The sequence below is a fragment of the Tauraco erythrolophus genome, chromosome Z, assembly GCF_009769465.1.
Source record: "Tauraco erythrolophus isolate bTauEry1 chromosome Z, bTauEry1.pri, whole genome shotgun sequence".
In the NCBI taxonomy this organism is placed as follows: domain Eukaryota; kingdom Metazoa; phylum Chordata; class Aves; order Musophagiformes; family Musophagidae; genus Tauraco; species Tauraco erythrolophus.
Window position 1 is genome coordinate 88,972,745 of NC_141496.1, and position 72,089 is coordinate 89,044,833.

General features: G+C 42.3%; 2 protein-coding genes across 2 annotated transcripts in view; both read right to left on the reverse strand.

The window, feature by feature from the left end:
- Positions 1-16,010: 16,010 nt before the first annotated feature.
- On the reverse strand, positions 16,011-39,212 carry LURAP1L (leucine rich adaptor protein 1 like). Its single transcript, XM_086629947.1, has 2 exons — positions 38,997-39,212; positions 16,011-16,385 (listed from the first exon to the last, which is right to left on the reverse strand). The coding sequence occupies exons 1-2, from the start codon at positions 39,210-39,212 to the stop codon at positions 16,011-16,013; spliced, it is 591 nt and encodes a 196-aa protein (XP_086486073.1).
- A 30,467-nt stretch (positions 39,213-69,679) lies between these two features.
- Positions 69,680-72,089, reverse strand: part of TYRP1 (tyrosinase related protein 1) — a 9,686-nt gene continuing 7,276 nt past the window's right edge. Inside the window, 4 exon segments of the mRNA XM_009988376.2 lie at positions 69,680-69,732; positions 69,735-69,881; positions 70,449-70,595; positions 71,954-72,089. The exon segment at positions 71,954-72,089 is cut by the window's right edge and continues 44 nt beyond it. Of these exon segments, the coding sequence (XP_009986678.2) occupies positions 69,680-69,732; positions 69,735-69,881; positions 70,449-70,595; positions 71,954-72,089 (483 nt within the window).

Below are 72,089 nucleotides of genomic sequence, written 5' to 3' on the forward strand. Positions count from 1 at the left end.
CAGTGAATCAAATAGGCATTCCCTAAACAATCTTGTATTTCCACTGAAAACAAAATAGATGCAGATTCTTGTCAGCATGAATCACCTTTTTAATTAAAATGTGAATTATATTAAAGAAATAAGGATTAAATTGCTGGAACTTTCCTTGCAAGATATATTTCCATTTAAAATAAAGCAATCAATGCATAATAGAAATGGATTGGATCTGTAAAATGAAGGTTTGGGTCTCCTTTCTCTTTTGTAAGAAGACTTGGAGCCGCAAGTATGCCTGGATTTAAACTAACCAGGTGCTTATGGTCCCAGATTAAGGTTTGATTTCCCCTACCAAGTCTGTGATTTTTAGAGGTCACAACACACACATAAGAAAAGAAGATAGCGTAACAGATAGAAAACAGTAAATTGCACAAATCGCTCTATGTGGGACTAAGCTTTTGTGTACTGTGTGCTATTTATTGTCACACACAAGTCATTCTATCAAAGTCCCCAGGACTATTTGGATAAATAAATCTTAACAAGTGTGTCGCTGTTGACAGAAAGAGGGTTAGTCCTCAAATGTTTTTAAAAGATGTAGTTCATACTAACATCTTACTTTTATATTTTCATTTTAAATGCCAGCTATTTCTATACATTTCTTCTTCCTCATCCCTAGAACTAACAAGCCTACCTATTTTCTGCTTATGAGGTCTGTAAGAAAGCAGGAAGATAGTAAGATACGTTTAACTTTTTTCAGCTCGTTTTCAGAGAAAAAAGGTATCTCCTTTTGTTAATCCATACCCTGTTCCAGAGACACTGTATGAAAAGTTCAATAACGTGTCTGATCTTCTTGATCACAAGACACACGTAGTCCTCCTCCACAGTGATACTGCTTCTCTTGTATATCCCTAGCTAGAAGGATACCTTCTAGTGTCTCTCTCTCCCTTCGTCTTAGAACTTCATAGGGTCTTTAGGTCTTTCTCCTAAGGCTCCTTAGGAAAGGATAAAAAATAAGAGGCTTTTGCTTGTTTTGTGTAGATAGACAACAACAGAACTGCAGGAGTAAAAGAACCATTAGCAAAAAAAAAAAAAAGCCTTTGTCTACAGTCCCACCCAAGTCACTACCAGTTGACAATTCATGGAATGAGGATGTCAGTAAAAATATAATAGGGACCTAGTAACAGTATCCATACAGACCAGTTAGAGAAACCCAAATAGATTTATCCTTCCTTCTTCTGCTTTCACTTTTCTGGATTTTAATAACACATGTAATGTCTTCAGGCACAACACTACAGTGTGTTAGCACACAATTCATGGAGTACATACTAGCAATGTGTAGGAATGTAGGACTTCATTCAGTGAAAGAAATAAGAACTGAAGTCTTTATTCAGTATAATGAAACAGCTTACCTTATCCTTTAAAAAAAGAAAGAAAAAGAAAACCATTTATAGTTCATTTTTTCAGGGGCCAATTTGAAGATATTTGGCTAGCTTACAAAGAAAGTAGAAATTTTAAACATCTTAAGAAGGTGCCATGACATAAAGTGGTACCGATTTAGCTATGGCTGAATGATTAGCATTTTCCCCTACTCCTGGCCCAATGCATACTTTCCATTTTTTTAGAAAAACTAGCTGAAAAATTGGCCTAGATTATAATACACCTTAAAACAAGTATTGGTTCTTGAAAAAGAAAACTAACTCGTACTCTGACTAATAAACCCTCCACTCTTCGACTGGCTCCTCTTATGGACACAATTCAATGCCAGTATTATCACAGAATGTTGCTGCATGATGATCTCCATAAAGATTAAGAAGGAAACAACTGAAAGTTGGACTATCTTCCAGTAAAGTGATGATCACAGAGGCAGTGCAAACAATGAGCTGTGGATACCAAGTGAAGACCATTTGGCAAAGTTTCATTTGGAAAGATTCAGTGTCCGCACAGAGTTGACTCTGTGCGGGCTGAAAGGATAACCAGGAAGATTTAGTTCCTGATTCAGCTGGGCATTTAAGGACATGAATAGTCCCATTGAAGTCAGTGAGGTTACTCACTTACTTGAAGTTAACCACATGCTTAAGTATTTTTCTGAAATGGACGCCTACGCTTGCAGAACGGTAGTAAGAAACTGGTTTGCCAGAGACTGGCTATGAATCAGCATTGTAATGTTTGCTTGGAAAGCCTGTCAGAACTTTCCCATGAAAAGGTACGTTTCTCCACCCTATTGAACAGGATACCTAGGGGCAAGTAGGTAAAACAGATGAAATAGTCCTTTGCCTTGTTCTTTGAGAATATTATGCTGGGGCTTAGAGTAACCTCTTTCTACCTTGCCTTGTGTGTCAAAAGAGCAAATCTTTTTTCTGGACTTGATTTTCTCATATTTGAATCCCAATGAGTGAGCTTATTACTGTAGCAAATCCTTCTCCTGAGAAGCACTTCTAAAAGGAAATTAAAGAACAAGTGCTGATTGATTTGCAAGATTTGCAAAATGTTATTCCTGTTGGTTGTTTTTCAAAAGGCCAGAATATCCCAGCAGCATTATTCCAGAAGTTTGAAAGGAAGTCTCTTATCACTGTCAATGATCAGCATTCTCAGCTGAAAAGAAATAGATACTTTGATTGATACTGATTGATACTACTATATTCTTATTTAACTTGAAATAGAGCAACAATAGAGAGAAAGCAATGTCCATGCTTTAGGGTTACGAAAACAAGATGCTCTGAAAAAATAGAGGTCATTCATTTAAAATAATTTTAAACACCAAAAGGACAATGAGACTGTACACAGCACAAAAACCTGCCTAATTGCCAAAATGAGACTAACTGTCCAAGGGATGAGTATGACTTGTTTATCTGAAAAAAACTCCAAACATATTCTACAGGCGAAGGACGAAATACTTAGAAAACACGAAGATTTATGCCACTTTTTACCCTAAGATGAATGTCATAAGCCGTATTAGAAAACGAAATACCTACAGCAGAGAACAGTGTTTTGCCCACAGGAAAGGTCGTCCTTGATAAAGTTATGTGACTTCAGGTACTCTAGGCTTTATTCCAAACCATACTTTGAACTTTCCTCATTATCAGGGGAAAGCGACAAACCTTTGTACCTTATTGCTCCATATCAAAACCTTAGATAATTCTTCTTCTTTCTTCTTTTTTTCTTTTTTTTTTTTTAGTTTCTTCATGGCACAGCCTAGCCTTTCTTACCTGCTAGTGTGATATTTTGACACAGTAAAGTCCTATTTTGTATTAGGTGCCTACAAGCTGCTGAAACATAAACAGAATACAGACTGTTGCTGAGTTAAGGAATTACCAAACTTATAAACTTTGTCCCCTCGCCACTACTTTTTGGCTAATGGAGCTCTGTTTACTGTACTGGTTGAAACAAATCAGCAACTGGCAAAGCCTGCAGTGCAGTTCTGAGAAGGGAAGGTGAGTTGAGGAGTGGCCAGTTCTCTCTGCCTGAGAGGTCAAAGGTACAGGTTAGGTTTTCTTCCAGATTCTTCCCAAGGTAAAAGAAGTGGTTAGGGACAAGAGACAGAAAAGGCAAGCAGGTTGTAGTATTTTAAGACGTTCATGAAATTATCCCCTGTATGTGTAGAAGCAGCCAGTGAAAAGGAATGATGGCTTGTGATTGCCCTACAACTGTACATAGCCGTGACATCTGCGACAGTGGAAAGGAGATAGACTAGACAGATGAGATGCAGCTCTTGCTGGTTCCTGTCTTTCATGATTGATCTCTCTTTGTGCTCTTGGTTCTCAACCACCATCTTGAATCTACATGACGCCAGTATCTTTTGTCGTTGGCTATGTTATAATCCTTTTTCCCCTCACTCCAACTCCTAGTATTTCTCACTAAACGGTTCCCTTCAACATCATATGCATGCCAACAGCCTCTGAAGTTCTGCATCAAATAATCTGGCACTGATGGAAACGTGTGTTCCTTTTCCAGGCCTGGCTGGGAGAAAACCCAGCAAAGCAAGCCGTGACTTTGTGCCTGAGAATATGGCTTCTGTCCAATAACATGTCAAGTTTGTCAAAAGTGTCTGACTGAAGCCCTTTATTATCACACACTGGTGAAATGATTTGCCTGAAGGGGAAACAGAGCATTAATAAATTGAATGAATTGCACATTGTTCATGACAGACTGTAATGGTACAGTCTTCTGTGTACTGTACATTCCAGATACCACCCCAGGTCCTATTTCATTAATATTCATCTGTATGAAAGCGCAAGAATCAACATGGAATTGGTAGCACAAGTCAGCCATTCCTAGGATGCCTCTATAAAAGCTTTTCCCAGAACAGATCATATGTCAGTTAGTCTTAAACCATGGCAATATATCATGTTTACCTTGTCAATGCCTCAACAGTCCGATGACATGGCAAAACTGGCAATTCAGGCTTTAAATATTCCTGTCATAATTTCAAGATTATCATCCACTTTGAAATGTGAAGTAAACTAAGCTTGTACTTTTTACTGCCCTGATTGCCATGGTAAAGAATTTGAGGACATAGGTGTTGCCTTGTAAGTCCTACGCAGCTTTCATACTATTTGAGAAAAAATACAGTACATTTCTCTGTCTTTCTAAATGACTCTTAACATCTATATGAGATGAAAGAACTTGACAGTCTTGCTAAAGTTTTATTGGCCCAAATGACAAAAGGAAGGGGAAAAAAGCTCTATAATTTATCATATTATGGATTTATTATATTATGGAAAAGAGAGCTACAAAAAATGAAAGAATTCACATTGTACAGAAATGTAAGGAAACCTTGGTATGAGAATGACTTCCTCAGTAAATCTGCTTGGAGTTGATTTTCTGCTGATGAAACTAAAGTATTTATTAAATTATTTCATAGAATCATGAAATGATTGGATCAGAAAGGACTTAAAAGATCATCTAGTTCCAACCTCCCTGCCATGGGTAGGGACATCTTCCACTAGATCAGGTTGCTCAACGGCTCATCCAACCTGGCCTTGAACACTTCCAGCAATGGGGCATCCACAACTTCTCTGGGCAACCTGTTCTAGTGCCTCACCACCCTCAATGTAAAAAATTTCTTCCTTGCATCTAATTTAATTTACCCTCTTTCAGTTTAAAGCCATTGCCCCTTGTCCCATCACTAAAGGCCCTTGTAAAAAGTCCCTGTCCAGCTTTCTTGCAAGCCCCCTTCAGGTACTGGAGGACTGCTAGATGGTTTCCCTGGAGCCTTCTCTTCTCGATGAAAACCCCAACTCTCTCAGCCTGTCTTCATAGGAAAGGTGCTCCAGCCCTTCGATCAGGTTCACAGCCCTCCACTAGACCCAATCCAACAAGTCCATGTCCTTCTTATGTTGGAGGCCTCGGAGCTGAACGCAGTATTCCAGGTGGAGTTTCACGAGAGCAGAGCAGAGGGGCAGAATCCCCTCCCTCAATCTGCTGGCCACGCTCCTTTTGATACAGCCCAGGACACGGTTGGCTTTCTGAGCTGCCAGCACACATTACCGGCTCATGTTGAGCTTCTCACCCACCAGCACTTCCAAGTCCTTCTCCTCAGGGCTGCTCTCAATCCATTCCCCGCCCAGCCTGTACTTGTGCTTGGGATTGCCCCGACCCATGTGCAGGACCTTGCACTTGGCCTTGTTGAACTTCATGAGGTTCTCACAGGCCCACCTCTCCAGCCTGTCAAGGTCCCTCTGGATGGCATCCCTTCCCTCCAGCGTGTCCACAATACCAAACAGCTTGGTGTTGTCAGCAAACTTGCTGAGGGTGCACTCGATCCCACTGTCCACGTCGCCGACAATGATGTTAAATAGCACTGGTCCCAGTACTGACGCCTGAGGAATGCCACTCATCCCCACTCGGACATCGAGCTGTTGACCACAACTCTTTGAGTGCGACCATCCAGCCAATTCCTTATCCACCAAGCAGTCAATCCATCAAATTCATCTCTCTCCAATTTAGAGACAAGAATGTCATGTGGGACAGTATCAAATGCTTAGCACATGTCCAGGTAGACGATGTCAGTTCCTTTTCCCCTATCCATCAATGCTGTAACCTCATCATAGAAGGCCACCAAATAGGTCAGGCAGGATTTGCCCTTAGTGAAGCCATGTTGGCTGTCACCAATCACCTCCTTATTTTCCATGTGCCTTAGCATAGTCGCCAGGAGGATCTGCTCCATGATCTTGCTGGGCACAGAGGTGAGACTGACTGGCCTGTCATTCCCTGGGTCTTCTTTTTTCCCCTTTTTAAAGACGGGGACTATGTTTCCCCTTTTCCAGTTAGTGGGAACTTCACCAGATTGCCACAAGTTCTGAAATATGATGGATAGTGGCTTAGCAACTTCATCTGCCAGTTCCCTCAGGACCCGTGGATGCACCTCATCAGGTCCCACGGATTTTTGCACCTTGAGGTTCTTTAGATGGTCTCGAACCTGATCTTCTCCTACAGTGGATGTTCTTTATTCTCCCAGCCCCTGCCTTTGCCTTCTGTGACTTGGGCTGTGCAGCTGGAGCTCTTGCCAGTGAAGACTGAAGCAAAAATGTCATTGAGTACCTCAGCCTTCTCCACATGCCGGGTAACCAGGTCTCCTCTCTACTTCTGGAGAGGGCCCACATTTTCCCTAGTCCTCCTTTTATCACTGATATACCTATAGAAGTTTTCCTTGTTACCCTTGATGTCCCTGGCCAGATTTAACCCTATCAGGGCTTTAGCTTTCCTAACCTGATCCCTGGTTGCTCAGACAATTTCTCTGTGTTCCTCCCAGGCTACTTGTCCTTGCTTCCACCCTCTGTAGGTTCCCCTTTTGTGCTTGAGGTTTTCCCAGGAGCTCCTTGTTCATCCGTGCAGGCCTCCTGGTGTTCCTACCTGACTTTCTCTTTGTTGGGATGCACAGCTCCTGAGCTTGCAGGAGGCGACCCTTGAATATTAACCAGCTTTCTTGGGCCCCTCTTACCGCCAGAGCTTTATCTCATTGTACTCTACCAAGGAGATCCCTGAAGAGGCCAAAGTCTACTGTCCTGAAAACCAGAGCAGTGAGCTTGTTGTGCACTCTGCTTGCTGCCCTAAGGATTTTGAACTCCACCATGTCATGGTCACTGCAGCCAAGGCTGCCTATGAGCTTCACGTTCCCCGCCAGCTCCTCCTTGTTGGTGAGAACAAGGTCCAGCACAGCACCTCTCCTCGTTGGTTCCTCTACCGCTTGGAGAAGGAAGTTATTAATGCATTCTAGGAACTGCTTGGATTGCCTATGCTCTGCTGTGTTGTCCCTCCAACAGTATCGGGGTGGTTGAACTTTCCCACAAGGATCAGGGCTCGTTAACGTGAGGCTGCTCCTATCTGTCTGTAGAGGGCCTCGTCCACTCGGTCTTCCTGGTCAGGTGGCCGAAGCAGACCCCCACTACTATGTCCCCTGTCCCTGCTCTCCCTTTAATCCTGACCCATAAGCTCTTGGTCAGTTCCTCATCCATCCCCAGGCATAACTCCATGCACTCCAGCCAGTCACTGGCATAGAGGGTGATGCCTCCTCCTTGTCTCCCCTGCCTGTCCTTCCCAAAGAGCCTGTATCCTTCCATTCCAACACTCCAGGCATAGGATTCATCCCATCACTTCTCTGTGATGCCAGTGAAATCACAGCCCTGCAGGTGTGCACACATCTCTAACTCCTCTTGCTTATTCCCCATGCTGTGTGTGTTTGCATAGAGTTGGGCCCCCAGTGAAGCTGACTTAGGGACTGGAGTGGCTGGAATTCCTTCCTGCTGCTCCTCAGGTGCTCTCAGCTTGTCACAGGCAAGGCTGATGTTATGCCCCTCTCCCTTCAAGTCTGGTTTAAAGCCCTGTCAATGAGCCCCACTAGACCATGAGCAAAGACCCTCTTCCCCTTTTGAGAAAGGTGAATCCCATATGACACCAGCAAGCCTGGTACACAGGTCCACCTCGTCACGGTGTTACAGATTAACATTATTCAGTGAATGCCTTTCTAATCTGAAACATTTTGAGGAGCTCCTCTTACATGGCTCTGAAAGCCAAGGACTTGAAAACGCAGACAGAAAAATGGAAAGAATTTGATTTTCTAAAACACACATTGATAGGAATGTAAAGTTTTTTACCTTACCATTCAGTAGGGAAAAAACTCAAACAACCACCAAGAACAAAAGAGCCAAAAAAGCCCCAACTGAAACCTCACAGTCACCAAACCTTTACCCAGAAGGAAGTTCACACAAATACTGTATCAAACTCCCTGTCCTTTTGTAAGGCTCGATGGTGGAAATTTATTCAGATTTTCACTGGCTTCCAGTGCCATTGCTAGTGCATACTTTGCTAGGCTAAGTGGCCTACTCTATTTAAATTATTTTCTCCATATTCACTAACTCCTTAATCTGTGTGTTCCAGTTCACTAAGAAACTACACTCCCTGGAGAGCTTACGTTCTCTATCTCAAAAAACCCCAACTGCCTTTCAGCAAACCCAAGGGTATATTCTGAATTTGAACACATTTCAGAGGAAAAAGTACCACGATAATATTTTCATAACATTTTTGGTGGTATCTTTCTCTGCTACTTAATGCTTACACATAAAGGGTGATCAACAAATCAGTTTTCCTATTACAACCTGAAATTCACTCTTCGGCTTTCTTTGGTTGGCAAAGTAATTGAAGCTACAGTATGACAAGTGAAATGATAAGACTGAAATCCCTAGGCTTACATTGTTGGTTTTTTTTTTTTAAAATACAATTATTATCTAAAAGCCTTTCTCAACTCTACCTTTTCTGATGACGGTGTTCTGAAGAAGCAATCTGTTCTACGTGAAGTTGAACATAAGTTGGTAGCTTCCCATACGGCACTATGACTCATTCTGGAAATCTCTGTGCTGATATCAGCATGTCGAATGCCAGAAAGAAAGTGACCCAGCAATGACTTTGGGTAGCTTCATGGACTGAAGCAAATATTTACATTACTTCAGGCAACGGGGAGGTGTGGTGGCACAATGAAAGCTATATTTGTCCTAAGGATTATGTCACTGTACCAAACACAGCCTCTCTGTGCAAAAAGCGAGGAGCATTTTAATCATCCTTCTCCTCCCCCATCAGCAAAATATTTTTAGGATTACTCGACTGTGCAAACTGTGTGATAGCCAGTCATCAGGAAACAAAGGGCACTGTATTCCTGAGGGAAAGAGATGGTCTTCTGAGCAATCAAATTTCTCAGAGACACCGAAAAGGCGAAGAGTTTCTTCCTGATTTCACCATCTGTGATATCAACTGGGCAGTTAATAACTTTGCTTAAAGAATTTGATTGTAAAATGTATAAACATAGGGAAAGTCTCTCATGTTTGCAGGAAAAACCTGCCTTTCGGAAAAAAATGGTACCGTGAGTAAGATATGGCTCTTGACGAATGGATAGAGGAAAAATAAATACCAAATACTCCTGTTCAATAGCTTTTTATGTTCATGTACTACTTTAAGACGACCGTAGCACTTCGTTTTGAAACATTTGAGCAGTCCCCTGGAAATTGGTGTGTGTTAGGGCTGGAACGAACAGTCCAAGAATCCAGACTACCAAATGCTATGCTTGTGATTTTATTTTTTTTTTTCCTTGGTTTAACAAACATTTTTAGGCAGAGTTCAGAAAATGGTTTGCAATGGAAAATGCAGAGGAGGCATTCAGATTTGTTTTCTATGTGTAAAACATTTAGGCTGACTCCTGCAAGCCTGGTCATAGGGTCCGATCTGCACTTAACATATAGAGATACACTATCATTTGGATGCACACAAGACTGGGTGCATTGGTAACTACTCTATTACTGCCTCTCTTCCTTCTCTTCCTAGAGAAATGTGGTGGGGTTTGGTTTTGTTTTGTTTTGTTTTGTTTTTCCTAAAAAGGCAGCACAATCACTTTATTACAAGTACTGCTTTATGCTGTATTGCTTGATTTTGATCTGCCTGATAAGTCATATGCTGTTGTTTAGACACTCATCCAGTAAGACGATGGGAACATTCCTGACAGTAAAACTTGAACAAAGGATTAACCAAGTCATTTTCTACAAACACTCTCATCTGTAGCATTTGCTGTTCTCTTTCTGTAGCGTTGGTTCTTGGAATTTGACTTGGAATGCAAATAAAAAAGAGCATGAGAGTAAAAAGTGAGATTTTTTTCCCTTTAAAATGAGACTAGTACCAATAGCCGTATTGCCCAGCAATAAATAATTTGTTTACAATTAAAATGTCTAAAGCTTAAAATCTATTTTTAAAGTTGGCATTTTAGTGCACTCATTTAAATAAGGAACTACAACCATTTGCTCTTACAACTCTGAACAGTTGTGACAAAATCTCACATAAGGCTCTCCGAAAAAAAGTACACTTTTTATTTTCAATAACAATCATGAAAGAGAAACACTGTCTCCAACAACATTGAAGAGAAAAACAGTCTATAAGTTAGAACTAACACAAAATATTTTTCATTTTATTGTTTACTTTGTCCTTTGAGTTCATAATTCATACACCAAAATTTACTGTTCTAACAGTAACATTTTCCTTCACAAAATCAAAGCAGTATCCTTTCTGAATTAAAAAGGTTTCAGTGGTCACACAGGTTTCCAGAAGATGATCAATACTGTGATCGTATCAATGGGTTTTAATGTATTATAATGCTATAGCTGTTAGCTATAAATTTTGGACCCAGCAACGCTGAGAAGTTTGCACTGAGGATAAGTGTGCTCTATGGTCCACAGTTAAAAGTATGATTTCAGACCTTTGGGCTCAATCTGCTGCTTTCTCTCCTACAGATGTCAGACAAAAATGGGGTAAAACCAAAAAAATTACTCAGGAATACCAACAGAGTTTTTGCAGCCAACTTTGGGAAAAACAAACAAACAAAAAGATAAATTGTGTTACCGGTGGTTATTCTCAGACACTTGGATCATGTGGTCCCCTAAGAGTGACTAAAAGACATCTCTTTTCACACGTTTTTTTTGGGACTGGGCCAAGAAAACCAAGCAAGACTATAGGGAGATGTCAATCCAGTTCAGATCAGACATGTGCACTGGCAGAGCATGCTTTTAAAAAGACTTCATGAAGATTGTTTATCTTATTGGTGATATGCCATAGCACAGAAAATTCCATAGGGGGAAAAAAAAAAATTATTTTCAGTCTAGATATACTTACTAGGAAAACTTAATCTCTGACCAGCGGAAAGGTCAAGTGGAGGCAGCATTGATCTCTTGTTAATTTATGTAAGGGCAAAGCTGCTATTGGTTGCAAGGCAGGATGCTCCTAGACTGTTTCTATAGTAAATTCATAGCTATTCTGAGAAAGACAAACTTGCTGTAACAGAGCACATCTAAAGTGAAACAAAGCCTCCTTTGCAGTGAGGTGATGGATGCTTTCTACTGATCTCATGTTTATTGGGTACACGGTAATTCTTTATTTCAAAGACCATCTTTTAGGCTTGGTTCAGAAGAAGTGTTGGCAACATGAAAAATACTAGCACAAGCTTTTTAGACAGCTTAGTAACTGCTTAAGATGACTAAACAAAAACCCCACAGTTTCTCAGAGGATTACATATGGTTATATGAGATGCTGCTATATGGTGCAAACAGACATTATTTCAGACTGCATCGCACTCACCTTGACTAACCAGTTCTCTTTTTCAAAGGCAAATGCAGAGAAAGATTTTTGAAACTTCAAACTTTCAAATATTTTGACAGTATTTCCAGCATTTTACCACTTCCTTCAAAAGTCAGGGCTCATTTTAACAATATACACCAGATTTTTGCTTTTTTTTTTTAATCTTACCATTTCAATTCGCAGCATAATTGTAGCACATCTTCCAAAGGCAGAAATGCTATTCTGTCTTCAGCGTCCTAGTACAACATTTCTGGTCTATGGATGCATCCAAGAGCTCCTGCTTGGCTCTTCATCCTCTCACAGCATTTGTGGAGACAATCATGCAACTTTGAGATCAACACTAGACCCATCAGCTGGCAGAGAGATTTCAAAGAATTTTAATTGCTCTTTTGAAAGTGCAACAAAACTTCTCAGCTAGATTGTCTTGGCAGAATCTTTACAGCACCATGGTTTTCAGATGAGAAAGTTTGAGTTTGGCTTTTTTTTTTCTTTCTCCTTCAATAGTTTATTTGTGAAACAGAGCACATCCATTTAGTAGTTAGTTCCTATTATTAGCAAGAAACAGTTATTTTAAAACAGAAAGCATACTGAATCTATCTTTTTTTGACTGTCTCTTATTGTTTCTGTATTACACAGCTTACATAGTAGAACATCTTTCAAAGACAAAACTTCAGCAGTATGGAAATAAGAATGGACTGGGTGTTGCTCATAGTCTGTGATTTCATGAATTGTCTTGAAATTGTTTGTCATGCCTGGAAGTGAGCCAAGTGACAGAATAGTCAAGATGATAGAAAATGACAGAGAATAAAGGAATTATAATTGCTTTTTTCTCACTTTTTTTTTTTTTAAATTCTGTTGCTTTTATCCAGTTGAAACAGACATAGCTCGTAAAATGCTTTCAGATATTCTGCCCTATACTACTGAATATTATTTTTTTGTTCTGCAAATCAGAAAAAAAAATTACAAGGAAACCCAAGGGAAAAAAGAAACCAGCCCTTTTTTGCTGAAGTGCTAGAAGAGGGCATCCAGATCCCTTTTTACCGGACAAAGATTTTGCAAGATGAAGGTCAACCACGTCAAGAGGAAGCTGGAAGAAATATGTAAACGATTTAAAAGTTAAATTAATTCCCCAATGGGAATATTTTTTTTAAGGAGCATCGAACATTTTCCATTGTCTAAATGTGACATTGTAGTCCAGTTACAAGTTATTGTATTCATTTTAGGAGATAATCAAATTTCATGGTCTGTCTTAAGCAGGAAGTCAGAGTAAATTATTATCTTTTGGCTATGAAGTCCTGTTAATGCAATTAAGGAATCTACGTCAAACCTAAATCTCTGAAGCCTTTATGTGTCAAAAATGAAACCCAAGGTGTTCATGTTCCTGGATATGAGAAACGCAACACCTGGAAATTCTTACTTCCTTCTGACAGTCTCCTGCCATCTCTAATTTGTCATTTGTACTCTTTCTCCACTTCCAGTCAAGAGACATAGAGGAATAAAATCTTCTAATCACACACAGGTTTTATTTCACCACTTCTAGTACTAGGCTATTATTCTGCCACCTTTGATTCCCATTTAAATGAACTTTTTAATCATAATATGATAAATCTATCACTGATGTAATTACTCTTTATCCAGTATTCCATTTGTGAGTGGGTAGGTGAGAGCTACAGCCTTTATTTCCCTTGAAGTAATTTCAGCATAACTCTAGGGGATATTTGAGAAGGTATGTTAAGAATATTTTTGAATAGAATTTTCCTTCGTAGTAGAAAAATTTTACATGCCTCTTGGCCTACTGCCCAAAATCTCAGTTGGAGAAGAAGAGGTTGTATATATTGCACATTCACTACATTCAGAGGGAGTATCCATCCTGATGTTTAACTTCCACTCCAAGCAATAAAGGCAGAAAAACTTTGAACAGAGTTACAGTTTTACACCAGGGAGTTAACTCTGTTCCCTAGATTAAAATAATTTAAAGTAATAAAACCTATTTTGAATTCACAGTTGATGTTCTATTTAATGGTACACTGAGAAAAAATTTTTACTGTGATTTTTTCTACAAACTTTTTTTTTTTTTTTCAAATTACGGACAGCAGTCGTAAGCTGGGGAAGGAATTAAAAAACCTGAAAATGTTAAGCATTTTCACGTGAGGCCTTGCCTCAGTTTTCCTTCAAGCTATCCTCAATACTCTGTTTGATCCCAGAAGTTGAACTCAGAAGCCTCATTCTTGGTAACCACAAATTTCTTCTCATTCTATTTGAATTTGATGTTGGAAGCAAAATAGACATACTTCTTTGTTTTTTTTTTTTAAATTTTGAGGGACACAGATAGCTACCTTATTGAAAAGTAACAAAGCCAACCACAAAGCACAAATTGCCACTTTCAGTTTCTTGAGTTTTTACCTTTTCTCCACATTTGATGTTGATGAAGGCTGTGCAAGACAGGCCCATGGAAACATAGCTTGGAGGAGCAGAACCTTATTGGCCTATTACTTTATCCCCAAATGAACCAAACCAACATACGTTAACTGCTGCATATACTAGCATTATTCCTTCAGAATTTGTAAAAGATATTTTAAATAGGGAGATTGTATTATACTTGGAAAACGTTAATTTCTTCAGTGAGGGAATTTCATGTTTTAGGAATACAGACACGTCAAGATAGGACACTTAGATGACGTGTAAGTATCAGCATCTCTTTCACTATCTGTAAGCTGGAAATACACATTCGTTAATCATAGAATGGCATAGGCTGGAAGGGACCTCAGAGATCATCTGATCCAACCTCCCTGCCATGGGCAGGGACGCCTCTCAACTAGACCAGGCTACTCCAGGCTCTGTCCAACCCGGCCTTGAACACCTCCAGGGAGGGGGCATCCACAACTTCTCTGGGCAATTTATTCCAAAGTCTTACCACCCTCCTACTGAAGAATTTCTTCCTAAAATCTAATCTAAATCTGTTCTCCTTCAACTTGAACCCATTTCCCCTTGTCCTATCAGTGGACACTCTTGCAAAAAGTCCCTCCCCAGCCTTCCTGTAGGTTGCCTTCAGGTATTGGAAGGCAGCTATTAGGACCCTCCGAAGTCTTCTCTTTTCAAGGGTGAAAACTGTCCAGTTCAATTCTAATTCTTTTATTCTTATTTTTTTCTTTACTGCAGAAGGATAAAAATCTTGCTTCCTCACGATTTGGAAGAATTAAAAGAAGAAATTTGCCTCTTAATCTTCTGCAAAAAAGCACAGGCCAGGGTAGTCTCAAAGCCAGAGTATTTCCACACAGCAGTATGTTCTTGTTTTGCCTCTCAGATGCTTCCAATATGACATTACTCATATTGGAGTCATAGCTCTCAACTCCACCAGTAAGCACAAAAAGGTAAAAGTAAACTCTTTTTTCTAAATAGGAAATAAAAAGACAGCAGGGCAATACTTTCTTGTAATAATAATAATAATTGGTAAAAACAAAGTAAACCTGTTAAGGATGAGAGTGTGCATAAAAAAAGCAAAACAGGACATGCCTTCTAGCATGCTGCCTCATGTAAAATGTTTCACCAATGTCCTCTAAATCCATCAGAATTTCAAGGTAAAAATTGACAAGACTTTAAATTACATTTTTAAGATAACTCTGCTGAGGAATTTTGGCTCAGTATGCAAACTATTAAAATGGGATATTTTAATGTGAGATGCCTCTTTCTTTTTTTTTGAAGATATAGACCGTGCCTATAAAACCACAGGTTCAATGAAAAAGAAAGGTATGAAGCACAAAAATGAAATATACTCTTATGCAGAGCTTCCAGTGTCGGAATGCATCACTGCGAGACACCAGTGAAGCCCAGAATTTAAAACCATAATTAGAGAAGAAGGATAAGAACATTCAAGAACAAAGAAACACCAAACTGAAAAGTTTAGGATACTTCACATTCGAAGTGAAGACAGCTTAACAGAATCAAATATCATTGCTTACAAAAGGAAAATTATTTTGTAGAGGTATTTTCATTATTCAGATTTAAGGCTCAGTGAGAACAATGTCCTTGGAAAGGCCAAACCAAGAAAATTTTCCACAACATATATTTATCAGAAGATATTTTATTGCCAACAAATACAAAATTGTTGCTCTCATTCCCTGATGTCTCATTTTAAAGATAAAGCTTTTCCTTCACCACTTTTAAGGACCTGTAAATACAGCATTGTAAAAAATTAAAACGAAAAAGAAAAATTGCGACAATAAATTAAGAAAAAGAAAAGGTGAGGAGGAAGAAAGCCCAACCCACCAAGGAGAAAATGTATTAGAAGCAACAGAGAAGTTGTGAAGTGAAAATCAAAGTATCATATTATGTTTTCCTTCCAAGAGAAGTCTGAGGGTTTTGCACATGAAATAAAATAGCAGCAAAGAAAAAGGATAAGTGCATTTGTGTCCTACTGGAACTTGTTTTTACTAGCCAAAACAGTAGTACTCGTCAGAATCAATTTTGGGATGCTTATGCAGAGGCTGTGAGTCCTCCATAATAGAAGAATCACTGAACTGGTCCATGTCTGAAGGGGTCTGGTGACCAGGGACATCATCCACTAAGGTGTCCAAATAACTCCCCACCGATATTCCATCCAGTCCATCACTACAGTCTTGTAAACTGTTACAGCTGCCATGGAGGGACGTCTCCTGACTTTCCAGCAAGCTGCACAGGCTGCCGCTCAAACTGCTACCTCTGCTGGCAGTGGCCTTCTCTTCAATCATCCACTTGATTGATTCAATACTTTCGTTGATGATGAGTAGCTGGCGCATAAGCTTCACATCAGTGGCTCGGAGATTAACCTACAGGGCAAAAGTAATTAAAAAGATTACTCATTTTCTTCAAAATCAACCTCTAGAGGCAACGGACGGGTTAAAAAAACTCACACAAAAAGTCCAGCTTTCACAACTAGGACAAATCTATTTAAATAATTAGTAAAAAAGGAAAAAGTAGAAGTATTACCATAATATTTTCAATGAAGTTCAAGTGGGACCATGATCAGGCTACATAAGCAGTCTATTAACACTAATGCTAGTCAGTGACAAGACTTGTGCAGACACCAGTACAATGCTATTTAGGTCAGAAACACAGCTGCTACGACAACTCTTGGGGACAGCTTTTCATTATTCAGAGAAGCAAGACACACAGCCATTTCCATTTACAATTACTGCAAGTTACTTAGCAGATCCAGGCAGCTAAGCATTTACACCAAATTATCCTTATTATGGCTACTTGGGTAACTTAAAATGTTCAGATGTGCATCATGTGGAAAAAGGCTTGCAGACTTTTAGCTTTTATTCACACTACACCTAAGTTTATGTTGCAAGCTGCTGTATAAATGCCAGAGAGTTGAAATATTTACCTTCCTGAAACTGTAAATTTCAGATTATTTAAACCTGTATTAGATGAAGGTGGCAAGTTCACAGCCAACCACTTACTGTAGATTAACATAAAGAGCAACAATTTGCAAAAAATAACTAAATCAAAAACACACATTAAGCACAAAGTCCTACTTTCCAACTCAGAGGTAGTGGTTGATGCATACAGACAGAAGTGCTAACGATAAAGCACAGTGGAGTATCACAGTGATGCATTTCATAGATATATTTAAGTTAATCGACTTCATGTTTTCCTTAACAGACAAACTTTATAAGCCACTGTTTTACTCAAACTTCCACAATGAGATAACACATAAAGGTAAAGCCTAAGGCTTTTATTTGTTGCTTATTTATTTCTTCTCACCTGAAACATCACAAGTGTTGGCAAAAAAAAAAAATAATCTGTGTGACCTCCTGTTCATCGCATGGAACAAGTAAAAAATACTGAAAAAGATGAAGATGGATTTCACCGTAATATCAAGTGTGGAGAACCAGAAGCTACTTCCATCCACACTGTGAGAACATAATGCTACTCTGTGACCTAATCAGCTCTCCAGCCCCTTCCAACAGCACTACTAAATGTCTGACACCACAACAGACACGCTTCCAGTCTCGCTGCTTCCAGAGTTAAGACCTCTGCCTAGATGAACTTTTCCCATAGTGCCAACGCAGGACATGCATGCTTAAAAGCACTGGAAAAAAGACGCCGGTCATTTCAGGTTGACTTATAGGGACACCATGTCCAGCATCTAATTTGTGTCATGTTTTATCACATGTTCTATCACATGTTCTTACATCTTTTAATTGTACTAATCAAGCATACTGCACGCTGGTATGTCACTGCCTTAATACACGCATTTGGAAAATACTTTCCCTTGTGTAGAACTTGAATGTACTTCTCTACAAAAACGTGCGCCGTAATGTCTGATATATACATATATATTACAGGTTCTTCTTCCATCTTAACCTTCAGATTATTAATTCAAAAAAGACAATGCGGTATATCAATAATTCGAACCTCTTCACTTAATTGAGAAATTAAGGAAGAGAACAAGAAAGATCTGTTACATCAGATAATAGATATTTTATGCTGTTCTCCAAGTTCACAATTATACAGAAATAAAGCACCTGCATTGTTCACAATGGACTGGAATGGAATCAGTCTTGTCAGGAAGCAAAGACTGTATTTTGTTTTGCCAAGAGTATGATCCAGACACGGTTCTTTCCAAAGTTGAAAGCCATTTTTCTCAATAACCCAAATTACACTGACCTGGTACAGCTGATCAAAAAGTTATTTTAATGTATTTTTATTCTGCTAGATACTGCAGAAGATTGTACCAGCTGTGGCTGGGATGCTCCACAGCAGCCAGCCTGGGGCTGCGTTCTGCATCTGTGACTCAAGCAGTGTTGACAGCACACCAGTGTTTCAGCTGCTGCTGAACAGCGATTGCACAGCATCAAGGCCTTTTCTGTTGTTCACTCTGCACCCTCAGTGAGCAGGCTGGGGCTGGGAAAGGTGTTTGGAGAGGACAGAGCAGGGACAGTTGACCAGAACTGACCAAAGGCATAATTCCTGCCATATAACGTCATGCTCAGCAATAAAACTTGTAGGTTTGGTCTTTCCAGTGTTGCTGTTGCCTGGGCATTGGTCTACTGGTGGGACATGGTGAGTGACTGACTTCGCATCACTTGAGCTTTTTCTTTCCTTCACTTATTAAACTGCCTTTATTACAACCCCTGAGTTTTTCTCACTTTTATTCTTCCAATTCTCTCCCTCATCCCAGTGGAGGGGGAGAGAGAAGTGAGCAAGCAGCTGGTTGGTGCTTAGCTACTGGCCAGGATCAACTCAAGACAAAGATATTTCAAACTTTGCTAGTAACATACTGTCTATGTAACTCAGACGTGTATTCCCAACCTCCTTCCACAGTCCCCAGAATGACTTCTGAATTTTCATCAATCCAGCATCACAGGATTTAAGACAGCTAACCCGGTACTGTGCAAAATAGCTTTACCATTCCCAGTTTCAACAGTACTGCCCATCTATCATTGTTTCAGGTGTGAGGTTCTGAAAACAGATTGACCAATTCGTAGCCCTCCTGTTCAAGCCAGCTCCTCTACTCCTACCCATAAATCACTATAAAACATTTGCTCAGCAACTAGGCTGTCATGAAAGCAGCAAATTACCTGACTTCTCAAATGCAACTGCAGTCTTCAGTAACTTGCTGAACATAAGCAAGATCGGAGACAGCAAATTTCCCAAAAGGCTGATTAAGGAAACGTTTAACAGAGCCAGCACCCATACCCCTCTAATGAAACAGACCCTTTTAGATGAAGTAGGCATTGCATGTATTTCAGATTCAGTTCACAGGAAATAATTTTTTGCTATAAATACACCCACAGCTTCAGCATTTCTGTGGAACAGCCTTACTGGGAGTGATTCTTCGCATTCCTGCGTACTTGAGTCCTCCTCCTCCAAGCTACCGTGTCGCCCCCAAGTCTCCCATATCAAGAGTGTGCTTTTCCTAAAGCAAACACTAAAAAGTAGTCCACCAAGTGTCATTTTTCTTTAATATGGTTTACTTCATCATCTGCTTGATAACACAAAAATGCCACTATGACACTTCTTGCCTCTTATCTGCTTTATCCCAGACACAATCACACTAGTTCATACTTACATAGCTGCAACCCATGTAACTGTAAACAAGTCAGTTCCAAGATGGTCCAATTAAAGGGTCTAAACACACCAAAACCTCATAATGTTTGATGGCTCCATTCCTTGCACACAGCAGCAGGTGCATTTCAGAAATAACCTAAACAGAGTGTATCTCAGCTAATACAGGCACTTCAGAACAGTTTCTACGGCTGCTCTTTGAGCTAGAGCTAAAGCACAGGACCACCATAGGGAAGGGATGTGTGAGTATGCACCAGTCCTCAGCACAAACTTGTGCTGTACAGAGGAAACGAACTGTGACAAGAGGGCAAATAAGAAATTCTGGTAACAGGCTAGCTTTTGCATCTTTTTGCTTAGTTCATATAATCACAATAGCGCAGATCCCCAGGAAGAATCATAAATGTTTAATAGTAAACAGCTACTCAAGGCAAGAGAAAATAATAAAATGAAAGTGTCAGTGAGCATCTTTCAAGTAACTCAGTCTGGTAGCATAGCTGGACAGAACAGATTAGCATTCAGACACAACCAGATCTCCAGTCTGGAAGGGATAACTGGCCTGTGCCAGTTAATAACCTGTCTGTGCCTCTCTCCCTCTCATACTGGTTGTTCTAACGAGATATATCTTCCTTATACAACTAGCCTTGCTTATGGTCTTCCATATGTTACTATTGTCACAATTTATTCAAGAGAATTTATATACATACAAACATATGGATGTCTACGTACATATACGTACACACAGATATACGCAAATATTCACGTTATTTTCACAGACACAGTGTGTTTAAAAAAGGACTTGACTAGGTTATTGGTTTTAGAATAAAACTCTTAATGACCAGGGCTGTTAACAAAGACAATTACCGCTTTCTGGCAGTCACCCAAAACAGTGCATTAGCTGTCCCTAGCCTGGTCACTTTCCTTCTGGATCAAGGTCGCACACGCACCCAGGCTACAGGCAGAATGGACTTTTGTTCTCCTGCCTCATGTTCTGCAGACATAGCTTCCAGCTGGCTCCAAACACAGTGGGTCCCCTTCCCCTCCAAAACTGACAAAGCTAAAAATTCTGTCCAATGTATTTTTTCATCTGTCAACGCCCTCTGCAACACTAGCTCCTTTCTGCAGATGACTTTCTTTTAGATTCCTGGGGTCACGAGTTGCTGTTGGTTCTTCTTTTAACTACAGGAAGTTGGCAGGGATATTAATAGTAACCATAAAACGTGGTTTGAGGACAAGATATTACTAAATTTATTTAAAAGATAGTTTCATTTTTTCCTCAACATTTTATGCTGCGTGCTGTAAAGAGCCCACTAGTAAAAGGAAAGGAAACGAGTGAGCTTGAATAAAATTCAGATTGGAGAGAGATTCAGATTGGATATTAGGAAAAAATTTTTTACCATGAGAGTTGTAGAACACTGGAACAGGTTGCCCAGAGAGGTGGTGGATGCTCCATCCCTGGAGACGTTCAAGGCCAGGTTGGATGAGGCCCTGAGCAACCTGATCTAGTTGGAGATGTCCCTGTTCCTTGCAGTGGGTTGGACTAGATGACCTTTGAAGGTCCCTTCCAGCCCTAACCATTCTATGAATCTATGAAAAAGGTATTTCCTTCAAGACAAATTTTTTAGCCAGAGCACAGTGAAATAAGCCACTACAAGACACAAAATCTTACACTTAAAGGTTAATGGATTCAGGGAGCTATTTAAGTCACTTAGCTGAGAAGCCCTGCTCTGCACAGGGTCTTGAGCTGGGCTCAGAACACTGGTCTAGGGTTGGCTACTATGGAATCTAATCGTGTTTCTAAAGCAGTATGACTTTGGACAGATGTTCCACAATAAATGGAAGTTGGATGGAAACTATCAAAATATGGTACCCTACTGAAAGCCACTCAGAAGTCTGGCGCATCAGCAGTCTTGCAGAAGAGAATTAGCACAGGAAGAGGTGAGATGGAAGGGTCGCTGGAGCCAATTCTATCTGTTGTAAGCACTCATCTCTACTGCCCGTTTTACAAACAGAATTTCAAACCAGTAGAAGCTCTCTATGCCAAAACAGGTGTGCCTGACCACTACCGTTTAGGAGTATTAATGCTACTGCTGTTTTCCTTTTTCTAGGGTGTGTCAGAGGCAGCTTTCCACTTTTCCAATTTCTTCTATTTCCTGTATCATTCAGGATAAACCGCTTTATGGTTACCCAGCTATGCCTACCTCCCCTTTCTTTTTTTTAAAGGCAGATTATCTCAGTTTTCCATAGACTAATTAATTCCATGAATTAATTTGAGATGTAACAAAAAAATTAGAAATCCAGCAATCAATGTCCAAATAATAATTTGTTTTGAATTCTGAGAAGTCTCTTTCTTTACAAAAGCTGACCTTATTTCACTTTCTCCTGGTGTTACTTTTGCTGTGATGAACACTGAGTAATCATCTTTAAAGTAACTAAGAAAATTAATTCCCAAACAGAAAGGTGAGAGTGTGAAAAATAAACTAAACAGTGGTTGGCAATGTTGAATTATTTGAGTCTTACGAAGATACAAACATATCAAGCAGATCTAAAAGGATATAAAACTCATCAATAGGACCCCATGAACCAATTCTGTAAGGGAATATACTAACAAGCTAAAAAGACCTACTCAAAGTCCAAAATTCAGAACATGTGAATGCAAGCTTCATTTAGTTGGAGTCACCGAGCTAGCATGCTTACAGCAAGGATGACTGTGGTCACACACAGGCTTTGTTTATTAAGCAACCACCATGAAGCATGCCACTTGAAGGTTAGCAAGCTCAGTATGATATTACAATAGCTTCTCCACACGACTGAGCAAAAGAAATGCTTTTTTTCTTCCATTTAATATGTCTAAAATAAAACCACGAATGACAGATAAGAGACAAATGTCTGCTCCTTAAACACGCAGGATGATTAATAGGCTGTGCATGATCTCCATCCTACTTTAATTAGTACATATGCATGTGTATGACTTTAAACCTCTTGCCTACTTCAAAATTGTCCCACTGATTCAGGATGTTTGCACTGGTTTCTTTGTATAATTAAGCCACTTTGGGCAATGGTGTTTCAGGATCAAGATGAAAAAAGAGAATGCCTAGACTGACTTCTGAATTTGAACACAAATCTTCAGCATCACCTGTCAAAATGCCAGGGAGCTTTTATGTGACAGAGCACAAGAACACAGGTTTACTGTCCTTAGCTGGAAGGGATGATCTACACACAGGTGGAACCATAATTCCTTGAGGGAATGCTCCACATCCATTCCAACAGAAAGTCAATTAGTTTGGATTAATTCAGGCACTACAATAACTCAAGCTAAACCAGTCAACCTGACACTCTATGTGAGCCCTCTCATTTCCCCAAATTTCTTCATGTGCATAAGCAATGGAGGTGGTGACCAAAGCGTGGCACAGATGAAACTGTCAGCGAGCCGAGGTAGGTGCTCCAGTGTTCATCATTACACCATGTGTGACTGACTGTGATTTACTTCACGCTGATTTAGGTAAATTCAATTTCAGGCAACAGTGATATATGCGGACCAACAGTTTTCTGTGTGTCTGGTGCCTTTCAGCACAGACGTGTGTTACACTGCATTGCTGGAACACTTCCCCATTTCTTTCCTCGTGTTTTTTAGGCTTGCAGTAATCTTCAGACGAGGGAGCGCATGAAAAAATCTACACATACAAAAGCTAAATTTATGTGACCCGTTGTTGATCGGTAGTTGCAGCTTGCTCATCTAGTTTATTTCTGCAAACTGAGCAAGGTACAGTGACGTTTTTCAGCTGCACTGCCGTAACGAGCCACAACAAAAACACCGTGGCAGGGTACAGATCCCTCACTTCCTGCCTTCTTTTGCAAGGGAGATGATTCTTTTGTTTCTCTCGAAGGCTCAAAAATTGTTAAAACCCTCACAGCGGTTTTTTAGGCAGCATCCATCACAATTTCTGAAGTCCTAGCTGGTCAGAAAGTGAGCAGTCATGAAGCCTTCAGTTTCCATCTGCACCCTTGACCTTGCTCGTTTAAGGAGAAGCTCCAGCCCAGCCACGATCTTGTTTCAACCTGCTGCAGTTCCAGTCCAATCCTGCACCAAACACTTAACGATGAACGTTTCTACAAGGTCCTTCCGTTAAATTTGGCAGCGACATAACGCAGCTTTGTAAACAGTGTTTTCTTAACTAGGAAGAAGGAGAGACAATGTGATTCAAAACTAGACAGAAGGGAACTCTCCTTTTGCAAGAAGAGTGTACCCAACACCCAAGAGAAAAAGCAAGGGAGTGGGCAGGTCCGATGGGAGCCACCACCACCACAACCAGGAGGCAGAGAAGCTTCATGAGGAGCGAGTTAGCTCAGTAAGCAAGGAGTGCAAGTAATTTAATGGACAGGGTTCAAGGACATTTCTTGCAAACACACAAACAAAATACTACCCTAGTACAGTTACCACCTGGTATAGGAAATTACAGTACTGGTGATTTACATTTCTCTTGCAACACCCTATTTTAAAATGTTAGTTTTATACGTACTAATTGATCCCCTTCGGACTTGACAGGAGAACACATATCACTGAGTCGTGCAATTATTTAATCTCTGTAATAATAAAAGGGGCTCTGAAGGCCTTTTTCCACCTCCCTGAAATGTCCACTCCTTTTCAGTGGAGTATTTGTGGGCAGCCTGCCATTTGTATTAATACCTAGTAAAATCCCAATGATTTGGATGAACCATTCGCTCAGTAGGGTACAATTTTTTTAACCATTTTTTTTAAACATTATGCTATTTGAGCTATCTTATATGCTTAAGTGTAACACAAAATTCTGAGGGGAAAAATCTGGTTTTGTTTGTTTGCTTTACTTTTTTTGGCCATCCTTTTATTTTACTATGAAAAACAAGAAATAATTTAAATACTTACTAAGTAGATATGACAATGCTTATCAGAGAGAAATATGCTATACATCAGAGATCAAGTAGCAGGAAAAAAATAAAGGTTTGTTAGTTAAGTCCCTACTTCATTGCTTCCTGCTCAAATAAAATAAATGCTACATCAGCTCTTTAAATGTAGAGGAACCACAGAATTCAGAGAGAAACATGCAGCCTCAGAAGGATGAATGAATATAAAAGGAAAGTCCTGATTATTTTAAAGCTTAATTGAATGAACATGAAAGTGAGCAGTGAGGAAATGAGAGGGTTTGAGAAGAGCAAAAAGCTTCTAACACCACGGGAAGTTTTTACTGAATGTTTCCAAATATCCTACATGGCTGTCATAAAAGCAGCATCTGACCTTACAAATGTATCTACTATGACAGGGTGAAAATGTCCTGAAAAATCCATACTTTGGACCCACGTATGTTGACAGACAAGATAATACCACTGCAAACAGTGGTCAATACGCAGTGTAACAATCAGCTGTGGGTGTCAGAAAGCATTAGAGCAGATGGACAATCACAGCATCATTATAACTTGTTCTGGACATCAGCCACCACACAGGGACCATATGTGTCTTCCCCACCAATACCAGACAGTACCGGGGCTCAATAGCGTATCTAGATCGTTTTTTTCATTGGATTTAATTCTCTGCTTTATTTACGCTTGTCTTGACCAAAACATGCTCTTAAAAACACTGTGCAAAAACCAGATAAAATATCCATTCCTTTCTGAATTAGGTTTGGTAAACAACGACTCCAGATCTGCTCATTTCTTTAAAATTAATTAGTTTTAATACTGGCACTGTGTAGGTATGCTCAAAAGCATAGAACTAAAATAAAAGTGGAAGAAGATCATGGGTTTTGCTTACAGGTATATGCAAATCTTGAAAATGTTTATACTGAGACAAATGATCTTCACCTCATTATTATTTTTAAAAGGAAAAAAAAAATCAATGAAAAACCTAAACTTGTTTTATTTAAGTCATAACTGAGACAGGACAATATTACTACTGGAGACAAATCTGAACTTTCTTGAAATTCAAGTCTGCTTTCACAATACCACTGGAGAGAAACATAAGTTAAAAAAAAATATTCAAATCTTTGTCTGAATCTCCCCAGAATTCAAAATAGGATTCCTTTAGTAATAACTCCGCAGCTCTGAAGATGGGGTAGATCCTGTTAAATGCATATTTTTAATTTAAGAACCAAATCTTTAGTAACAGCAAACTCCCGTCCTATTTACTGAAGGTTTATCTGAATAAGAATAAAAAGGAACTTCAAGACAGCCTTTTAATTATAAATGATCACGTATCCTCTTAGAACTGCTTTAATAAAGTTAGAAAGCGATATGCTGATCACCATTTTTTTCCCCTATGAAAAAATTATGAACATCATGTTTCAAGCTTTTCAAACTTTTTGAATAAAAATGAGTCAACATCTCAATGAACAAGGCCTGGTTTTTTTTTTTTTCCTTAAGTTTAACCTGTGCACTATTTGAAGTTGTGTGCCTTTCAGATTCAGCCTTATTTTTTCTTTTAAACGAAAGACTTCATCCAAATCTCCCCACTGGTGTAATCACTGTCCTGCTAAAATATGGTTTGTACACAAGCTTTGTGCCCGTCTGAACATACTAGTGAGTTTGAGATCTTCCAGACAAAAGGAAGCAAAGTTGCCTATTTTGAGACTTTCAACCAAAAATACCCTTCCAAACTTCCAGACATCTATAAACAGTTAACTACCTTAGTTCCTTCTCACTCACTAAGAAGGTACCAAACAGCTAGCAGCCAACCTGCATCTGGGACCTCTGGGTTAAAAAGCTAGCAGCAAACAAGGGGCTAGTACCGTTCTTAGCACGCTGAAATGCTGAATTTGGCCAACACTGCCAGCCACGCAGGCTGCTGCAGGCTAGACTAGCTGCAGCTTTTGAGCTCTTTTGGCTCAAAAAGCCAGGAGCCCCTTTGGCTCCTACAGAAGACACTGCAGCAATATGTCCTGGAGGTCACAAGGCATGCTTATCCAGGTAATAAAGTGAAAGCAAATATTAAAAACATAAATAAACAGAAATCCTATACTTCTAGCCAAGCACATCTCATGAGAAGGTAGCAGCAATAATCAGTAACAAACTATAAACTTCAAGGCAAAACCAGGCACTCTAGGTACCAGTCTTTCCATAATATTTGATCCGTCCTCTGACCAACAGCCATCATCCACACCACGTGACGCAGACCTCAGATTCTCCTACACCACTCTAACTCATCTCATACTGCTCTTTCAGTATCTAAACCTGCTCTCAGCAAAGATTTCTACGTAGCAGACTACTAGGGCACCATGGCTTGATCCTAGTTCAGAATGGTGAATGAATTGAGAGCAGCCCTGAGGAAAGGGACTTGGGAGTGCTGGTGGATGAGAAGCTCAACATGAGCCGGCAATGTGCGCTGGCAGCCCAGAAAGCCAACCGTGTCCTGGGCTGCATCCAAAGCAGTGTGGCCAGCAGGTTGAGGGAAGTGATTCTGCCCCTCTGCTCTGCTCTTCTGAGACCCCACCTGGAATACTGTGTTCAGCTCTGGAGTCCCCAGCACAAGAAGGACATGGAGCTGCTGGAGCGGGTCCAGAGGAGGCCACAAAGATGATCCAAGGGCTGGAGCACCTCTGCTATGAAGACAGGCTGAGAGAGTCAGGGCTGTTCAGCCTGGAGAAGAGAAGGCTTCGGGGAGACCTTCCAGTACTTAAAGGGGTCTACAGAAAAGCTGGAGAGGGACTTTTTACAAGGGCGTGTAGTGACAGAACAAGGGGCAATGGCTTTAAACTGAAAGAGGGCAGATTTAGATTGGATATAAGGAAAAAATTCTTCACTGTGAGTGTGCTGAGGCACTGGAACAGGTTGCCCAGAGAAGCTGCGACTGCCCCATCCCTGGAAGTGTTCAAGGCCAGGTTGGATGAGGCTTTGGGCAACCTGGTGTAGTGGAGGGTGTCCCTGCCCATGGCAGGGGGGTTGGAACTAGATGGTCTTTGAGGTCCCTTCCAACCCGAGCCAGTCTATGATTCTATGATTTCCCATTTCTTCTTCTACTGAGGAAATACATTAGCTACTAAGCTAGTGGGGGAGCAGAAATAAGTTACAAGACTTGCACCAGATGGCTAGGAAAAGACAAATATGGCCTTCACCAACAATCAAGAGTGACCTGGGAAGTGAGAGAACTAGACAAAGAAACCCGGGACACAACAGAGTTGGACTAGAGAAGTATGTTTGTATTTGAAAAAGGCTACTTAGGGCTCTTCTGAAGCAATTTTGTCATTAAACTTCAACAGAGTACAACTTAGCAAAAGTTGAGGAGAGAAATGACGAAAGCTTAAACATCATATTGTTGTTTGGTTTGCAATTCTTTTTCCTCTGAAACGGGAGGACTGCCACTTTGTACTGGTGAAAGCATGACCAGCTTTCACTACAAATTGATGGTCACTGCGAGCTACCTCATCTGTCTACAGGGAAAAGAGCAACTGTGCCTTTTCTCTACTGCTCTAGTCGTAGCAACTAGCGCTAGGTGCTAACAAAAAGTATGAACATTCCATGGGCATTTGAAGTTGAAGAGAATTACTGTTGCTTTGGAATGCTAGTAGTACCACTCTTCTCTTGCAAAGAGGCTTTCTCCTCTACTCTTGCAGGATTTGGAGTTTTCTCCTGCAAACCCTGTAACACAAGGAACCTCCCACAGGCCACCACTTGAGACTAAAATATTTCAGTGTATGGCACAATTCTCTGAGGACATATGGATAGCCTGTTAATGGTTGCAGTGGTTGAAGTGGCCCCATGAGGGCAAAATGCATTTGCAGTCACAGATCTGGAAAAAAATCACTCTGGCTTCATGTTTGCTCCTCTCTTAACTGCATAGTTTTGAGAATACTAGAACAATAGCCTGAAGTTGGAGCTCACAATGACTCCTTGAATGACTACTCAAAGTTGTCATGTTTTTGCACAGATCCATCCAAATTCTGTTAGTCAGAAAACCTTCCTGCCCATGGAAAGTATTCTTCAGTACCAAACTACATAAAAACATTCACTGCCACTGTTTTATCATGATGTTCTTTGTTCTAAACACACATCATTTGGCTCTGCCCAACAGAGAAAAAGGTCTGTATTAGCAGCCAAACTTAGAGAACAAGTGTAGGCTTGCGATGTGGCTGGAACAGACCTTCTCCAGGCGCCCTTCCAAACTTACGTTAGTCTCACCCCAGGAAGGACGCTAGATATTCACTTCACTAGTTTTCTGAAGAGGTGGCAAACCAATGCAAATACTATTTCTGCTTACACAGACATGCTTCAGTTCCTCCTTGCTGGTAGAGCTGTTTTTCCTAGCCATTTATGATTATTGGAAGGGTCAAGGTCAAAATCTGAAGCTTTGTGAATTAAAAAATCTTTTCGGGAAATATCCGGCACTAAGAGAGCTGTGCCCAGTGTTTGCTATGTCTCATAACACATCTGAGTTACAAAAAGCAGTGTAACCATTTTAAACAGAACATTTCTTTATATCAGTGGAAATTCTGTATGAAGACAGAAAAAACCAATACTCACAAAAATGCAAAGCAACAGAGCAGTCCTACCTTTGTTTCTACCTTGGGGTAAAAACTTGAGAGCTTGGAAACACTCAACACATTCCTTACATTTTAGTTCTTGGATGTTTGCCTCCTCCTGTATCTAGAGAGAGGTAGGCTTCATGGCCAGACTGTCCTTCTGGAAGCATTGTAGTCATGAATGCAGCTGGTATCTAACAACAGCGAACAAAGTTGCAAAATAAAACAGTAAGGCGTTTATAAAATCTGAAACTCTCAGGAGTTAAATGGTAATTTAGCATTGCTTTACAGGCAAGTAAACGCCTTCACTTCGTGTGGCACTGCACCCAGCAGGGCCATACAGCAGTGCAAATTTTACAGCAGGGCAAATGAAACGTTCGGGTAACTTCTCCCAGCAGCTTGGCTGGTTTGTGCTTCCTGTTAATCAACAAACGTGCCACACCATTCCCTTGACAAAACCCAAGCATTAGGAAATGCCAGGCTGGTGAGGAGGGAGGAGAACGATTAGATTGCTGAGAGCAGGGTTGCATAGCTGTGCCAGTGTTGCTCTTAGAATCATAGAATCATCTGGCTGGAAGAGGCCCTCAAGATCATCGAGTCCAACCATTCACCCTGCACTGTCAGGGTCCCTAAACCATGTTGCTCAACACCAAATCCACATGGTTTTAAACACCTCCAGGGATGGGGACTCCACCACCTCCCTGGGCAGCCTGTTCCAATACTTCACAGCCCTCTCTGGAAAGAAATTTTTCCTGATATCTAACCTAAATTTCCCCTGGCGCAACTTGAGGCCATTCCGTCTCGTCCTGTCATTCATAACGTGGGAGAAGAGACCGACCCCCATCTCCCTCCAACTCTCTTTCAGGTAGTTGTAGAGAGCAATAAGGTCCCCCCTGAGCCTCTTCTTCTCCAGACTGACCAGTCCCAGCTCCCTCAGCCACTCCTCATAGGACAAGTTCTCTAAACTCTTCACTAGTTTTGCTGCAAAAGTTTTTGGTTTAGTTTTCGTTTGCAGTCTTCTCCATGTTTATGGAAGCTCTGGTAGAGGTTGCATATTCTGACACAACAGAGTAGCTAACTTAAACACCTGACATAGATATATTCTCCTTTTCTCCTCTTATGGAAAGGGGGAAGCCTCCTTTGGAGCAAGTTCAAGCGGGGAATCCTCAGACACGTTTTTTTCCCCCACACTCTCATCTGCAGGAAGGCAACCGGAGGGACTCACTGCTGGAATGCAGCACAGAGTATTTCTGAAGCAACTAACCATTTGAATATGCTTCTAGATTTGAAAACAACTGAGTTGCGTTGTTCACACCTTTCAAATCTATAATACAAGGTGGCTTACAGACCCTTTGGATGTATTTTGGACACTTATTTTGGTCACCCTCTGAACTAGAGTTCCTTCCAGTTGGTTGTCACGAACACCTTCCCAACACAGTCAAGTATCTCTTGAAGCTTGCAAGCTGCTCAGGCACATGGCTCAACAGCTTTTCAAAACTTGTTGAAGAGAATAACTCAGGATGTACCTACTCTGCCCACTCTTCATCTTGGGCAAAAACCCAGCTCTCTCTAGAGACAAAGACAGGCATGGCAAGACATCCATTGACACCTAAGCTGTAAAGACTAATGATAATGTTAAAAGCTGTGAAAAAGAAGGATGGTTACTTCAATAAGTATAGTTAAAAAAAAAAAAAATCTTTCTCCAAACCACATCTTCCAATACTGGTTATCTTACGTAACAGTGTCTAGACATGTTGCAGACACAACCCCTAGTGATGTATTCATTTGACAGAAGCCACTACAGAGCTGTGAATTCAACAACTACTGATGTAAGTATCCTAGTCTGACACCTATCTACCGAAGGGAAACAAACAGCAGTGCCACATGGATTACAATGCAGCTGTTTCAATGGACACATACAAAAATATTGTCTCTGTCATTCTAGGTTTTACTCCTAGCACAGCTACAGCTTGCTGTAGACTCAAGAGCATCCTTGGCTCTAGGGATACTGAGACCATTTGTATACTCACGGGGCTCTGCACATTGTGGCACAGAGCAAAATTGAGCTCAGAAGCCAACTTACCCTCAGGGCAAGGCTTACAACTTCAGGATCAGCATTACTATGGTGACTGCAGGCACAGAAGGTTTCCCAGCTAGACCTGGTTTGTAGCCATTTAGCGGGTAAAGGAAGAGCCCCTCACAGTCACATCCTTAACTGCAAAGTACAGATGTGCAGGAGTATTTTATCTTCCACATTAAAGAAACATCATTGTTTTAATTATTAATCTCCTCCTTGGCTTTTATTACAGACATTATTTCAGAACAAATATATCAACCTCTTCCTCAGACTCTGTAGCAGCCACTCCTATCCAGTCACCTCTCCACTCCTTGAGCAACTCATCCCATCTGCCACAAAAAAGTTAATGCTTTTCTTAAGTGGCTGAAAAGACCAAGATTCACAGGTTTAAAATTCTTAGAACTACGATTCCCTTTTCGCATTAACTGAAGTTATTCAATGACAAGGATGATATTTCAAAACTGCCCTTGCAAACAACTACAGCACATACAAGGCCACAGGACCACAAGATGGAACAGCTTAAGTGACTGAAACACATCCAGACTTTCTTAATAAGAACATAAGATACATGAAAGCCTCACAGACTTTGACTTTGGGATTTTTTTTTTGGTTGTTGTTTGGATTGGTTTGTTTTGGTTTGGTTTTCGTTGCTTTGTTTTGTTTTTTCCTAAGCATTCAGCAAACTAATTGGTCAAAACTGGGTAATCTTGCTCTTCAGAATTGCTCTGTTTATGGACGCCTTCACACTTCAGTTCAATTTCAAGTTTTTCCTGCCTCCTTCTTTAGTTGCTGTTAACAGCTGCAATTAACAGTTTCTTCAGCACTGTAAATAATGTAATAGCTTTCTGACAAGCCTGGAAAAAGCCTTTTAGTTGCAGTTATTGTAGAGCAATATTTGGTCCAGCTATTTCTGAATCATCATAGATTACAAAGTCATCACTTTCCTATATATCTCCAGTACAGAAGGTTTGCATTCACAAAAGCCATGCTGAAGTTTCAAGCACTGCCTGTTACCTGTGTTTCAGTAAGAATGAAAAATATCTATATAGAATATTACAGACTGTGCAGAGGACAAATCCTCTGATCTGAACTATCCAAATAGTCACAGACTTTGCAAATTTAAGAACCCAAATGATACACTGATGCTATCCCAGGCTCCAGTTGTCCTACTAGACATCAGCTCCCATTCCACACTGTTAAGGATAATTAGGTGGTAGTCAAAATTCAGCACAGAGAACCAGTGGTATGAAGGCAAAAAGTAATCCACCACAGGTACATGGTTATAACTAGTAGCCACAATTTTGAGAGCGAGGGCTGGGAAACAAAGGCTACAAGTCTGCCTTCGTAACAAAAACATTTCCTTTTTACTTTGAGATTGCCCATAATTCTCTGTTCAGAGCTCTTCATCTTTACAAAGAGTAATCTGAGAACCATCAGAACCGCTTACATGTAAGATGTCCACTTTCCACAGTCACAAATGCAGGTGAAAATCCAAGAGAGCAATTACACTCAATTTAATTAAATTTCCAATTCCTTTTCAAAAGCACAGTTCCTCTGCCTTTTTATTCCTCTAACTTCATCCTCATTTGCTTCAGATTCCAGTGTCCAGCCTGTCTTCCAGGACATGGAGAGAAATTAAACATGCAGGAAATAAACATGTCCACTGTGGAAAGTTTACTAGATTTTGAGCTTGAAGGCAGAGAAGAGAAGTAGGATCTTGTAACCCTCAAAAAATTAACTGAAAGTGTATTCTTTTTTCTGTAACTATTTACTGTTAGAGGAGGAAAAAGGTATCTAAGAGTAGGAATGCAATTGTTGGCCATCATCTCTGCTCAATATATGTATTTGGTACTGTGCATTTCAAATTTTTCCTGCTCATATACAAAAGGTACTTTATTATTAGCCACAAGTATCAACACAAAATTATGATGACCAAAGGGCTGGAGAACCTGCCTTTGAGGAAAGGCTGAAGGATTTAGTTCTTTTCTCCCTGGAGAAGTCTTGGAGAGGGACCTCAGCACAGTATTCCAGCACTTAAAGGGCTGCTACAAAGAGGACAGACACTCTCCCTTCACAAGGAGCCACATGGAGAAGACAAGCAGCAACAGGTTCAAATGGCACAAGGAGAGGCTTCATCTTGATAGAAGAAAGAAATTTTTTACAGTGAGGACAATCGATCCCTAGAACAACCTCTCCAGGGAGGTGGTGGAGTCCTCATCACTGGAGGTTTTATAGACGTGACTAGACAGGGTGCTCAACAAATTCATCCAGGCTTTCTTTCCCATGAAAGGTTGAAGCAGATGACCTTTCGAGGTCCCTTCTAGTCCAGGCTATTCTATAAAAATCATGCTGTTCTGCTGGTTAGATCAGAAAGTTTGTAATCTATTTGCTAAAAGCTATTATAAGTCACTTAAACTTCTTACTTGTAAGAAGAGCCTCACTTTAGGGATTCACTGAATAACTGCTCACTAAGGAACCAAGGTTAATCAAACCCTCCTACACAGGCTTGAGGCTCAGCCGCTAGTAATTTTATATTTAAGATTTTATCTTCAATCAAGTTTTTAAGCAAAAATTCCAATTAATCTAATAGAAAACCAGCATCTGATATGTAGCTTCACGCCGCTGACTAGACACACTGAACCAGATCTTGGCTTCAATTAAGTCAATTGATGTTATCATACAAAACAGCAAATATAGCAGCCTGTACCTACAGCATGTGTTGAGAGATGTTTCAAGTCACAGTTGCTGACTTTTTCAAAAAGGTCCTTTAAAGAAAGTAAAAAAGGCAGACCCCCCACAACTGTGGATCTAATAAACTTAAGCAGATCTGAAGTTGTTCGAACTCTTAAGAGCTAGTAGAATAGAGTCACAGCAGCTCTGCTCTCCAACCTGCACCTTCATTTACATGCTAAGGATACATTAAAAAAAAAGATTAAGAGGACTGGCATTGTAATGATCATCCTTGCCTTAACTTCAACTAGTAAAAAGTACTTTTAGTTCTGCTTCATTTTGTCAGGGCTCCATGTTAATTAGCCTTTTAAAAATAGCTATACTAAAGTAGAATTAGGAGAGCAAAGGGGAAGAAAACTCAACTAATGAGAGATCATAGGAACATGCCTCTGTCTCAAACAGCTCTAGCCTAAACCTGACACACTCAGCTTCTTGGCAATAGGATTGTTTCCATTTCTTTACCCCTTCACCCTAAAACTGCTGCACTGGAAATACTCATTTGGGCCTTCAGACTCATTAACGATATTTGATCCTCAACAGTTTTCACTGGAAGGAATCTCATCTGAAAGTCCCAGCACTGCCATTTACCCCTCACTTCAAAGAAACAGTTTACCTTTTCTGCCTGAAACATTTTTAGGCAAAGCATGCTATTTTTTTAATTGCATGTAATGCACAATAGACTCTGTTTAACTTTTTTAGCTTTCCAAGAGGCAATAAAAAGTTGATTTGGGAAACTCTTGAATGAAAAGAAATTAAAAAAACCCAAACCAAAACCCACAGTCTTTCTTTGTACGTTAAGGAAAACCTCCCTTTGAGTAACCCTGGAAGTTGTGAAGGAGAACTGAGACTTTTGAAGCAGTCTCATTTTGGGCTGCAGAACAAACCTCACTGATGGTTTACAGTGGTGTGTAGCTGCTGAAATCACATGTACTGAACAGTGACCTCAGGAGCACGATACACCAGAAACAGGGCTGCAGATATAAAGAGTTATTATTAATACCTCAGTGGAAGATTCCACCTAAAATACCACAGGAAGAAAGAGTTTAACACTAACGTTGGGACAAATTTCATATTGAATCAAGAGCACGTCAGCTACCGGGGGTACTCGTCACACCCTAGGCTGACCAGAGCACAGTGTTTTGACCTTCACTGGCAACTACATCTGGTGGCACTATGCCTCAAAGGTTTTCAGGAACCAACATAGTCTCCACCATGGAATGGTTAGGGTTGGAAGGGACCTTAAAGACCATCTAGTTCCAATCCCCCTGCCACGGGTCTTGGTGGGGAAAATTGAAGGTAAAGAAGGGGAAGGAGGCCTGGGCAAGCAGGTCCACATTTCAAGAAAGATACTCTGTGGTGCTTTGTGTGTGACTCCAGCGACCACCAGGAAAATCAGGCTTGAGGGGAGAAGGACTGTACACTGGGAACAGCAAGAAGATCTGAGGAAGCAAGGTGCAAGCCTCAGGGCCCTTAGCCAGATGTACAGTTGTCACACATCCCCTCCAGTGACCTGTCAGGTCCTTTAATTCACAGTCAAAACCAGCATTTGTAAGCCAAACATTGACACGATAATACGCTTATCTCTTGATGTTGCCTTGCAGCAGATGACACAGAAGAGGTATCACTTGTGCCATTTCATTCATGCTCTTCCAGTACAAGGAGATGGCAATTCAAAGACAGAGAGTTCTCAAAGCTTCCATCATCTCTCTCTTCCTCAGAAGCATCCATTCCAACAGATATAATGTGTTCTGAAGCAAGAGAAGCACTGGTTTCTCATACACGAGATGGATGGAAGAACAGAACATTGATTTCTTTGGAAGGACGAAGTGTGCATTGACAGGAAAGAAGACAGCCCTCAAGTTTTAAATGAGGAAAATCACAAAAACTTCTACACATTTCCATTCCTGTATGTTTGAATTTACTCTGGTCACTTGAAGGATTATATACTGCCTGAGCTAAGGCTTGGTGTCTACTCCCAAGCATTACAAACAGGTTCAGGTGTGCTTTCCCTGTTCTTTACTGTCAGGGGCCAAAGAATAGGATGTTGGGGGAACACAGAGGCATTACATAGTAGTTATGAGCTGGAAAGAGATGAGAAAACATAAATAAATAATAAAATACATCCTCAGCACAGTCAAGACCTTTGGGATCACCATGACCATGCAATCCTAAGTCAAAACATATGAAGGCAGTATCTATAAAATAACTTTGTCAGATTTAATTGAAATTTGTCAGCACAGACACTGTGACAAACAAGAGCTGTGGGAAAGGACAGAAGTTGAGCTGCATATATGCACAACTTGTATAAAGCCAAGTTAAAAAAAAACACACAAAAAAAACTTAAAAAAAAAAAACAAACAGAAAAGCCAAAACATCTGTCCAAAACATCTTCATTAACAAAAACAATACAAGAAAATGATGAAACAATACCGCTCAGCATCAAAGATAGAGACGTCAGCGCAGCAACCAATGTCAAGTTTTTTTATAAGTGACTAGAAAAGAGCCTGAATAACCTTGTTTTGTAAATGCCTACGGAAAGTTTGCCTTGAGTCTGGATAGATGCATCTGTGCTTTTTTTTTTTTGCTTGCTTGCTTCAAAGTTCAGTGAGTGGGCTGCAGAAGCTGCCATCACAGCACAACGATGATACTCAGTTGATGGGTGGTACTCGGTTTAAGCTTGATGGATGATACTCGGTTTTCTAAACTTCTAATCTTTTCCATTTTTTGCATGTTTACTACTGCAGCAGCTATAAACTACTCTTCTGTATGGAGGCCTTGCAGCAAAGCCACAGAATAACATGCTACAAAGAGGTGTGACATAAGAAGCTAGATAGAAGTTTCGGCACTGTCTTAGGAATGACGTGTAGAAAAAGTGAGAAACATAGAAAGAAACAGTGTTATTTTTACCTGATATTGTTCTTAATTTGATCAGATCCGTACAATCTCATAAAGAAAACTGCAGAGGGGAAAGTGACAGATTAAGAACCTTACAGACAGAGGAAAATCTTTAAGTCGCTAAAGAGAGTAGGGGAAAACCCCAGGAAGCCAGTCCACTTTCAAGCCCCGGATTACAAAAGACAGCTGAGAGCATGGAAAAGATGCAGACAGAGCACCAACACTTCACCTTTTACAAATAGTCACCTCGCTGGCGGTTTAATGGGCATACACAGACTGGAAGTCAAATGGGAAGCAGTTGTGTAACAGAACTCCCCTTACTTAGCATAAGCACGGAGTTCAGACGTGAAAATCAGTCAGTCATCCAAGCGACAAAGAACAGGAGAGGTCAAGGATGTTGAGACTAAAGCCAGTTCGCCCTGAGGGTGAGCAGGAAAAAGAGGGAAACTGGGTGGCAGGAGGAAGAAGCAGCAAACTGAAGATTGTGATGCGAAACTTCCAAGTGTAAAGTAGGTGAAGAGACCAACTTGAAAGGAAGAGGTGATAAGGGCAAGTCACTCGTTTTTTCCCAACTGCCACGACACATCTAGACAGTCACGCCAGGAACTCTGGCTACCTTACTTGCTTCCTTTGCAGCCTGACATCCCTAACAGTTTTACATTTTAAGCTAGCTACCTGCAGGTCCCTCTACAAACCTTGTGCAAGCTTGAAATTCGAAAATAAACATGAGATACGCTGACGGCGCGGAGCTTAGTGTTGAAACTGAAATTCACAGCAATCATTACACTGAAACACATAAACGGTTTGATTTGTGAGGATCTCTTAAACCATACGAAGCCACACAATAGCAAGTGTAATTTATAAATTATGTCTCAAGATTAAGGCTGCCATCTTGGCTGTTAACTCTCAGAATATCCATCCTCGATTTCCCTTTTCCCCTAGCAAGCTTATTCTTTAAACACCCCTAGAAGCTCACACACCTTTTGCTTATATGTATGTAAGGTTGCACAGGGACTGATATTATGGCATGATACTTGTCCACATAGATGGAGATTGCTTTGTTTGCTGTAAAGGGCTGAGTTCCAAGCTAGTTACATAAAACCCTCTCAACACATTGCCAGCAAAATCCTCACCCCAACAATCCCATCGAATTCGTGCTGTTCTCAAACAGGCTTAGTGGCAAGAGCTATGGAAAGAACTTCTACCAAAAAGAATCTTTTGGGATCTCACATAATAATTACACCCTAATAAAAATGGAAGCCCACTATGCTTGCGCATCTAAACCACTCTGCATCATCAGAATCGTATCTGCTGAGTGTTCACTAGTTGCTTGCTCACTTGCTTGCAAAGAGTGGTATTTTCAGTTTCCTTTAAAAAAATTAAGTCAGTTTTACGGCATCACCAAAAATTAAACTTATTGAGATGGTGACACACAAAGTAGGACAAGCACCTGCATTAAGACAGTGAACAAGTTAGAAGTTCTGAACCAAATACGCCATAGTCTCATCACGGGCCACTGGTAAAAAAAAAAAAAGTAAACAAAACCCCAAACAAACTCTCAACCAAACTATAAATAATTTTTTGTTCAAGAATTACTGTGCATCTTCTGCACAGTTGTGTTTGGAACTAAGTAAGTCTCTGAAGACCGATACCCAGAAACTGAGTCACTGAACACCAGGCCAAGTTTTCAGCCCGAAAACATCCAGTGACTCTTCAGGTGTCAGCCATCAGCAGGAAACAGGTGCGATGCCGGAAAAAAAACCGCACTTCAAACAGCGAGAGCTTCGCGCACTGCTCTGTTTATCGAAACGCCAGCGACTTGCGGCACTTCCAACGAGCCGACGGAAGCCAACAGCGAGTCACCGGCGACCGGCCCCTCTGCGAGAACGACAGCCGGCAAGTTTCAGCTGAACGACCACCTCCTCCTCCTCCTCCTCACCTGGGCAGCGGCCGCGCTCGCCGCCTCCCTGCCGCCATCCCGGCGGCACCGGCCGGCCCGGAGGGGATGCGAGGCGGGGGCTGCTGGCGGGGGCGGGCAGCACCACGGTCGGAAAGCCGTCCCCGTCCGACCCCGCGGGGAGCGCCGGTGCCGCCGGCAGGGAGGCGGCGGTGCGAGAAGGCTGCCAACGTCCCGATAGCTGCCGCAGGGCCCCGCGGCCGGCCGGCGACCGGCTACTCACCATCTCCTGCCTCAGGAGGTGAAGTTTCGTCTCCAGCTTGGCCAGGGCGGCGGCGCGGCGGCGGCGGGGGGCTGCGGCGGGGCCGCGGGCGGGCGCGGCGGCGGCGGGGCGTCCCGGGAGCTCCTCCCCGCGCAACGGCCGCGCCAGGCTCTCGGGCACTTTGCGCCCCAACTTTTGCTCGACGTCGCGGAGGTCTGGCTGGGCGCCGGGATCCATGGCTCGCCCCGGACGGGCCCGCGGCGGCGGCGCCGGCACTACCCGCGGCCGCCCGGCCGCTGCAGCGGCGCGGAGGCGCCGTAATCCGCGGGAGCGCCGAGGCCGGCGGCCGAGCCGCGCAGGTGTCCCGCCGCAGACATGGGGGTTTCCTGGGCGAACCGGCTCCCCCCGCGCCCTTCTCTGTCCCCCCTTTGCCACCGGCTGGAAAGGAAGCAGGCGGGGGCGACGGAGGAAAAACTCCCCCTAAGCCAAGCGGGGTGCGGGCGCGCCCCGGCCCTGCTCCAGGACAGCGACGCGTCCCGGCAGCTGCCGCCCGCCCCGGGCACCGCCGGGATCCGACTCATCCCGCATCCCGGCCGGCCGCAACTTTAAAGCCCGCTGGCAGGTGGAAGGGGCGCGGCGCGGCCCTCCTACCGTAATGCCTGGAGAAGAGGCGCGGCACGGCGGCGGCGGCGGGGCGCCCCCGCACGGCGGGGAGTGCGACACCCCCCCCCCCCCCAGCCACGGGGAGCTGCTGAGCAGGGCTTGGGAACGGCGTGTTCCGGAGGGGAGAGGGGAGAGGGAGAGGGGAAAAAGAAAGATAAAAAGAGAAAAGTGAAATAAAGAAAATGGGGGGGATGGGGGGGAAGAGGGAGAGAGGAAAAAGAAAGATAAGAGAAAAGTGAAAAAAAATAAAATGGGGGGGATGGGGGGGGGGAAGAGGGAGAGAGGAAAAAGAAAGATAAGAGAAAAGTGAAAAAAAAAATGGGGGGGATGGGGGGAAGAGGGAGAGAGGAAAAAGAAAGATAAGAGAAAAGTGAAAAAAAATAAAATGGGGGGGATGGGGGGGAAGAGGGAGAGAGGAAAAAGAAAGATAAGAGAAAAGTGGAAAAAAAATGGGGGGGATGGGGGGGAAGAGGGAGAGAGGAAAAAGAAAGATAATAGAAAAGTGAAAAAAAATAAAATGGGGGGCATGGGGGGGGAAGAGGGAGAGAGGAAAAAGAAAGATAAAAAGAGAAAAGTGAAAAAAAAAGAAAATAAGGAGAGGGAGAGGGGAAAAAGAATAGATAGAAAGAGAAAAGTGAAAAAAAGAGAAAATAAAACAAAGTTGCCTCCAGAGCTCTGTGACCTTAGATCACTTTCTAACGGATGGGATTATAAGTACAGCGTGAGTGCTATTCCCACTTGTCAAACAGGTTTTATTGCAGGCAGGCTGATTCTCCCCCCACCCCCCTGCCTTATTATCATTATTTTTGTGCCCCCTTCCTCCTCTTTAAAGAGTTTGCTAGCTGAGCCAGGCCTGTAACTCTGATACAGACGTGTGCCAGCTGTGCAGACAGCAGTGCTAGGAGCAGTACCCTGTTGCTCCTTGGCCTGGCGTGTTGCTGCATACACCTGTCACAGCACTAAAAAACCTTTTAGGCATGAAACTCGGGGTATGGATAGCCCCATCCGTGGAGCTGTGGCTGATGCACGTCGTGGGAGGTTGAGAACGTGAGGCCAGCCACTCTGTTTGGGTGCCAGGTCCTTTATAGCAACTAGAATCACAAAGAGTGGGGTGGTGAGCTCAGAAAAACAAAATACTGTTATAGTAAACCAGGTGGTCTCTGGCAAATAATTTAATCAGTACTTTAAGAGTTATTGACCAGAGAACTTTGGAAGAGTTTGCTACAGTCAAGCAAAAATCCCACAGACACATAGGATAATCATAGAATCATAGAATGGTTGGGGTTGGAAGCCATCTCAAGGATCACCTAGTTCCAACCCCCCTGCCATGGGCAGGGACACCCTCCACTACACCAGGTTGCCCAAAGCCTCATCCAACCTGGCCTTGAACACCTCCAGGGATGGGGCATCTACAACTTCTCTGGGCAACCTCTAATCTTATAGGTGCATTGGTTTTAGGCCAGGACCCTTATTGCATCAATATAATCAGACCATCTGGAACTCCTTTGCTTGAGATATGTGCAGAGGCAACTATGTCTCTCATATTTTCCTGAACCGTTTAGTTCAGATGACAGAAAAAACATCAATATTCTTACAAGAAAAGACAGCCAAAACCAGCCACATACACAAAATCAGAATCCTCTTTCTTACTGCCACCTTCCCCAAATGTGTCCTGCAGTTCTATTTTAATCTGTGCATATTTGGAGAATGGCTTCTATATAACACCAAATTAATGCTGATTTGTGCCATTCTGTAAATTAGCACAGAGCTTGTTGAAGTTCTTCCTACGTGAACTATGAACATCTTGTTAAGTAAAAGTTTAAGTTTGTATTGCCGTTGCTACAATACTGAGCTATAAAAGGAGAGTTCTTTGTTACACAAGAAGCACCTTATAAAAAAGGTCATGATTCACCTGTATTTAAGCTTCCTTTTTGAAGAGACTTTTTAAAAACAAGATCTGAAAGATTAATTTTTTTTTAAGATTTCAGGTTACCTGAATCATCAAGTTTTTAAAATGAAAATGGAGGGAGAAATAATCAAAAGTTTCATGTTAGTTTAAAAGAAGTGTTCTTAGTGATAAAGAAGTTCCCTAAACCCTACAGTAAATAATCTGAAAATAATGAAAATAAGTTATTCTGTTGTTCCAGACAAGCAACATTCAGAAAGCAAACTATGTAATGTACCCTATACATTAATGAATTTATGGTTTACTATCTGATGGCCTGATTCTCATCTCCCACAGGCTTTGCTTCGTTATAACAGCATGCAAGTCAATTGGTTTACTCGTGAATTACAAAGATAAAAAGATATACCTATGTTAAAGCCACCCTGCTGTTAAGTCTTTGGTAGACTAATCTGCATTTCAAGGAAACAGGTTTCTCTTTAAGTAAACACAGAAACATAGACATCAAATGGTACCTAAATTGTGCTTTTGTCCTGTGGGACAGATCCTCTATCTTCATTTTAGAATCATAGAATCATAGAATAACTCGAGTTGGAAGGGACCCTTAAGAATCATTCAGTCCAACCCCTGCTTCTCGCTGGACTACCTAAAACTAAACCATATGACTAGAAGCATTGCCCAGATGTTCCTTGAACTCTGGCAGGCTCGGTGCCATGACCATTTCCCTGTGGAGCCTGTTCAAGTAACTGACCACCTTCTCAGTGAAGAACCTTTTCCTAATGCCCAATCTGAACTACTTCTGATGCAGCTTCATTCTCTTTCCTCATGTCCTGTTGTTGGTCACCAGAGAGAGATCAACACCTCCCCCTCCACTGCCCTCCTTGAGGAAGTTGTAGAATGCAATGAAGTCACCTGTCAGCCTTCTCCAAGCTGAACAAGCCAAGTGACCTCAGCCACTCCTTGCCCTCGAGACCTTTCACCATCTTGGTCAGCCTCCTCTGGACACACTCTAGTAGTTTGATGTACTTCTTGTATTGAGGTGCCCACAACTGCACACAGTGCTCAAGGTGGGACCACACCAGTGCAGTGTAGAGTGGGACAAGCATCTCCATCAACCAACTTGCTACACTGTGCTTGGTGCGCCTCAGGAAACAGTTGGTCCTTTTGGCTGCTAGCAAACACTGTTGACTCATACTCAACTTGCCACCAACCCAGACCCCCAGATCTCTTTCCATGGGGCTGCTCTCCAGTCTCTCATCCCTCAATTTGTATGTATAACCAGGATTACCCCATCCCAGGTGGAGAATTCGGCACTCGCTCTTGTTAAATTTCATATGGTTGGTGATTACCCAGCTCTCTAGTCTATCCAGAGCTCTCTGTAAGGCCTCTCTACCCTCAAGGGAGTCCACAGCTCCTCCTAGTTTAGCATCATTGGCAAACTTACTTAGGGTACATTTGATTCCTGCGTCTAGATCATTTATGAAAACATTGAAGAGCACTGGCCCTAAAATTGAGCCCTGGGAAACCCCACTGGTGACTGGCTTCCAGCCATAGGTAACCCCATTTACTATAACTGTTTGAGCATGACCCATCAGCCAGTTACTCACCCAGTGTATTATGGACTTGTCCAGCTGTATGCTGGACATTTTGTCCAGAAGAATACTGTGAGAGACAGTATCAAAAGCTTTGCTAAAATCCAAAAAATCCACATCTACTGGCTTCCCTTGTTGGTGAACCAGATGGGTGACCTTGCCATAAAAGGAAATTAAGTTAAGCAGGACTTTCCCCTTGTGAACCCATGCTGGCAATGATCAATGACGTTTAAAAAAGCACTATTTGTTGTCCTTCACAGTGCTGGACAGCATCTCTGTAGTCCTCCCGTGCCAGCCTGTTCTCTTCTGTCCTGTGCCATCCACTGTTTGAGTGAGATTTCAGAGCTTTTTGAATCTCTTACTTACTTTGAATCTTTAAATAAGGCCATTTAGATCAGTTTTTGCTAGCATTATTATATTTTTTTCAAAGTTCAGATAGACATATTCAGTGATTTTAACTCCTTGTTAAATCCTCTCATCAACCACTTCATTCTTTCTGAAGCCAGAAGTCTCTATAGTTCAGTCCAGCAAAGTGTGGATGCTTGTGTAGACAAGAAAAAAGGCCACTAAACCCCTTGATGTGTAGGCGCTCTGTTGTCACACCATCTCATTTGTGTCTGCTACCGGATGCAAAAGCCAAGGAATAAACGTTTCTTCATGTGACTCTATTGCCTTAGATTTGCCTTAGGTTAAACCATGATTTTACATAAGAAATTGGAGAGTGGATGTTTTGCTAAACATTTAAAGAGGGAAGATTTAGATTCGATATAAGGAAGAAATTTTTCACTCAGAGGGTGGTGAGGCACTGGAACAGGTTGCCCAGAGAAGTTGTGGCTGCCCCATCCCTGGCAGTGTTCCAGGCCAGGTTGGATGAGGCTTTGGGCAACCTGGTGTAGTGGAGGGTGTCCCTGCCCATGGCAGGGGCTTGGGACTGGATGATCTTTGAGGTCCTTTCCAACCCAAACCATTCTGTGATTCTATGATTTTGAAAGTAAACTGGTGATTCTAAAATGATTCCACTATGTAGTTTTTCTTGGCACCTTGAAACTTTGAGGTTTGGAACACAGTCTCTCTCCAGAAGGGTGAAAATGCTGTAAACAAAACCATCGTGCCATTGTGCAACGCACTTGCATTTTCCAAAGATCACATTGTCAACTTGATTTTATGAACTTTGGGCATGTAGTTTAACCAGGTAACTACTTTCCAGACTGTAAGGTTGCATCCTTATTTTCATGGTAGGTCTTTGCAGATTTAGCTCTTCAGTGATTGGCAAGACTAATCTCTTGGGAGATAAGGACAAAAGTCATTAAACAGGGCAACAATGGGCAGCTTGAGAAGGTAAAGGCTTATTTTCAGTTTATGCATTCTTTTTCTTTTCGTAAAAGGTGGTGCTTATTGAGGAGTGCTAGAATTCAAAATGGAAAGGAACAGCAAAACAAAAGCATATATTTTATAGGGATGTTAAGTGATGTGACACAGCAGCTCAGGTTATTTATATCAACAATTTTAATGTATCTCTTTATAATAAATTTCTTTTTAACTTCTATTAAATAAAGACTTTGAGGGGTCTCAGAGTTTCAAAGTAGCTGTAATGATCCTGCAATGTCGGAATTTTCCTGAAGCCAGACCCAACGAGGGCACATGTAGTCGGGCCCTCCCTCAGCCAGAGTGCTGTCCAAGATGAATTCAACTCAACAATCTTGGAAACATTAGCCCAATCCAGAGACTGCTCAAGGTTTCCACTTAACTGTGTGGGCAATCAGGCAGATCTCAACCTTTGGCCAGCATAAAATGCTTAGCTGTACTGAGTCGAGTGCTCAGATGTTGTCATCACTAGTTCCTCTTTATAAAAATTATTCTGGAAGGATATCTTGGAAAGTAGCCAGCAGGTACGTAGATTCACACAAGTTTTCCGTTTCCTTAATCTGTTGACAGTGTCAGTCAGATTCCTACAGTAGAGTAAAAAGTTTGGTTGATATTTAACCTGGGCTTATGTCATATCAGACTGTGGATGAGTAAGGGTTTAAAAAATATAAATTTCCTGGAGGATAGCCAGTTTTGTGGGGGTTATTTTTCACGCTGTAATAAAATAACTTTTTTTTTTTAATGAGGAAACTATTCCTGATAATAAAGTATAATTCTTCTTAAGACAATGCCATACATAACGTGGAGAAAATATTCTTTGCATTGTTTATGCCGAGGAGCTGGGGACTCTGATGAATAAATTGTAAAGAGATGAGGTTTTAGTAATCTGGGTCCTGAAGGAATCCCACAGTCTCACTGAAGTAAATAAGCCTTACATAAATAATTGCTGTAAGTGGACCTTCCCTTGGAAGTATGGGCTACAGAAGTGGGACCTTCGTCTTGTCTTCAAAGGTTTCAGGAGCATTAAAAGAGTTCCAGGTACATGACAACACAGGGTGTGGTAGACAGGAGTCCTGCCTTTCCTGCTTTCAGCTAGTTACCTCACCAATGCCATACTCTTTGTCAGAAGCTTCTAGGAAGCAATTATTATTTGTTTATTCAAACCAACACCCAGAGGAGGGTGAGGCGGTTTGATCTGGTTGTTCATTGGTCGTGCTTTGGTGTCACATTGCGTGACTCCTGCTCGGAGGAGCAGGATAATGGTGAACTGCTAAGTAGGTCCTTTAGGAGGAATGAAGATACTCCAGAACTGAAGAACTACTGCAGATGAGTAAAGTCAGGTAGGCTATTACTCAAATCCATTAACAAAATCAAGCCTGGTGCATGCTTACAGAGCAGGAGAAGTTTGGGTCACACCAACCAAAGTCAGAACTTTCATCTGGGGCAATGCAGGAGAAAGCATGTAGGTAGTTCACCCCGAAACAGGCTTTCCCCAAGTTTAAGATTGCATCCAGCTGTAAGAAAAAGAACTGTGGAAGTCTGACATGGCTATCAAGGGCACCTTGCACTGACAACCTGCTACCTTAGCAGCAGGAATACCGCTGCGTGCATTGTCCTGTGCCCAAAGGTCCACAGTGGGACAATGGAACGCAAACATGGGGGTGGAGAAAGGAGCAGGGCATTTTATTTCCGTCAGTTTTGACACACTGTCTCAGTGATGCCTTCTAAAAGCCAGTAATCCCCTTTCCTCAGCTCCTTGCCATGGGCCGGGGAAAGAGAGCAGAAAAAGACATTTAGGGACACATCCTAGTATTTTCTTCGCTTTCCTGAAAGGGAGGAGGTGAGACTGCTGCACTTGCTGTTTCACAGGCTCGTGCAAGAGCCGAAATGAATCAGAACTGAAGGCATTCAGAGAAAGCTCAGTTTTCCAATGCATTCACAGCAACTTGTACTAATGCACCCTACTGACTTCGGAGGCATTAATCATTGCACGTAGAGAACTTAGAAGCATATCTAAAGTGTTATTATTCTTTCTTTGCTGCTTTGCCCGTGTACATACATGACTTCATTAGCCATTACTGCCACTGGGCAAAGATTCTAGATACCAGTTACACAATGCAGTCTTTACTTGAAAAATACATGGAACAATGAACTGCACCCATGGGTCAAGCTTCATATAAAAGCCTTAAAGGTTGTGGTAAGCATCTATCTCAGAGTTACAGTGGTAATTACATTGATTTATATAAGGCTGTAAGCAACACTGGAAACTGTGTAGAATTCTGGGCAACATCCAAGAGCAGGCAGCTATGGCAGCAACCTCCAAGTCCAGTAGTTTAACGTTTTTTTCCCAGTTGCAAACTTTACAATATTTTCCTGCAGAAAGATACGTCACTGTACAATAGCTTTAAATGTACTGACAGTAGTTTTTATAGTCTCCTTAGCAAAACAAGCCTTTCTAACAAAGAAACAGCCCACAGATCCCCCAAAGTTTGTGAATCACTGAGTGAAAACTACTTGAACGAGCTGTGCTCCCGTTGCACCCACAGAAAAGTCCTTTAGTTGTTGTGAAATACATAACGTGCATCAGTTTTACAAATAATATAAACAAGAGAACTCCAGTCAACGCAACAGTCTAGACTGAAGCCTTTTTTCCTGAGACAAAAAACCTCCAATCATCCAGTTTCCCCTAGGGCTGTGCCAAAAGCCTCACATCAGGCCCAAGCGTTGGGTTACATCACATCTACGGCAGAAAGCAAACTAAACTTATAGAAGCAATCAGATCTGCCACATAAGGAAGCAGCAGAATAACAACATCCTATGAATCATGCTCATCCTTTGCTGTTTTGACACGTTACAGGAGGAAATGTGAGAGTTGCCTAGGGGAATTTCTAAATCCTTGGATTGTCTTCCCTTCTGATATCACAGATGCATCAATAGCACAAAGCTTGAATATGGAGATTGTTTTTGCTGTGAAATTGAATGTTATTATTTTATTGCAACACCATTTCCAGACACCATCACTTTCCTGGAGCCATTTTCATTTTTACTGCTGACAGAGTTGGACATACACACAGGCACCGGTAGTTTTATTCTGCTAAAAATCCCAGCCTGTGTGGTGAGTTGAGGAAACAGCACCCAGCGTCCACAGTGGAAAGATCAAGTGAAAGATATCTAACACACTAGCTAGAGAAAATCTGTGGGGATGATTTTTAGTCTGTGCCATCATATCTTACCCGAGAAACAATTCTTGTCCTGAAGAGGGGAAAAAAAACCCCACAGGGTAAAAAGCAGGGTGCATCAGCATAGCACAGCCAGTCAAATAATACTGAGTTAGCATTCAGGAGACCTTCAGTGTTTAGGTGTTCTGAGAAAAATCACTTCAAACCTGAATGTGTCATGTCTCCATCCGTAGAGTGAATTAAACTTGGCCTCTCAAGTCTGAAACTTTTCAAATTGCATAGTAAAACCTAAGGACATACATAAGTCTTCTCATAAGATAGAAGGGTTTCAAAGAAGCCTTATTCTAATTATGATAGTTCTTGTTCATCTGGATGTAGAATAACAAAGGATCTTACTATTGTCAGAGGTTGTCACTACTTCAGTTTCTGGTGCTTTGCTTCCAAAACACATAAACTAATTTGTCTCTCTCTTCTCTGTTCACAAAGGGAAGGAGTTCCCACGCTACTGAAAACTCAACCACCTTTGTAAGGCCCAGAATAACAAGGCCTTTCCTCACATAACCCTCACGTGTCCTCATGAAAGCATCAAATTTATCGCACCCAAGTGCCAAAAATACTCGTACGTACAGCAGTGGGTTTTGTTCAGTTTCTATAAGTACAACTTTCAGCCCTTCTAGGAAGCTATGCTGAAGCAATAAAACACAGCAGGTTTCTCAGAAATTTCCTGAGCAGCTTGTAAAGAAGAGGAACTGGTAAGCTGGCTGGCAGTACAGTAGGGTAGTCTCAGAAACCATAGACTTTTTTGTTTACTGCTTACTCTAAACTGCCAAACAAACAAACCAGGAAAGATATTGGAGAACTTGTCCTGAGCACTTAGGAACATGCTACCCTTCCACCTTCGCAGTCTTTTTCACAATCCCCTTGTCAGAGGTGTGTCAGCAACATTGCATTCTCAAACGCAGCCTTGCTTACTTGAGTCTTGGCCATGTGCAGTGCTGTGCTTTAACATTTTGTAAAGACCAGCTGCTTTGATTTAACTCTTCTTTCTGCATCAGCAACTTGCTACATTATCATGGCCGACAGTGCAATTACATAGAATCATAGAATGGTTTGGGTTGGAAGGGACCTCAAAGATCATCTAGTTCTAACTCCCCTGCCATGGGCAGGGACACCCTCCACTACACCAGGTTGCCCAAAGCCTCATCCAACCTGGCCTTGAACACTGCCAGGGATGGGGCAGCCACAACTTCTCTGGGCAACCTGTTCCACTGCCTCACCACCCTCCGAGTGAAGAATCTCTTCCTTAGATCCAATCTAAATCTGTCCTCTTTCAGTTTAAAGGCATTGCCCCTTGTCCTATCACTACACGCCCTTGTAAAAAGTCCCTCTCCAGCTTTCCTGTAGGCCCATTTAGGTACTGGAAGGCTGCTATAAGATCATCCCGGAGCCTTCTCTTCTCCAGGCTGAACAGCCCCAACTCTCTCATCCTGTCTCCATAGCAGAGGTGCTCCAGCCCTCGGATCATCTTCGTGGCCTCCTCTGGACTCGCTCCAGCAGCTCCATGTCCTTCTTGTGCTGGGGACTCCAGAGCTGAACGCAGTATTCCAGGTGGGGTCTCAGGAGAGCAGAGCAGAGGGGCAGAATCCCCTCCCTCGGCCTGCTGGCCACGCTGCTCTGGATGCAGCCCAGGACACGGTTGGCTTTCTGGGCTGCCAGCGCGCGTTGCTTCCTACTATGTATATGAGAAATATTTCTCTGTAAAAAGACTTGGGAAGGTAGGGGATAAAAATACTCTTGCAAATGAATCCTTCAAGCTTCTAATAGTTACTGTCTCCAAGACTAACATACATGACAAAATGGCTAGGCCCTTGTAGCGTATGATGAAAATCTTCAAACCACCTGGACTGTAACACTGGAACTCGGTGCCTTTACATCCTGCTTCAAGTCTTTGGAGAAAATGAACATTTTCTGCTGTAACAACTGCAATTAATGGTCAGTCACTAGACAGCATAAGTTTTCAGTTAAGATATAGCCCTGCTGCCTCTTTCCTTGTTAACAAAACTACATCTTCCTGTAAACAGTATATATCCACTCCAGTAGTGGTTCCAGAAATCAAGTACTCAGAAGTCTGGAAAGTGTTGCAAGAACACATATAACTTTGTGCAGAAGTAAACAACCTCAAAATTTCCTTTATTTCAGTAGCTGCCATGAAAATCTACCATTTTACTAGATGTCAAGATGCATAAACTTGCCCAACGTTGCTGCAGGTGGATTGTGCTCAGCAGGCTAAAAGGACATAACAGTGCCATGACTGATTCTCCTTGGCCAGCCCAGAAGACCCATCATGTTATCCTTTGCAGCTTGCCTCCTCTTCTGGTGATGCCAATATTATTCCAGGTTTCAGCCTTCCTATTGGAAATGGCCAGACATCTGGTGATCTCATTGTTTCAGTACTGAGAAACAGTTTTGAGTTTGCAATAGATTTATAGAAATAAAACCCCTGGAATTAGGAATTAGGATTTGTGGCTTGACCCTGGAAAGAATTAAGAATAAAAAGCTGAAGTTATGCCTCTGGGAAACGGTGGATTACTGACAAGGTGAACCAACTAGTTTTCTTAAGAACCAGACATTCTTACCAAATGTGTTTGCAAATTAATTTGCAGGGATTCGTCTAAGATGGACAGAGGTGAAGAAAAGCTGTATTTTAAGAAAAGGCTGTCACTACTGATAGGCACAGAATTGGACTGCAGACAATGTGAAGCTACTCAAGGCTTCAAGAATTTTTAAAAGGAGCTCGCATGCTCAGTAAACTACTGGGAGCACAGCCATTCTAATACTGCTGAGAAATGCCAAAGGAACTAAATAGAGAAATAGAATTAGGTTCAAGCAGAGGCCAGTTAGGCCCAATTTACTGTGTAAGCTGTAGAAACCACACCCTACTTTCCACCTGAGAGACCGGAACAGAAGCATCTTTTCCTATTGTATCGAAATGAAGTCTGTTTACTTAGAAAATAGTGGCAAAATAGTTAAATCCTGCCTGGAGCAAGAGATGAAAAGAGAAGGCATGGGAAACGAGACCATTAATGCAAAGAAGAGCCGCAATAATAGCACACAGAGTTGTGCCAATCTCACCAACAAACAAAGAGTAGTGCAAGACTTTCTTTATTAGACTGATTCATAAGGAACACATGACTTGCAAAGCCATTCAAATTTCATTTTGTTCAGCTTGGCTGGGCAGAGAAAACTTTGTGGCTTTGTAAGCCAGTTGTGATGTTTTACTATTCTCTGGCACCCAGAAGACATTCAGGAGCCTGAAACTTTTGTATCATGTGAAATTGAGTAATGTGAAGGTGCTTATTTTCAGTTTCAGCAAAAGCAGAGGGAACAAACTGCTCATTCCTACTTTGTTGTTCCACAGCATAGATGTAAGGTATTCCACACATTTGTTGTGCTAAGAAGTGGAAGATAGGATTGTTCTTCTTAATGATATATCTATCACCAGCATTATGCTCATTCCTAGACTTCAAAATAAAAAAATTCAGATTAGCTATATTCCTAACTGTAGAAGCTGGTCAGATATTCAAGGCAAAAATAACTCAAAGAAAAAGAATCACAGTTATAAAGGAAAAAACTACTTCACCAGATCTTACATAGCCTCATCAGGAGCCAAGGCATATTATTCTGAGCCTTCATCAACTCAGTCTCTAGGGTGGGTACTCTTCAGTTCTTATATGAACGAACTATTCAGGTCCAAGCAGTAAAGCTCCTAGTGAAGAGAAACCACAGGAATGTAACTTGATACTGAGACACCCATTTAGACTGTCTAAATACCTTTAGGATTGTTTCCCATCATGCAAAGATCCATGTAAAATCTTCTGCACTCCACAGTTTAGGTATTCTCCCCTCACATGTCATTACCTCTCCCCTACCCCAGGAAACTGCCAGTCATTTGCAACACTGCTTCCTTCTGTCACTCAACTCTTCTTCCAGAGTGCCTCCATGCAGTGCAGTTCAATAGGTCTCAGTGTTTGTCACTGATCTTCCACTCCCAGGACCTTTGGTTGCTCTTGGAGGGCCATGGTTCCTAGATAAGAGCTGAAAAGTTTGAGAGTTTGTTTTGTTCCATGATTAATTTTGCTAGTAAAGAGTATTCATGTATTCTTGGCCATCAGCAAGAAACTGTTTTGCAGGTCAAATTTCCAACAAAAACATTTCTGTGTGCATCCACTGTGGGAGGGATGAGGGGTAGAGGGTGGAAGGAAGACTCAAAAAGAGACAAAATGCTTTTGCAAGCACCAGAATTTGTACAGCTTCTAGAGGCATGGTTACTTTTTACTCTGTCTCCAAAAATTTCTATTGAAAAAGATCATTTTAAATTCAAGTACAAAGGTTTTTTTCACTCTTACATTAGAAATGCAAGTGAATGAAGCTGTTTCACTTTTGAGACACTATACCAGATTCTTTTTTGATTAAATCATCTGGATTCTGATATTATATAAATTCACTTCAGGAATTACATAGATCTGTGTTGGTAAGTAAGCTAAAATAGTCTCCTGGATTTGCAGGATTTCATGTGTATTAGCTGGTGTGGCTTGCTGCTAAGACAAACCTTCATTCCTCAGAAATTTTAACGTGATGGCAGAAGGGTTCTGTCTTCTGAACTAGGACAGCAGTACTCTTGTTGAGAGCATGTTACTAGCTCTTCTACCAGCTCTGAGTTTCGCAAATAAATGGAGTCTCCCAGGGAGATGACAGCAATCCACACCAAGACCTGGCACCAATCTTCTGGGCTCTCCTAGCAAAGACAGCACGCTCATTATTCAAAGGACAAGGCTTCTCTTCCTCCCCAGGCAGACAGTGGAAGAGCATGGAAGGTCAGGAACTGTGTGCAAAGGAGGTCACGACTGCTGTCCTACATTTTATCTTGCTGTTGAAAGATTCTCTTTTGACATTTTGTTAAAGACAGTCCTCGTGCAACCTCTCCCCTTTTTTCCTTTGCACACCACTTGATGTCAGCTAGACTTTGCTTGTTAGACAAAGGGGGCAGATGTTTATTCACTAGAGCAGCAGCTATGCAGACAGGCTCAAGACCTGTCACGAACACGCTAAGGTCTGTGCTTAGCCTTGCACTTACAGAAAACATAGTGTCACAAGATAAATGTCAATGAAAGTGGTGCTGAAGGCTGATCCCATTTATTACGGGAAGTGAACGGTGTTATCAAAGCTGCCAGGTGTAGAAGAGTCATTTAGTACAGACAACTTCGATCTCTTTGGAAGGAATAAAATGAAGAGAACCCATTCAATTATTGCCAGGAATGACTCCTCACCCTCCCCCAAGACAATTATTTTAAGTGCTGGATGGAGAGGAAATGGCTCATTATTTTAAGTGGCTTGAATTGCTTTCCATCCCTCCCAGTTCTACTGGGAAAATATTTAACATGGAACAAACACAGTGGAATCAATAGTCTTCCTGTTGTCAGCTTTTAACAGTAACTTCACTAATATTTATGTGCAGGGATCAAGGGGTAAAAAAATTCCTAGGCTGATTGATTTCCTGCCTAGATAGGTAAAGCATACCAAAACTCCAGCAGCTTCCCAACTTGGTTACACGGAATTTTCAGCTAAAGATTTTCGGTTTATACCCTTGTTAAATATAAATGGCAAACATCAGTACCTATTAAGGTCAACCAAAATACTGTTCTCTGTCAGTGATACTCTTTGGTTTCATGTGAAGCTGAGATCTATTCCAACTGTAGTGACCACGCAGCATACCTCCAACCTCATTTCAGCCTCATCACAGTGGCTCTGTGCCACCATCCCACCAGCAAGTTCAACCAGGATGGTTTGTAGGTCTGTTCCAATGATCCCATCAACCTAATTTTGCTTGTTAGTCTGAACCTTGATCCTTAATTGATCTCTAGCCTCAATGGTCAGCTCTAAACCAGCCTCAGCCATTCTGCTTGCCATTTTGTGTGTGGGTCTGGAAGTGCCATTTGCTCTGAACTCAAATCCAATCAAAATGTAGACTTAGCCTGTGGATGTTTGCAGCTGCTAAACCGAAGTGTGCTAATCCAAGTTCTGGCTGCCAAACCAGCAGATCAGTCCTTTCTGGTTTGAACCCTAATCTGATAATAAATCAGTGACTCCTGGCAGTCCCTAAGGTTTTTATAGTCAGATTTATTTATTTTAATATTGATTTAATTTAGGATTTTTTTTTTAGACAGACAACCTTAATCCAGATGAGCAAACCTGTTCCAGACATTACCTGTACCCTAGCACACCCTTTCCTGCTTAAAGGCATCCACTTTGGCATATAATCAGCAACCCCAGCCAGGACCACAATGACATATATAAATGCCTCTTGGTGGTGACCTTAGCCACCTACTCTTCCCCATCACCTTCACTAACCACAGACCTAGTCTTGAAACTCTTCTCTTCAAAAAAGTAATTCTTGCTGCTTTTCTTCTCTGCCAGCACAGATATTAATCCCAATGCTGCCAGTGCAGCCCATCAACTTTCTATAAATTGAGGTAAGATCTGGAGGAACCTTCCAAACCAGTTATAATACTGTACATAATTACACAAGTCTGAGTAAAGTCTCTAGTTACAGTACTGGCTGCAGATGTACTGCTCATGCAATTATTCCTCTTTTCTGGCATTCCCTACTACGTTCCACCCTCATATCCCGAGACCGTCTGACCCTGCTGGACTTAGCCTGTGAGCAGTAATTTGAAATTACACACACGTGCATTGTGATATCATCCCCACTGCTTTACTTTAGCTGGTGGTGCTTGCATGGCCTAGACCTGGAATTACGGAGTTACTACAAGCCACAGTAAGCATTAAACTTACTGGGGCAGCCCCTGCAAAACCTAACTTTCTAACTCCAGCTGATCCCCTCCCACTGGCTTGAATTGTGTAATCCATAGCTTGCCTTAGTTAGGCAAGTAGAAAGACTAATAGCCCCTGATGGCAGCACTAACCTAGCAGGCAGTGTAGCCTAAACCACCTCTCCTGGTGTTTCCGGATCCTAATTAAACTCTGCCTGCCTTGGGAGAGGAGCCAGATTGCAGCCTGAGGAGGTGGTTATGCCTAAAGATCAAGTAATCATGGTTAGGTTTGATTGCAGGCTACGGTTAATTGCAGCCAGCTGATTGTCACCACCACAATATAAATTTTGCCAAGTGACTCTGGGTGGATCTATGAAGTTTTAAATACATTCAGGTACCTCAAGCCTCCTTTTCTTGTCTTCATAAACTCTGAGTGCAGTTCTTGAAGGATCTCTTGGCATCGACCTTTTGTCTAGCTGATCTGCTCTGTCTTGTTCTTCTGATAACCTGTATCTAGCAAGGTGATGTCTGAAAGCACCTATTTTACGTGAAAGAACACCATGCCTAGCCAGAGTTGAAGAATGTGCCAGCCCAAATTCTAACCCTGGAATAAATTTAAGAGTTTAAATTATCTCTCTGCTTTGTGTGGAAGTCACCCTTTGTGCTTCACGAAAAGAGGTCCAGAAACATGGTCTATGCTAATGAATAGCCTGGGGTAGAGAGATGTGGAGGTTATGCAGCCTGACTCTACGGGCTGTTTAGACATACGGAAAGTCTTTTGTAATGGCATTTCCTTTACATAATGCCAAATTCATTTAAAAATCTGAACCTTTACGGAAGTATCTCTTCACTTTAAAATACGTGGTATTGTTAACTAAGTGGCTTTTAAGGCCACAAAGTGTTATTTGAAATTCTGTTTTATTTTGAAAATATAGTCTCTGGTCTACAAACCCTTTTAACTGAAGCAAGTACAAGTCCAGAGGAAATACAATACCTCATTTATTGGTTTTATAGTGTGTCAGATATGCTTTCAGACCCTTGCTCCTATGGAAGAAGCAAAGCTGTAGTCAAAATGCAGTGCTGCCCTTTTCCTGGCATCTTGTGGTGTGGTGGACACGCTGGAGGGAAGGGATGCCATCCAGAGGGACCTTGACAGGCTGGAGAGGTGGGCCTGTGAGAACCTCATGAAGTTCAACAAGGCCAAGTGCAAGGTCCTGCACGTGGGTCAGGGCGATCCCAAGCACAAGTACAGGCCGGACGGAGAATGGATTGAGAGCAGCCCTGAGGAGAAGGACTTGGGAGTGCTGGTGGATGAGAAGCTCACCATGAGCCGGCAATGTGCACTGGCAGCCCAGAAAGCCAACCGTGTCCTGGGCTGCATCCAAAGCAGCGTGGCCAGCAGGTCGAGGGAGGGGATTCTGCCCCTCTGCTCTGCTCTCCTGAGACCCCACCTGGAATACTGCGTTCAGCTCTGGAGTCCCCAGCACAAGAAGGACATGGAGCTGCTGGAACGAGTCCAGAGGAGGCCACGAAGATGATCCGAGGGCTGGAGCACCTCTGCCATGAAGACAGGCTGAGAGAGTTGGGGCTGTTCAGCCTGGAGAAGAGAAGGCTTTGGGGTGATCTTATTGCAGCCTTCCAGTACTTAAAGGGGCCTACAGGAAAGCTGGAGAGGGACTTATTATAAGGGCGTGTAGTGATAGGACAAGGGGCAATGCCTTTAAACTGAAAGAGGGGAGATTCAGATTGGATATAAGGAAGAAATTTTTCACTGTGAGGGTGGTGAGGCACTTGAACAGGTTGCCCAGAGAAGCTGTGGCTGCCCCATCCCTGGAAGTGTTGAAGGCCAGGCTGGATGAGGCTTTGAGCAACCTGGTGTAGTGGAGGGTGTCCCTGCCCATGGCAGGGGGGTTGGAACTAGATGATCTTTGAGGTCCCTTCCAACCCGAACCATTCCGTGATTCTATGATTTTGGTCTCATTCCCCAGGTGTGAGAGGAGTCACATCTACACATATATACTGTACCCCCCTCGGTAGCTTCCAGAGAAAAATCAATGTCACCAACATGTGGTGGTAGGTAGACAGTAAATTTTTCCCTCTCTCTTCCAGACTGCGCATACCCGGTACAGCAACACCATTTTATTGGAGAGCTACCGGACCTCATTCGCTTCTCTGGGGTGGAAGCGCAGCACCAGCCGATTAAGAAACCAGACGCTCTGCCTGGGAAGCGCCTGAACACCGGAGCAGAACTCAATCCAGCAGGAAACCAGTTACTCCTCGGCGGGCGCCGTGGGCTGCGAGGCCGGGGGCGCGCAGCGCAGCGCAGCGCAGCGCAGCGCAGCGCCCGCCCCCGCGCACCGCCGCGGCCGCCGCGCAATGTCGCCCTCTGGCGGCGGGACCGGGGCAGGGCGGCGGCTCGGAGCGCAGCCCCGGGAACGGGAACGGCGCCGGCCGGCGCGTCCAGCGGCTCGGGAAGGGCAGGGAACGTCCCGCGCTGCGCTGGTGTCCCCCCCGGGGGTTTGGTAGAGGCTGTTTTCCTCAGAAAGAGGCGGTTAGAACAGTTTGGATCAGTTTGGATTTGGAGCTTTTGAGCTTTTGTTCGGAGGCGCAACGCGTTGCTTTACGCACGCGATGCGTGGATGTCAAACAGTGAAGAAGGTCGTTTGCTGTCCTGAAAGAAGACTGTGTTGGAATGATGGAGTAAGAGCTGCCTGAACAGCAAGATGCATGCAGGAGGGAAACTGAAACTACAGCCATTTAAACATGGGCAAACATTTCCACGATGGAATACTCATTACTCCTTTTTTAAACATCTTCTCAAAACTTGATTAAAGCAAGTGAAACTCATTTATACTTTAGTTCTCATTTCCCTTTATGGCCTTTCATCCCTAAACCCTTCCTAATTTCATTTTTTTCTTTATTTTTTTCCTCCTTTTTGTTTTGTTTTGTTTTGTTTTCCTTTTTTCATTTGTCAGCAAAGCAATCAATTATCCTACTTTAGATGGAAATTTTCAAATTGAAACTTCGGACGAAAATATTTTTCCAGAAGGCAAAGTTTTCTCTCACATAAGTGAAGTTCATCCGTGTGCAGAGGGCCTGCTTTCAGAAAGACGTGATGCCAACCATCACAAGTCCTTTGAAAACTCAGGTAGTGAACAGATGTTGTGCACGGAGATCACTTTCCTCCTGAATGAACCAGCAGTAGTTACTGTCTTCCTCTGTCTCCTGTTATGGAGTTCTCCTGAGCTTTCCAGCTCTCTAGTATGGTCCTCAGCAGTAACTCTTTGCAGGTTTCCACCCTGCAGGCTGATGACGTATTTGAAAAGCAAACTCTCCCTTTTCCTGTGGTCTGACCCATTAGCCTTGGTGCTGCTGGGCTGCATCCAAGTGAGGGCTGAGAGAGAAGGCAGAACAAGAGGGGTCTTTTCAGACTAAAGGAGGATGAACCACTGGGCACCAACCAGTCAGGCCTGGGGAGCTCCTATGATCTCACATAAGACGAGCAAATGTCAGAGCTGAGGATCCTGCTCCACGGGGTGTGAAATGCAACTGCTGAGGATGACACAGGACATGTCCCGGAGATGTCAAGCTTCACAGCATTCGTGCCACATATCCATTAGTGGTTGATTACTGAGAACAAGGTTTGAACTTTGCTTTCCATGTCATTATCCCTCATTGTCCCTCATTTTACCTCATCTCATCTTCCATAGCTGAGAGGACAGACTTTATTTTCCTGCTGCTTCACTAACATCTGAAGGGTAAGAGCTGTAATTAACATTCATGGCTATTTGCCTCTAGATCAGAAATAATTTTGAGGTGATTTTGTGCAGAAACAGCACTTGCTGCCTGTGATGAAGCTGAAATGGGAAGTATTCTTCTCTCTGACCCCAAATCTCCACTCCTGGAAAAGACACGTTAAAGAGCCCATTAGAAGTAATTATAAAAAGCCTCAGACTGATGACAGAACATGTGGAAAAGTTACTCAAAAAAAGGAAACATCATCAGTGAAATACTGTTTCAGACTCTTTTCTGTAGTTCATGACCTAATTTTAGCCTGTTTCCAAATTATCACTGTTTAATAGTTACCGTTCGGTTTTTCGAGAATGTGTGGACAGGTCTCCCATGCAGTGAGACTGCGATCTCTTTTACTCACCCTTGCAGACACTAACTCAGGGGAAAGGCACAGCAGCAGCACGATCTGCATGGTGGTCCTCAGGCAACCTCAGGGAAGAGATGTGCTCTGGAGCATGGAGTTGCTCCATGTTACCTCCAGCACCTATGCCCAAACCAAACTGAGGCAAAAATCCAGGCCAGGGACTGCCGTTCAGTCATGGTATCCAGCTGAAAAAATTCTATGTGGGCACTTTTGTGCCAGCTTGATTGTTATCAGCATCACTTTTCTGAATTCTTGTTCAGTTGAAGAAGCAATGCTTGTTTTTCAGGCCCTGATGCTGCAGCTGCTGATTTGTCTTCCAAGACTGCCAGAAGAAAAACGTTAGCAGATCATAACTCTCCAATATCAAATAGTATCAGTGTTTGTGGGCTCTCATTTTCTTCTCACTCATAGACAAATGGGTAAAAAAAGAAAATATGACAGTCACTTCTCTGCCCTTGTTAAAAAAAATAAAAATCTTCCCCAATGGACAGCATTTACTTGCTGTTGTGAACCAATAATTGCAGATACGAGACAGGCATGCATTTTTTCTGTTAAGGATTCGTTTTTAAAATAATGAGCCTGGAAAATTTAGGTAGTGTCCAAAAGAAAAAGAAGCTAGACATCCTTGGAGTAAGAAGTTGAGGGACCACAAGCTAAACCACCTTTTTAAAAATCTGCATTTAGGACTTGAAGTGGCTTTTTAGTTATGTAGAGAAGTTTTATATTCCATGTTAGAAAGCAGATCACGTTGTTTGGTGAAGTGCTGCCTCATGGCAAGCAGTAACCCTGTTTGGGGTAGAAGGCCCTCCATTGTTACTCCCTGCTTGGGTGTGGGTTGCAGCAGCAGGGAGTTGTACTGCAAGCAATCTTGAAGCCATGGCATAAGCTAAGAATACAGTTTCTAAGGAGATGCAAAATGAGGCTTTTGCTTTATGCTCATATTAAATGCAAGTGCTTAGTTTGTGTTAGGAAGGGTGACCTTTTCTTTTTTTGCCATATGAATTAATAAATAAGTACAGATGATCCCTGCCCTTCAAAGTCCAGCTGAAACCAGTGTCTTCACTTCTGATTCAGACATGGCATAGTAATTCAATCACTTGGTACTGTTTTGTATTATTTCGTTCTTTGTCTTTAACTGTGCTGCTCATATTGAGAATCATTCCTGTATATTGGTTTGTAGAAGGTGTTACAAAGAGACAAAATTCCAGTTGGAGGCCTTAGGTGTAATGATATTGTCTGGAGCTACTTTTTTTTTCTGGTATATTATCTGCTAGTCTAGAGAGAATTTTTGTTTTTTTTTTTTCCTGCAAACTTCAAACTTAATAATCTGAGACCATTTCAGCTACAATACAACTTTCAACCTCTAAGCAAATATTTTCTTCCTTTCCTCTCTTCTCCCTTGAGATTTTTTTTTTGGAAAAATTTTCTTCAGTGCAAGGCCTTTTATCTTTATCAGTAGTTTTCTCTCAACCTTTCTGAACTGAAGCAAATAAAACTTAACACCAGTAGTCAACAGACAGGTTGTGTGGGCAGCTTAAAATCTTCCTAGGCAGTCATTCTAGCACCAGTTCAGCCTCAAAGTAAGGATGCTTAATTCTGCAGCATTGCTTCTGTCTTCCTTTGAAGCTTCCTTTGCTTCAGGCAAAGGACCACGGGTCCCTGTTGTGCTGAACAGAGGCACTGATTTCAGCAAGATACCAGTCCTATTCCTTGAAGAGCTCTCACTAGTGATAAAATCCAAATCCGTTCTTGACTGGTTGCCAAAGGTCTTAAAGTCAGTTTCTATGTGCATTCAAACCTAATTTACTGTAAAATTTCTGTTTAGATCCTCTCCTTTGCCCCCAGCGTTTGAGAGGTGAAGGGGGCAAAGAGATGCACATAATAGGAATTGGCAGCGGCTTACCAGATACTTCTGGGCATTAAGGGTGGGATTGGCAGGATGACAAAAACCAATGCACACTATGCTCTATATTTTAAAATCTACACAGAAATCTATCCAAGGCTTATTTTAATTGGAATTGTGCTATTTTAATTCCCCCAATGAGCAGCAAGAAGCAGATATTGTGAATGCCATTTCACTTTTCCTTCGCCATAAACCAGCACCTGAACAAAGCACCTGCTAAAGCCAGCGCTATCGTTCTAAACTTGAGGTTAAATAAAATTTCAAGCTAAAATTCTGTTTTGAGAGAGGAGTTCCATACATTTTGCTCTAAATGATTATCCTGAAAATAAACATCTCAGTTTTAATCAGGCCTCTTTGCCATATTATTCTTTTGGTAGTCAGATGTTTAACTGGGAGGCATTTTTTGAACAATTAAAAATATTAAGATGACAAACTAAATACACTTCAGCAACGAATCTCATTTTGGGAGCCATTCCAATTCTATGTCAACATAAAGCCACTATTAAGCAGTGTTGCTTCACCCTTGCACATATAGGAAGGAGAGGTGAAACTTCTGGGATTAGAAATGTTTCTCAAAGTTGCAAAAATAGTTCAGCTTTGTATCCAAAGCAGATGTTCATGCAAGTTGTGATTTTACTACCCACCATTAAGAGGAAGTTAAAAGGACAGCCTAATCGATCACCAGCTTCCACTAAGTTCTTCAATCTGCCTTTGAAAATCTTTTCTTCATGTAGAAATACCAGTTTGTAAAGGAAATTTTTCCCCAGGGGCTGCCTTTATTGTAGTCTGCCAACTTACAGAATTTTTTAATTTCCAGCATATATATTATATTTATTGAAAAACTGTGCTACATCATATGATCAACTGCCTTTGCTGTTTTCACTCTAGTGTCACATTGGTGGCATATAGTTTTCTGTTACAAGTTTGTTTGCTCTTTCATTCCTTACTGGAAAATTTTGCATGTGAGAACAGAAATTCCTATTAAGGGAAGGGGTCAAGATACCATTACTGTGCTCTTTCACTTGCTTTCACCTGTCTTCAAATCATAGAATCATAGAATCATAGAATCATAGAATGGTTAGGGCTGGAAGGGACCTTCAAAGGTCATCTAGTCCAACCCCCCTGCAAGGAACAGGGATATCTCCAACTAGATCAGGTTGCTCAGGGCCTTGTCCAACCTGGCCTTGAACGTCTCCAGGGATGGAGCATCCACCACCTCTCTGGGCAACCTGTTCCAGTGTTCTACACTCTCATGGTAAAAAATTTTTTCCTAATATCCAACCTGAACCTACCTCCCTCTATTTTAAAACCGTTACCCCTTGTCCTATCATAACTGGCCCTCCTGAACAGCCTCTCCCCATCTTTCCTGTAGGCCCCCTTGAGGTACTGGAAGACCGCTATAAGGTCACCCCGGAGCCTCCTCTTCTCCAGGCTGAACAGCCCCAACTCTTTCAGCCTGTCCTCATAGGAAAGGTGCTCCAGCCCTCTTATCATCTTCGTGGCCCTCCTCTGGACCCTCTCCAACTGGTCCATGTCCTTCTTATGTTGGGGACTCCAGAACTGGACGCAGTACTCCAAGTGAGGTCTCACGAGGGCAGAGTAGAGGGGGAGAATCACCTCCCTCGACCTGCTGGCCACGCTCCTCTTGATGCAGCCCAGGACGCGGTTGGCCTTCTGGGGCCGCAAGAGCACATTGCCGGCTCATATTGAGCTTCTCGTCCACCAGTACTCCCAAGTCCTTCTCCTCAGGGCTGCTGTCGATCCATTCACCACCCAGTCTGTATTTATGCCTGGGATTGCCACGACCCAGATGTAGGACCTTGCATTTGGCCTGGTTAAACTTCATGAGGTTGGTACGGGCCCACCTCTCCAGCCTGTCGAGGTCCCTCTGGATGGCATCCCTCCCTTCCAGCGTGTCGACGGCACCACACAGCTTGGTGTCATCGGCGAACTTGCTGAGGGTGCACTCCATGCCACTGTCCACGTCACCGACAAAGATGTTGAAGAGGGCCGGGCCCAACACGGACCCCTGAGGGACGCCACTCGTGACCGGTCTCCACTTGGACATTGAGCCGTTGACCACTACTCTCTGAGTGCGGCCATTGAGCCATTTCTTATCCACCGAGTGGTCCATCCATCAAACCCATGACTCTCTAGTTTAGAGAGAAGAATGTCGTGCGGGACAGTGTCAAAAGCCTTTGCACAAGTCCAAGTAGATGACATCCGTGGTCGACCCTTGTCCACCGATGTTGTCACCCCATCGTAAAAGGCCACCAAGTTGGTCAGGCACGATCTGCCTTTGGTGAAGCCATGTTGGCTGTCACCCACCACCTCCTTGCTCTCCATGTGCCTTAGCATGGTTCCCAGGAGAATCTGCTCCATGACCTTGCCAGGCACAGAGGTGAGGCTGACCGGTCTGTAGTTGCCCGGGTCTTATCTTAAAGTTCAATCTTAAATCTTAAAGTTCACAAGGTATTTCTGCAGGTATCCCTAGTACTTCTTTCAATACTGTATCATCGTCTCTCCCCTAGTTAACTCTCTTGCCAGTCCGCAGATCCTATTCCAATTCCCAACTTTTCAGGCTTAAGCACATGGCGCTTTGTCAAAGGTTTCAGCATCAATGTAATTTCTAATAAAAAGCTTTAAATCATCTTATCAAAGAAAGCTATTAAGCTAGCTAGCATGGTCTAACTTTGATAAATTTGTGCCAGATTTGATTCCAATTGTATTTTCATGGTTGTTTTGGAGGCTGTCATGCTATCAAGTCTAAATTAATAAGCTTGTAGTTGCACAGAACATTTTTACTTTCCATTCCCCATAAAATATTGCCGCTCTCAATTGCACAATACTTCAGCTGACCTGATAAAATTACTCAAACACCTTATGGATGGACTTACAGTTTCATATGTAATTTCTAGGCCTTGGATGGAAATTACCTGCTGTCTTGATGCAGATATATCCTATAGTTTCTGTCCTGTAAGGCAATCTCTGTCTCTCATTCCATAAGCCTTTAACTCTTTCTGTAAAAAATCAGCATAGTTTATCTTACTGAAAATGGAGGTGGCTATCACTGGCATAGAAGAATGTGTCCTCAATGATGCTGATCTTGACTCTGCTTTTAATTGGTTTTCATTTATATGGTCAAAGAACCTTTTCAATATTTCCTTTCCAAGGTCAAATGTCAGCTTTGGAACTTTCTTTTCATTGCTAAAATTCATGATCTTAGTTCCTTTTCTTTCCTGCATGTTCTCAAAACCTGTATTCATTTCATATTGTCTGGAGAGAATCTGAATTGCTTTCTTTATTTGAATTTTCTAGGTGCCGTCTACTTTTTTTTTTGAAGAGAAATAAATTTCAAAATCCAAATTAGTGTTAGAGAAGTAAGAAGACAAATAAACGTAAAATATCATTAACATCCTCAGTTGTAGAGGACACTTCAGAGGCCTAATTTATTTTTTTCTTTCTTTTTTTTCCTCCTTTTTTTTGTTTTTGTTTTTGGTGATATGGTCACTGCAAGCTAAGTCAAAACAATAATATGACATTTATTAGGCCAATAACTATTGGCTAATAGAAAGGGTCTATCATCAATTACGTCCATGGATTTTGATACTTTTAGCATCATTATCAATATTTATTCATCAATCTCTAACTTTTACATAATCATAAAGTTCTAATTTGTGTGAGTTTCTGTCTGACCACAGTTTAGAGGTCTCTGCTCACAGCCAAATCTGAGGCTCCCCTCAGTTTTTCCTTAAGGTGACAAACCTTTGCTACCCATGTCACAGTTCCTTTTGGCAAGGTCATTAGTTCAACACAAACTTAAGTATATTTTCTCATCATTTCCAGATGTCTTTTACAGCTGCCTATACAAGCCTCATATGAATAAACCTTCATGAGAAGAACAGAGCAAAAGTCATGGGGAGAAGTGACATTACATGCTTCATAATTGCTGCACCTAGGACTTCTTGGTGAGTACTTTTTTTTTCCAGCTTTTAACTTCCTCTCTTCTCCCTTCTCTGCATTTATCAAGTGATAAGCTATAGTTACACACACACTCAATTTTCTGGTGTTTGTTTATTTTTCTTATCTTCTCATATGCTGACAATTTCAGATTTCAAATCCAAACCAGTTAGATTAGCTCAGGAAGAAGAACACTAGCAGCTTCAATGAAGGGCAGAAACTTTTCCTCCACACCCAGACACAGCTCAGAGGACTGCAAAAAGTGGACCGAAGAAAGCAGCACTTGTGAGACCCTCATCAAGAACGGGTCACACACAGAGTTCTGCACCTTCTTTCCCCCTCTAATTCCTGTGCTTGCTGTTCCTTTTCTTTCTAAGCATTTTCTAAAACTCTACCTTTTCTGCTTGGTTATGTGTGGCAGGTCTCCTCATTCTCTGACCCACAAGACTTGTGGCCTGCCCCAAGCATGAGTGTATACTTTTGCTTTAAGGATCGAGCAGCTTTAATAGCTGATATCCTCTTCACAAGGTCTGATTTATTTACCATGCCATTTTCTTTCTGCTGTCAAGCTTCATAGAATCATAGAATCATAGAATGGTTAGGGCTGGAAGGGACCTTCAAAGGTCATCTAGTCCAACCCCCCTGCAAGGAACAGGGATATCTCCAACTAGATCAGGTTGCTCAGGGCCTCGTCCAACCTGGCCTTGAACGTCTCCAGGGATGGAGCATCCACCACCTCTCTGGGCAACCTGTTCCAGTGTTCTACAACTCTCACGGTAAAAATTTTTCCTAATATCCAATCTGAATCTACCCTCCCTCTATTTTAAAACCATTACCCCTTGTCCTATCACAGCAGGCCCTCCTGAACAGCCTCTCCCCATCTTTCCTGTAGGCCCCCTTGAGGTACTGGAAGACCGCTATAAGGTCACCTCGGAGCCTTCTCTTCTCCAGGCTGAACAGCCCCAACTCTTTCAGCCTGTCCTCATAGGAAAGGTGCTCCAGCCCTCTCATCATTTTCATGGCCCTCCTCTAGACCCTCTCCAACTGGTCCATGTCCTATTTTGAGGTCTGTTATCTCCGTTTTATAAATGAGTCAAATGAGTCACAGAGGTAAAAATATGCTACTTAAGAACATTCAGCAAGTCGGTAGCAGAGCTAAGAATAATATCCAGGTCTCTTGGACCCCAATTGAAGGCATCGGATCACCCTGCTTTAATCCATGGAAATCACTAAGTGGATGACTTGTCAGTGCTACTCGGTGCAAGCAAGAATGGCAGAAACAGGCGTTTAGTTGAAACTCACAACCGCTGCTTCTCCTGAAATATGGCTGGTAGTCTGTAAGCGAAACCAAGGGCACAACCCAAAATACCTTTGCCTAATTTACTTCTGTGCGTAGGTGCCACAGGTGAAAGTTTGCTTCCTTCTTCCTTTCTTTCTTCCTAAATGTCAGTTATTTGTGTAAATTTTTGTTGTGTCCATGCGCTATCTTGGTCAGGTGAGTAAGATGACAACCCATCTTTCACCTCTCTAGCCAAGAGTACTTGCCTCTTACTTACATCATTCTCAATCCGTAAATTACGTATCTCCTTGCAACTGACGTAAGTGTGCTTTGAACACACGGGTACTCACTGAAATCACTGAGGCTAGCACAGCACGTAGAAGGGATGGCTGGAAGGAGATAAATGACCCTTTCTTTCGCCTAATATTATCTAGGAGAGCTGCCTCAGACAGATGGAGCTCAATCCAAATTGCCATTTCTGTTGAAGCTGGGGTCAGACAGAGAGCCAAGAGAGAGCTTGACTTCATAGCCTGGACAATTAGAGGGTGGAGTGTGTGATGTGGGATTCAATAGTCTGAACCCGGGAACACCTCTGTATGTCAGCTAATGACACTAATTTAGATTCAATAAGCTGTCACGGGAAGACAATCAGACAATTTATTGTTGCCCAGTTATTATGAGAGAGAGGAAGCGAGGCTTTCAGCCAGATTCCTCAAGCCCTACTTCAGGCTGTAAAGGTAAGCATCAGTTGTTGCTGTCTTCTTGGCTCATGTGAATATATTCAACAGCAGTTGCACATGGCCATTTTTCCAAGTCTATTATACAGCCTGATGCCCGTGGCCTTCTCTCAAAGTACGAGAGATATAGGTTTAAATTCCTGCCGGAGAGAATTGAAGCAAGGTCTGTTACTGGTGGATGAGAATGCCTTGCCATGGGAATAACGGGAGACAGAAAAGAACTGAGAGAGTGGAAATCGAAAATAAATTTAAAATGAGGTTGCTGCCAGCTGTCCTTTAAAATGGATATGACCCTCAGGCAGCCACGTTTGAATATACAGCTGAACTGTCTAAATGCTGGAGTGGCCTCTTACCAAAGATTTCTGTGGAGAGGAACAGGCACAAGTGTCAAAGAATATTTTGAGGCTCCATCTTGGTGGAGCTGCCCTTGTGGGCTTAGGCCCAAATTAGCCAATGGAGTATTCTACATTGTGCAATGTCATGCTCAGTACATAGATGAGGGAAGCTGACCCGCTCTCTTTCGGGACTGCAGTTTTGGAACTTCTCTTCCTCAGGATTGCGAGCCGGGGATGGGCTGGGCGTTGATCAGCAGGTGGCGAGCATTGCACCGTGCATCCCTAGTTTGTGTATGCTATTATTATTTGAATTATTATTTTTATGATTATTTCTTTCAATTTACTTTATTTCAATTGTTAAATTGTTCTTATCTCAACCCAGGAGCCTCCTTCCCTTTCCCCCTTTGATTCTCTTCCCATTCCTGCGGGGGTGGTGTAGGGTGAGCAAGCAGCTGCGTGGGGTTTTAATTGCTGACTGGGGTTAAAAGGGTTCAAGATACGACAGGTTTGATTGGAATGTGCTAGATGGAACTTATAGCTGATATTGCTGCTAGCTATTAATGGGCAGGCTCCCGTGCTTGCCACAGGGCTTGCTTGCCTTGCTGTGTGTTAGAGTCTAGTCCTTGTTCGTGGCTGCTTGTTGCTGTCGCAGCTTGCTGTACTGCTGTAATGCTGACCATCTGACTCTGCTGTGCCTGGCAGCATCACCATCCATGGTGATGGACCTGGGTTTGCAGGTGGCGAGGGCATCGCTGCCGTTTCTCGTGCTGTTGGTACTGGACAGGCTGGAGCTGAAGCATCAGTGGCTGTGCATGAGGTCATTATGGACCACCCTCAACGCATGTGGCCGCGGATAAGCCCATGACAGAGCAGGTACACCCCTGGAGGGACCGCAGCCGTGGATAAGGCCATGTTGGCACAAGTTTGCTTCTCAAGGAACTGGGCTGTGGGTAAGGCCATGCCTTTTTCAGGTATGTCTCTGAAAAAGTTGTGGCCCGTGGATAAGGCCATGCTGGAACAAGTGCACCTCAAAGTGGCTGTGGCTGTGAATAAGTCTATGCTGCTGCGTATATACCCCTGAGAGACTGTGGCTCATAGATAAGGCTCTGCTTGGAGCAGATACACCCCTAAGCGGCTGCAGTCTGTGGATAAGTCCAAGCCCGAGTGGGGGCAAGGGGAGGAGTTTATTGCAATGTTAAACACTGTGGTTCGGTCCAAAGGGACCAGGGGTGGAGATTGTAATGAAAATATCTTCGAATTGTTGCAATAGATTGAGTTGCATGTTATAGGAGTTACTATAGCAGGAACCACCTGAAGCAATGGAGGACAAGACTTACAAGAAGCAGTGCAAGTGCAGCAGTGACCTGACCTGAGCTGGCTTTGCTGCTCAGTAACTCCATGCAACACACCAGCTCTCCTGTCCTGAGTGATCACCATAACAGATGGAGCCCAAAGCCGGGTCTAAATGAACTCAGTGAACATTTATGGACAGTTGTGAATGTTTTAGAGACATTTCAAAGGGATGGTCCATAGACTAGGGGAATGATATCTGTGTATTGCATCAAAGGATGGGAAGGGGAGTGGTGGTTACCGAGAACGTATCAGATAGTGTGGGTCCTGTGCATGACATAGACGGTATGGAATAAGGGTTGAGAATGTGCTGGTTTTGGCTGGGGTAGAGTTAATTTTCTCCAGAGTAGCTACTATGGGGCTATGATTGGGAGTTGTGAGTGTTAATAACGCAGGGATGTTTTCGTTCTTGCTGAGCAGTGCTTGCACAAAGTCAAGGCCTTTCTGCTTCCCACACCACCCCACCAGCAAGGAGGCTGGCGGTGCACAAGAATAGGGAGGGGACACAGCTGAGCAGCTGACCCCAAATGACCCAAAGGGATATTCAACACCGTATGATGTCATGCACAGCATATAAAGCTGGGGGAAGAAGAAGGAAGAGGGGGACATTGGAAGTAATGGCATTTGTCCCCAAGTAACCGTTAGGCATGATGGAGCACTGCTTTCCTGGGAGATGGCTGAACACTTGCCCTGCCGATGGGAAGTGGTGACTGAATCCTTGTTTTGCTTGCTTGTGTGCACAGTTTTTGCTTTATCTATTAAGCAATCTTATCTCAAACCGCTAGTTTTCTCACTATTACGCTTCCACTTCTCCCCCATCCCATGGTGGAGGGCATGAGTGAGTGGCTGGGTGGTGCTCAGTTGCTGGCTGGGGTTAAACCATGGAAATCTCTTTTCACAGATCTACCTGAAAGCATCAATCAGATCAAAATTATATTCCATGAATAAAGTTTGATTTCAAACACACTGTTCCCTTCAGAATTCCCTTGTAGCTCCCTGCCTGGCGTGCTGGCTATTTGAAATACATTTTCACTTGCCTAGCTGAGGTGTCTACTTGTATTTTAGATTCTGCTTCTGTCCTGTTGCAGACTTGACATTTTCACAAAGTACCTCGAAAAAGAATTCTGTGTATGAAGGCTAGATAAAGTCAATTGGCATTGGCTATCAGCAAATTAGCTAAGTTTTACCAGATGTTGCAGAAATATGCATGAAAAAGGCTTGCAGGTGAGCCCTGAAGAGTTAGTGGAATTCTATTAAAATCAAGATAGAATTAGCATTGCAAAGGTGATTTAGTGATGCCTAGGTGTGATGAAACAGGAGGTGACCAGTGAAGAAAACATATCAAGACAGCTCACAGTTTATGCTCTTTATTTTAAAGCAGGTGGATGTCCACCATTTATAAAATACAGCAAAATAAACAGTTTCGGTCCGATGCAAAAACGTGTCACCTCTTCAAACAACAGACTGGCTTGGCGTTGGTATGCCATCATAATCATCTGAGTGTGGTACTGGTCAGTCAGAAGGGGCTGATGCAACTCGTCCTTATTTTTCTTGACACGTACGATACACGCAGCAGTAGCGAAGATAATTGCAACAAGAACCAGCGCGGTCACTATTGCGATCGTTATCATCTCTGTGACACGGAGAGCCCGACCTGCAGGAAGGAAGGCAGAAGGGAAGTTATTAAAGGCATATCTCAACTATATGGATAAGCATCAGAGGGACAGACCAAAGCTCAGTATCTGCCATTATTTGACGAGTCATGAAGTAGAACTCATTTAAATTCTGATTGATAATATTTGTTCCAAAATGTGAGAAAATTTCGGTTTCTCCTCTTAACACTCTAAAACAGTCTTGGACCCTTCTCCTGCTAGCTGGTTTGTGAAGGATTTGCGTTCTCTGCAGCGATTTAATAAAGGCATATGACATAGAAATAAGGACCTCCTGCAAGGTTCAGATCCAAACGAGAACTTCCGCAGAAACTGAAGTGAAGAGGGGGAGCTTCATGCAGGAGTAATCTATTATCAGTGGCTATTTAGCTGTACTAAATCCCAAACACAACTAATTTGGAAATCCAGGCAAGAAAAGAGAAATAGACCTTTACAAAAGCATCAGATACTCTTTGTGCAATTTGAACCAACTTCTTTGTTATATGCTGCATAAACTTAAAGGGAGAAAGACATGAGAAAAAAAGAGGAAGCATGTAGGTTGGACGGTTTACCTGGCCACTCGACTTCGTAGCTGTATCCCAAGTTTTCTGGTGCAGTAACAAACATTTCGTTGTTGGTAACTGGAGGCCAGAAAGGCACCATATTGTACTGTCGGTTATGTCCAATAGGGGCATTCTCCAGTGGATATGTGGAGATATCTAAATTTGAAAGTCAAATCACTCTTCTGTAAATAACATCAAAATAATTTGCACTACTTTATTGTTTCCTTAACAGTGACTCAGGGTTTTCAGTACCTCTTTTTTTTTTTTTTTCCCTAACCGAAGTTAATCTAGAAGTGTTGGTTTTCCAGTGTGACAGATTCAGAATGGAGGGCTCTGCTCTGTCCAAAAGCAATACCACTAACAATTGGTGTTTTTTAACAGAAACCACCAGTAAATGGTAAAAATTTTGGTCTTTGCTGGGCTTTTAATTTCTTCTTGCATGAAAAAGGAGAAATATGTATACATAGGGACTTGAGAAACGTTTTTCCTACAATCCGTCTTTGTGTGATTGTAACAGTAATAAAGAGCTCTCTCATACAGCTCAGGAGGGCAGCTGACATAAATCCAGTGGAATTTTTTGTAATATTATGGTAAATCAGGAGAAAGTCAGCTAAAGCAAAAAAAAAAAAAAAAGAAAAAAATCCATCTTGGTAATATGATGCAAAAACTTGTGATAGGTCATGGAACTACCACAAAGGAATACAATTGCTCTCTGATAGCCCATCTGGGAAAAATGCATGAGGCAGGTTGTGGAAGCTGCACAAAGAAGTCTCAGCTGTGCAGTAGCAGCTGTCTTCTGTAGAAGAAGAAAGAGTGGGCTGGGTTGTCCTAAGAGGAATACAGTCGCTGCTTTGTGCAGACTAATGCACGTACTTCAGGGTTACACGTAATTCTCTCCCCAGTTCACTGATACCAATCTCCTTCCTTTTTTATTTCCTTTTTTTCTTCCTTCATTGTAGTTCCTTCTGTCCTTCCTTCCTTCCTCCCTTCACTTCCTCCTTATTCTTTTCTCTCCTCTTTGCAGAGTTAAAGAAGCAAGGGCAGCAACAGTGACCATCTTTTTGAAAGGTTATGGAAATGGTAACGGAATTCTGGTAGTAAGTAACAGAGGTGATCAAAATGCATTTTGAGGGTATGCATGCCATCTGATCTTGTTTGACAAGAAAACATAGATGCTTACTCCACACAATGACAGAATGAAGTATTTGAATTTCATGGTTACACTGTCTTTGCTCTATGGAGACAATATATTTGTATGCTGTTTTCTTGAATTGTGCCTAGTATGTCTGACCAAGTCCCTTCATGGACAGTGATTTGAAAATGGATGTCAGAGCAGGGAGAAGGGGAGCTTGCTTGTTATTACTCTGTCTTTGTTGACTATAATAACTGTTAAAAGTCCAGTCCTCTCTCCTAAGCTTAAGGACACCTTGCTGTCCCACAAGAAGCAGCTGAGCTCATGTGACTACAGAGACTGACAACCACCCACCTCGCCTCTATCCATGAGCACATCTTACCTGCAGAATACCTTCTCAGCCACTCGTCAAAAAGAGCATCTGTAAATGTGTGCAGGAGGACAAATATGGGATCATTTGGTGATAAATGGGTTTGCCCTCCTGTCCCGTTCAAAAATAGATGAGCCAAGTTGTGAAG

Excerpts from the sequence above, each read along its gene's own strand:
- LURAP1L (XM_086629947.1), bottom strand. The coding sequence starts at position 39,212 with ATGGATCCCGGCGCCCAGCCAGACCTCCGCGACGTCGAGCAAAAGTTG. Across the intron at positions 16,386-38,996 it reads ACCTCCTGAGGCAGGAGATG|GTTAATCTCCGAGCCACTGA; the intron begins GTGAGTAGCCGG and ends TTTGCCCTGTAG.